The 72,089-nt window shown below is 46.0% G+C and overlaps 2 long non-coding RNA genes, 2 other non-coding genes and 1 pseudogene across 5 annotated transcripts; 2 read left to right on the top strand and 3 right to left on the bottom strand.

Annotated features, from left to right (window-relative positions):
- Positions 1-30,579: 30,579 nt before the first annotated feature.
- On the bottom strand, positions 30,580-40,657 carry LOC120666054 (annotated as a pseudogene).
- Positions 31,875-33,988, top strand: LOC120666055. 2 transcript variants are annotated; one of them, XR_005671530.1, is made up of 2 exons: positions 31,875-33,089; positions 33,331-33,988. It is a non-coding gene; the product is annotated as an uncharacterized LOC120666055 (long non-coding RNA). The 2 variants fall into 2 exon arrangements; XR_005671529.1 differs by having other exon boundaries at positions 31,875-33,135.
- Positions 34,083-35,324, bottom strand: LOC120666057. Its single transcript, XR_005671531.1, has 2 exons — positions 34,924-35,324; positions 34,083-34,810 (listed from the first exon to the last, which is right to left on the bottom strand). It is a non-coding gene; the product is annotated as an uncharacterized LOC120666057 (long non-coding RNA).
- A 9,259-nt stretch (positions 40,658-49,916) lies between the features above and the next one.
- LOC120668185 lies at positions 49,917-50,023 on the top strand. The gene has a single exon (XR_005672284.1). It is a non-coding gene; the product is annotated as a small nucleolar RNA R71 (small nucleolar RNA).
- A 3,056-nt stretch (positions 50,024-53,079) lies between these two features.
- LOC120668190 lies at positions 53,080-53,186 on the bottom strand. The gene has a single exon (XR_005672289.1). It is a non-coding gene; the product is annotated as a small nucleolar RNA R71 (small nucleolar RNA).
- Between the last annotated feature and the right edge of the window lie 18,903 nt (positions 53,187-72,089).

Genomic DNA, 72,089 nt, shown 5'->3' with positions numbered 1-72,089 from the left:
CGACTACATTAAAGGCAATTTCTCTATCTGATAGTACCACTAGTTCAGGATAAGCTTACACAGTTTTCCATCAGGATAACTACACAAGACGCATCTTTGTCCATAATATAAGGGCACAACCTACTCGCCTAGCTTGAGAAAGGTACCTGGATACCTTTACTAGTTGTCCATCTTGGGTAACTCGACGGAGTTCATCCTAACAGGTCAACTATAAGAAACTCCAGCCTTGTTATAAAGGAAAAACTACTCGCTCGTTCGAGTATGTTGTGGATACTACTACATTTTGTCCATCTTGGGCAACCCGATGGAGTTCGCTCTAATAGATCAATCTTAGTAGTTACTCCAGTCTACAAGTTAGACACCTTACTCGCCTTGCTCGAGTAAGTTTTGGATGTCTTTTTGGCATTTACATCTTGGATAGCCTGACGGAGTTCATACCTAACAGTTTTGCCTTAAAGATTACTCGAATCCTTAGTTAAAGGACACTTTACTCGCCCTGCTCAAGTAAATCTTTGGATATCTCTTTGACACTTACATCTTGGGCAACTAGACGGGGTTCGTACCTAACAGTTTTGTCTTACAGATTACTCCAATCCTTAGTTATGACACACTACTTGCTTGCTCGAGTAGTTTATGGATACCTTTACAAGTTTCTCAAATCGGGTAGTCTGACGGGACTCATCCTAAATGATTAACTTCAAAGATCACTCGATGCGAGTATTCTACTCAATTGATCGACTAGTTCATACTTATCCTACGGTATCAGATCATGCTTTTAAAGACACACCACAGGATACAAGATATGAACAGCAACAAAAAATCACTATAGATTATAAGAATTATTACAAGCAGTCTACTCTGCCATGTTCTTCAGAATCTCCTCAGCAATCACTTCTGATTCTTTACAATAGTCCCGGAATTTTTCATCGGAAGAAGTAGGAGCTATTCCCTTAGCTATGGGAGCTATGTTGAAGTGAGGCAAGTAATATTTGACAACTCCTATCATGTGGGTCTGATAATTCTTAGAGGTGGCTGTCATAACATCAAAAATCTTTTGGGGAGCCTCCTCCAAATGCTCCACCAAGGACTTGTTATTCGATGACTCCTCCTCAGAATCAACCACATCCACAAGAGCTTGAGCTGCGGCTACTAGTCGAGTTTGGTCTTCTGGAGAACCTGAAAGAAGGATATTTCAGTAATTATTGTTGCAATGCAATATCAAGGCAAAAGATTGGATGCTTACAGTCTTGGGCAGTCTGTAATTGCTTTTGAAGACTGGAATTTTTTTCCTGAAGCTTTGATCTTTCTTCTTCAAGATTCTTGATCTGGAGCTTCATATCACAAACCTCCAGACGATGCTGTCGATTTGCTTCATAGAGCTTATTACGAGCAGCAAGAGATTCATCTAGTCATTTGGCAATCATGGTTTTCTGCTCCTCCAAGATCTTTCAGTTGTCTACAGTCTTATACAGAGTATTAGACTTTAGGAAAGATCGATTGGCTACATCCTGTGACATATAAGGCAAATCTGATTAGACATTACTCACTACGCGATGAAAACAAGTAGTGGCAGAAGACTCACCTTGGTAAATTTAAAGCTCCATTGCATGCAGTCTGCAAGCTTCTTCATGTTGTCTAGAGACAACAGTGGATCATCAAACAATTCCTTACTCAATTCTTCTTGGGTTGACGGGGGCATAGACTGGAAAGGGCACTAGTCGAATGGTAGGATCTTTCGACCCTTCAGCCCCACTACTTCCAGACCCACCAGCATTGAAGGTTCCATCAGCAGCCGCAGGAGTATGATCAGGTGCTTCAGGGCATGGTTCGCTTGATTATTGAGTTGTGTCTTGTAACACCCGGTTTATAAAAGGACATAAACCGAGCAATCATATACGTGCCAGGATCAAGTCACACGTATATACAACAGAATGAACAGTATATCACAGCACATATCACATAAAAAGATATAATAAAGCGAATACGAATGTTATTTATTACATTAATGACAAAAATGTCTGATACAGCGGAAGTGAAGTACAAATACGAGAAGCTCTCGGAAGCAGGGCGCCACAGGGACGTCGACTGGGAGACGAATGCCTAGAAGTCCTCGTAGTCCTGGTAGCACTGAGCGAACTCCCTCGTGTCGGCAGGAACTGAGCAGCAGTAGAGTATCCCAAGAGGAAAAAGTATAGGAGAGGCAAGAGTGAGTACACAACCGTACTCAACAAGTATAACACAAACTATGAGGCTCTAAGGTTGGCTGACTCAACTGCATTAGCTTTTAAGTCTTGGCAAAATTTTATTAAAGCTAATCACTACAGGTTGATGAATTACCATAAACCCAGTTACATAGTAATTAATCAAAATTAAACATGTTACTACTGAGAACCAAACCGAAACCACCAAGGTAACCCCGAGAGGCACCCCCTCGTCGGAAGGAGTTAACCCCACGAATCAAAAGGAGGATCTGGGCCGCTCATGACTGTGAGCATGGCTAGTATACCAGTTTTACACTCTGCAGAGGTTGCACATCTTTACCCACAAGTCGTGAGCTACGCTAGTTGTTCATCACACTTACTTAGGTGAGATGACTAGCGACTCACTACGAGGCCGTTACAAAGGACACGTTGGCAAGGTGTAACCGCTAAGGAATCAGGCTCCGCAACGATGGTAACCACCTCGAGGGGTACGCAGACCAATCCTCGTAGCCTGGCCACCATTGAAGCTCACCACCCCCCAGGCCCCGTCGGTAAGTTACTCCCGAACCAAAATGACCTAATTAGAAAGCCAAGACCGTCCCATTCTAGTCTTGTGGTAGCGCTATTGTCCCAGGTTGTCGCTCTATGAACCGGTCCTTATGGAGAGTGGCCAACCAGGCAGTAAGCACCGTGCTGACCCCCTAAACCATGTTTCTAACAAAACAAATTTTAACGAGACGTGAGCCACTCAAGCCACACAGAGGGCCACTCTCAGAATTAAGTTGCATATACCATTAATCAAATTAATTAAAAAGGACCAAGTGTGTTATAGCGCGGCACCTGGCACAACTAACCAAAATGCAACCCAGGGGATATGTATAAAGGATATAAAGTGGCTAGGAAAGTCCTTATAGGCACACAATATTAAAATGCAGTATGAAAATGTAATTAAAAGTGATAGGCTGTTCATGTTATACTTGCCTTCCTCGTACTGCTCCTGCTGCTGCTCAAACTGGTCAGAAGACGACTGCTCCGGGTACTGGTACTGGGGCTCCTCCAGTAGCTCAATGTCTACTCACGAACACATGGCCAAAAACAAAGGCAACAACATAAACATACATGCAAACAAATGCTAACACTATGAAACAGTACATCAATACATAAAAACAGCATACTAAACTAGACTAAAACTATTCTACGCGTTACAACGATCCCGTGGATATAAAGAACGCCTAAAACGGAGCTAGAACGCAAAATCAAGGCCAAAAACAAGTTCTAGGGGCTTATCTGCGAGATAAACTAAGTTCCAGGGGGTTTTCTGCAAAAACTGAGGGCCTAAACATAATTATACTATAAATCTGGGGTCTAACTCACAAAAAGACCTAACCTAGACGGCGGGTTCTATTCTGTGAAAAGCCAGGGGGTTATCTGCTAAAAGCTGGGCCCAACTGTAATTAGTTTTGAACACAGCTGGACCGCGGGTTGATTCCAGGAAAGATCAGGGGGCTTCCTGCAAAACAGCCAGCGCTGACCGTTTTCTGACTTGTTTGACTTTGGGCCGACCGGATCTGTGCAGCAGGATCTCGATCCGACGGTGGAGAGGAGGGGGCGTGAGGAGCCGTGGCGGAGCGGATCGCCGGCGAAGCTTCCCGCGGTGGCACTTCTCGTTTCCTCGCCGGACTTCATCGAACTCGACGCTTCGATGGTCAAAACGGCTGGTATTTGGGTTAGGGAGGATCTACGCGGAGCGCGTGATCCACCTGTGCGCTCAAAACGGGGAACTGGAGTTTGGGATGGCGTGCGCGACGGCGGGAGGCGGACCTGCGCGGCAAAGTTCACCGGCATGCACGTGTTAGGCTGCTACGGGGTTCGGGTCCGGGCGCAAGTGTGTCGGTGCGTGTGCGCGGCTCAAGCTCAAGTGGAAATGAGGCCCGTGCGGGGCTGAGTCGTGCTGCAGCGGACATGGCCGCGGCGGAGTGGAGGCGGCGGAACGCCGGGGTGGTGCTCTGGCCACCAGAGTGGCATACTCGCCACTACAGCACGTGCAAAAGGCAGAGGGGCGTCTTGAAGTGCTCACCGAGGGCGCGGGGCGGCGTGATTCGGCGCGCAGGGTGGTCATCGAGGAGGAATCGCGGCGGCGCAAGGGTGGGTCGGCGGCGCTCCTCCACGAAGAATTCCGTGCTCAGCGGGGCCGAGGGCGGGGATGAAGGGCTCGGTGATGTTTTTGGTCCCACGGCGATGCTCCTGCGCGGCTTGTCCGGGCCTCCGGTGCGGCGGAGCGGCGTGGCCGTGGCGGGGTGCTCTACTCCGAGCCGCGGGTCATGGCAAAGGCGGCGCTAGGGTTCTGGGCGGCTGTGGGGTGGGGATTAGGGTTCCAGGGGTCCGTCACGGGCCGGTTCAAGGGGCGCGGGGCGAGGATTGCGGCGTGGAGCAGCGGGAAGGGGATCCCGGCGATCTCGCCGGTCATCTCGGGTGCGGCCGTTGCGCGGAGGGGGAAATGAAGGGGAGGATAGATCTGACCGGTGGGCCTGGCGTGTCAGCGGGACGCGGGTGTCGGTCACAGAGCGGCGGGGCGACGCGGGTGAGACGGGCCTGACCTGTGGGTCGGGCTGGTCAGTGAGAGGAGACACGCTGAGCGGGGGGGTGTTAGCTGCTGGGTCACGCGGGATGCGGGACGCCGGGCTGGCCTGAGTGGGGCACGCGCGTTGGTTTGGGCCGAACGGCACGCGGGGCAAGCCGGTTTGCTGGGCCGAAACGGAAGGATGGGCGGGCAGTGTGGGGAAAGAAAGAAGGAAGGCTGGGCTGGATCGCGTGCTGAGTGAGCGGGCCGTGTGCGTCGCTGGGCCAGGCGAGCTGAGGGAAACGGGGTAGCGGGCCGTCAGCGAGTAGGTGCGAGCAGGCGTGCGGGCCCGATGTGGCAGATGGAGAGCGACGCGAGGCGCTGCGCCGTGCTGCGCGGTTTGCTGTGATTGGAGTGTGGACCGCGGGGGAGTTCGAGTCTCTGAAGCGTGGGAGCGGGCCACAGTGCTGGATCAGCATGGGAGAGAAAGGGCCGAGCGGGAGGGAAAAGAGAAGGGAAGGCGGGCTGGGCTTTGGGTTTGGTTTGATTTCCTGTTTTGGGCTGGGTCCTCTTTTTCTTTTCTATTCTATTTCTAAAACAAACAAACATGTTTGAATTCAAATACAAGTTTGAATCCAAACCACACTCACTCAATTAAAAACTATGCATCGGCATGAATGCAACAACAAAGTTAATCCTATGATAAATTTTAATTACTTATGGAACCAAGATTAGATTAAATGCAAGTCTAAACACAAAAATCCTTAGAAATTTAAATACAGCCAATTAAATTTATTATTAAAAGCTGAAATTTAAATTAGGGTGTTACAAATCCTACCCCCTTACAGGAATCTCGTCCCGAGATTCTGGGCTGGCTAGCAAAGAGATTAGGATATGTCTTCATCAACTCCTCTTCCTTCTTCTGGCAAGTCTTCCGGAAAGACATCTGGGAACTCAAACACCAGACGAATACCATCCGTGGTTTTAGCCTCCATCTGATGAAGAAAACCAGAAGGTTCTGTAACACTGACTGACACCTCTTGGCCATTAGATGCTAACAAGTGAACTGACCGCTGAGCACAATCAATTCTGACTCCCCACTTGGCAAGAGTATCCATTCCCAGAATCACATCAATACCCTTGGTGTCTATCACCATCAGATTTGTACTGAACTTTACTCTCCCTATGGAAACACTGACTCTAGGGCAGGAGATATGAGACCTCAATTGTCCTCCAGGTGAAGATACTAACATGCACTTCTTCATTGTGCTAGTATGAATACCATGATGCTCGACAAAAGACTGTGCAATAAAGGAATGCGTAGCACCAGTATCGAAAAGCACTGTAGCTGGATATGAGTTGACCATGGTCGTACCAATAACCACGTTCAGAGACTCGGCCACTGACTCGGCCGTCACATGGTTCACCTTCCCCTATCGTGGCGCTCTGGGTTGGGCTGGGCGTCCCTGCTGTCCTGCCTGCCGTGGAGCCGGTGAAAGGCGCTTCTGTGGACAACTTTTGGCTAATGACCTTTTTGCCCGCATTGGTAGCACTTGCGGTGGTGGTGAATGGCGCTACTTGGTTGACCTCCATGTGAACTTAGCATCACATCTGGCATCATTTCTGCTGCTTGCTCTTTGGACTCCTTGTGACCGCGTGGCTGAATCACATTCATAGTGATAGTCAACCCATCAACATGATCATGGAGAGCTTGATTCTCGACCTGTGTATCTCTAGAGCACTTAGGATCCTTTCTCTTCTGGATGGTCTGTAGCTCTTCGACCGATGGACAGTCAAGAAAAAGGGAATCCTCTGCTAGCTGCTCTTGATGAGACCGCTTTCTCTTTGTATCGGAGAACAACCTCTGGTTCCTCCTAGTTGTGGCTTCATCTTCAGTCGCACGAACTTGACGACAAGGAACGCCATAGAATTGGCAACACGGGCAAGTTTTCTCACCATCACCCTCTGCACTGTCTCCAAAGCCTTTTTGTTCTGCCGACATCTGAGCTGAGGCAAAGAGGAAACACAGATTATTAAGGTCAAGGAAGAGAGAAAAACTCCAGATAGGTGTTACATAAATCTGGGAAAAAGGAACTATAGCATAACTCTTCTATTTCGTCTGAGAGATTCTCAAATCCTTCTGTACTATCTGTATGCCGGGGTGTCACATCCCTACCCCCTTACAAAAACCGACGTCCTCGTCGGTGACGTCCTTGTCGGTGAATTCCGGGATATCACATCCTCTTCGCACTAGCCTCCTTCTCAACAAACAAGACCGGGGAAACCCAAGGCATGATAAGGTAGAGGGAATAGAGTGGATGGTTTTACCCCCAACGATCTAACTCAATTTATTAATTAATTAACTTTAACTTAGGACTGATTTTCATTAAACAAAGTTTAACTACTAAGCTATGCAATCAACCAAAAATCCAAATCAGACATTTGCATAAGCACAAGCATTCAAATTTATACTTTAGCCGAGTTTAACACACAACTCGACTAACACAATGCGTCGCAGATCGTTCTATTGTATTATTATAAAAGGGTCACCTAGCTCCTACTCATGGTGGTCAGATGACTGATTTCAGGCCAGAATCTACGAAGACTATTCTTTAGAGAGAGAAATCAAGGCAAGACGGGTAAAAGTCATAGAATTCAAGGGGTATAATAGTAAAATAGTTTCAGTAGACAAGGCTGAGAGAGAAGAAGACTTAAAACTCGACCAGTTCTATCTAGGTTTCGTCCTACAGTCGATACGGCTCTGATACCACTCTGTAACACCCGGTTTATAAAAGGACATAAACCGAGCAATCATATACGTGCCAGGATCAAGTCACACGTATATACAACAGAATGAACAGTATATCACAGCACATATCACGTAAAAAGATATAATAAAGCGAATACGAATGTTATTTATTACATTAATGACAAAAATGTCTGATACAGCGGAAGCGAAGTACAAATACGAGAAGCTCTCGGAAGCAGGGCGCCACAGGGACATCGACTAGGAGACGAACGCCTAGAAGTCCTCGTAGTCCTGGTAGCACTGAGCGAACTCCCTCGTGTCGGCAGGAACTGAGCAGCAGTAGAGTATCCCAAGAGGAAAAAGTATAGGAGAGGCAAGAGTGAGTACACAACCGTACTCAACAAGTATAACACAAACTATGAGGCTCTAAGGTTGGCTGACTCAACTGCATTAGCTTTTAAGTCTTGGCAAAAATTTTATTAAAGCTAATCACTACAGGTTGATGAATTACCATAAACCCAGTTACATAGTAATTAATCAAAATTAAACATGTTACTACTGAGAACCAAACCGAAACCACCAAGGTAACCCTGAGAGGCACCCCCTCGTCGGAAGGAGTTAACCCCACGAATCAAAAGGAGGATCTGGGCCGCTCATGACCGTGAGCACGGCTAGTATACCAGTTTTACACTCTGCAGAGGTTGCACATCTTTTCTCACAAGTCGTGAGCTACGCTAGTTGTTCATCACATTTCTTAGGTGAGATGACTAGCGACTCACTACGAGGCCGTTACAAAGGACACGTTGGTAAGGTGTAACCGCTAAGGAATCAGGCTCCGCAATGATGGTAACCACCTCGAGGGGTATGCAGACCAAGCCTCGTAGCCTGGCCACCATTGAAGCTCAGCACCCCCCATGCCCCGTCGGTAAGTTACTCCCGAACCAAAATGACCTAATTAGTAAGCCAAGACCGTCCCATTCCAGTCTTGTGGTAGCGTTGTTGTCCCAGGTTGTCACTCTATGAACCGGTCCTTATGGAGAGTGGCCAACCAGGCAGTAAGCACCGTGCTGGCCCCCTAAACCATGTTTCTAACAAAACAAATTTTAACGAGACGTGAGCCACTCAAGCCACACAGAGGGCCACTCTCAGAATTAAGTTGCATATACCATTAATCAAGTTAATCAAAAAGGACCAAGTGTGTTATAGCGCGGCACCTAGCACAACTAACCAAAATGCAACCCAGGGGATATGTATAAAGGATATAAAGTGGCTAGGAAAGTCCTTATAGGCATACAGTATTAAAATGCAGTATGAAAATGTATTTAAAAGTGATAGGTTGTTCATGTTATACTTGCCTTCCTCATACTGCTCCTACTGCTGCTCAAATTGGTCAGAAGACGGCTGCTCCGGGTACTGGTACTGGGGCTCCTCCGGTAGCTTAACGTCTACTCACGAACACATGGCCAAAACAAAGGCAACAACATAAATATACATACAAACAAATGCTAACACTATGAAACAGTACATCAATACATAAAAACAGCACACTAAACTAGCCTAAAACTATTCTACGCGTTATAACAATCCCGTGGATATAAAGAACGCCTAAAATGGAGCTAGAACGCAAAATCTAGGCCAAAAACATGTTCTAGGGGCTTATCTGCGAGAAAAACTAAGTTCCAGGGGGTTTTCTGCAAAAACCGAGGGCCTAAACATAATTAAACTATAAATCTGGGGTCTAACTCACAAAAAGACCTAACCTGGACGGCGGGTTCCATTCTGTGAAAAGCCTGGGGGTTATCTGCTAAAAGCTGGGCCCAACTGTAATTAGTTTTGAACACAGCTGGACCGCGGGTTGATTCCAGGAAAGATCAGGGGGCTTCCTGCAAAACAGCCAGTGCTGACCGTTTTCTGACTTGTTTGACCTTGGGCCGACTGGATCTGTGTCGTAGGATCTCGATCCGACGGTGGAGAGGAGGGGGCGTGAGGAGCCGTGGCAGAGCGGGTCGCCGGTGAAGCTTCCCGCGGTGGCGCTTCTCGTCTCCTCGACGGACTTCATCGAACTCGACGCTCCGATCGTCAAAACGGCTGGTATTTGGGTTAGGGAGGATCTACGCGGAGCGCGTGATCCACCTGTGCGCTCAAAACGGGGAACCGGAGTTCGGGATGGCGTGCGCGACGGCGGGAGGCGGACCTGCGCGGCAAAGTTCACTGGCGTGCACGTGTTAGGCTGCTACGGGGTTCGGGTCCGGGCGCAAGTGTGCCGGTGCGTGTGCGCGGATCTAACTCAAGTGGAAACGAGGCCCGTGCGGGGCTGAGTCGTGCTGCAGCGGACGTGGCCGCGGCGAAGTGCGGCGGCGGAACGCCTGGGTGGTGCTCTGGCCACCAGAGTGGCATACTCGTCACTACAGCACGCACAAAAGACAGAGGGGCGTCTTGAAGTGCTCACCGAGGGCGCGGGGCGGCGTGATTCGGCACGCAGGGTGGTCGTCGAGGAGGAATCGCGGTGGCGCAAGGGTGGGTCGGCGGCGCTCCTCCACGAAGAATTCCATGTTCAGCGGGGCCGAGGGCGGGGATGAAGGGCTCGGTGATGTTTCTGGTCCCACGGTGATGCTCCTGCGCGGCTTGTCCGGGCCTCCGGTGCGGCGGAGCGGCGTGGCCGCGGCGGGGTCCTCTGCTCCGAGCCGCGGGTCATGGCAAAGGCGGCGCTAGGGTTCTGGGCGGCTACGGGGTGGGGATTTGGGTTCCAGGGGTGCGTCACGGGCCGGTTTAAGGGGTGCGGGGCGAGGATTGCGGCGTGGAGCAGCGGGAAGGGGATCCCGGCGATCTCGCCGGTTATCTCGGGCGCGGCCGTTGCGCGGAGGGGGAAAGGAAGGGGAGGATAGATCTGACCGGTGGGCCTGGCGTGTCAGCGGGACGTGGGTGTCGGTCACAGAGCGGTGGGGCGACGCGAGTGAGACGGGCCTGACCTGTGGGTCGGGCTGGTCAGCGAGAGGAGACACGCTGAGCAGGGGGGGGTGTTAGCTGCTGGGCCGCGCGGGATGCGGGACGCCGGGCTGGCCTGAGCGGGGCACGCGCGTTGGTTTGGGCCGAACGGCACGCGGGGCAAGCCGGTTTGCTGGGCCGAAACGGAAGGATGGGCGGACCGTGTGGGGAAAGAAAGAGGGAAGGCTAGGCTGGATCGCGTGCTGAGTGAGCGGGCCATGTGCGTCGCTGGGCCAGGCGAGCTGAGGGAAACGGGGTAGCGGGCCGTCAGCGGGGAGGTGCAAGCTGGCGTGCGGGCCCGATGTGGCAGAGGGAGAGTGACACGAGGCGCTGCGCCGTGCTGCGTGGTCTGCTGTGACTGGAGTGTGAACCGCGGGGGAGTTCGAGTCTCTGAAGCGTGGGAGCGGGCCGCAGCGCTGGATCAGCATGGGAGAGAAAGGGCCGAGCGGGAGGGAAAAGAGAAGGGAAGGCGGGCTGGGCTTTGGGTTTGGTTTGATTTCCTGTTTTGGGCTGGGTCCTCTTTTTCTTTTCTATTCTATTTCTAAAACAAACAAACATGTTTGAATTCAAATACAAGTTTGTATTTAAACCACACTCACTCAATTAAAAACTATGCATCGGCATGAATGCAACAACAAAGTTAATCCTATGATAAATTTTAATTACTTATGGAACCAAGATTAGATTAAATGCAAGTCTAAACACAAAAATCCTTAGAAATTTAAATACAGCCAATTAAATTTATTATTAAAAGCTGAAATTTAAATTAGGGTGTTACATGTCTGCACTTGGCAAACTGGCAGCTGGGGTCTCGATTAACCCAATTACAGGTGACTCGGGGGCTGATCGACTAGTTCCCTCTGAACCACTCGACATCCAGTTGCGGAAGTCTTCAACTTGATCTTTTTCATGTGCCGAAAGATATTGGATCCTAGCCAAGCAAGATTCTGAATAAGAAAGCTGAGGTAGACATGATAGAATCAATAGAATATTATATACTTATTGGCCGGCATCAAGACGAGGAAATTTTCTTTGCAACAAAAATCCAGGAGTCGCCTTCCATTTCTTGCTGTCACTAGAGTCAGCATCTACAGAAGCCGGAGGCATACAATACCAGGACTTATAATTTTTCTGCAGAAAGAAGCCAAGAATTCGTCAGAAGATTAAAGATGGTTAACCACAAGTACTCGACATGTTTCTCAAAACACATACCCAGGCATTCTCGGGAGGATTTTGTGCCCAAAAGAGAATTGGAAGTGTCAAAGACTTGTCAAAGCTATTGAGTACTTTGCAGCATCTCTTGACTACTTCAGATTGAGACATTGGTTCCGGAGATATCCTAGTGGGATCTTGTATGCCTTCATATCTAAATGCCGGATGCTTTCGCAGCTAGAAAGGTTGCGTCCGGCGACTGACAAATGAGAAGACCACATGATCTCCAGTGACTCCTTTATTCTTAATAGTGGCAATCACACGAAGAATGGCTTCAACTTGCTTGCCACCAGGTCCTCTACTCGACCAGCTTTCTTGGACTTGGGGACCACCAGCAATCCTTTCTGGAAGTGGAGATTCAAAATTCCCGACATGGAACCAGAACTTCTTCCATTCGGCTCCTTTACCCGCGGGATCATAAGCCAAGTACTCGCCTCGGGTCTCTGGACGGAGTACTAATAGACATCCCCTGATGACGGCATGATTGGTGGCATTAGGGACTGGCACAATAAAGAAGAAATGTTGGAAAAGGTAGAAATGGGGAAGAATCCCAATGAATGCTTAACAGAAATGAGTAAAAATAGAAAGATGCAAGATGGATTGGGGAGTGAGATGATGTAATTGGATTTCCCAAAACTGAAGCACTCTATAGAAAAACTCTGACACGGGAAGAGCGAGACCACGTTCCACAAAATCGCGGAACATAACGGTCTCAAGGGTACCTTCCATGGGGTAATCTTCTCCTTCACCATCACGCCATTGGATCACGCCTTGCGATTGAAGTAGACCCTTATTCTCTAACTCTCAGACCAATGATTCAGACATCTTGCTTTTACGCCAGCCCGTAGACATATTGGCGATGGTTTCCTCCTCGACCTTGGATTTGTTCTTCTTGGGAGCCATCTCAAAGTCACGAGTTCTAGCTCGGGGCTACGAGAGGGGCTTTTGGAATTTGACTGAGGGAAAGCAAATGTGAATCTAAGTTTGATGGTGGCCAGGAGTTCAAAGGGGTAAAACCCTCAGAAGTTTTCAACCGGCTTTATATGGTATCTGATGGCAATTTTGTGAATATTTAGAATGCCAACGGATTCTTTCCTTTTCAGGGAAGTTTTCATTTTTGCCACTAGTTTACACTAATTTTTAAATCTAAATAAAGAGATTTAAATTCAAGACTCCGGGGCTGTGGGATATATGTATCAGAGATTTATTTTTCAATTTTTTTTGGAAGACAAAGAAGGAAAAGACTAAAGTGACCCTCAGCCTGATTCTACGATTCAACCTAAGGCTCGAGGGCTACTCCATATGGAGCGCGAGTACTTCGCGCACCATATATGATTAAGATTTCGGGGCTCGAGCACCTCACAGCCTCGATGCAACCAGAAGTACTTGGAAGACTACTCGAAGCACTCGATTAAAGACTCAGAAGCACTCGATGAGATGTTCAGATCACTAGAAGCACTCGAAGACGCCTTCAGAAGTACTCGACGCCTGTAGGACTCGGCTACAAAGAGCTCGGGGGCTTGTCAGACCCAGGGCAGCAGGACTGCTCACAGGCGTAGAATGTTCTAGAGTAAGGAATAATTCATGGATATACCTTACCTCTTTTGTAACTACCAAAATAGGCTTAGAACTAGCTGCACTACAAGGAAACTACCCGGACGTGTTGTAGTAGGACTCCAACCGTACTCAGCTAGGACTTTCCATGTAATCCTGTCCCCCCGGATATATAAGGGCGGGTAGGACCCCCACCAAATAATCATCAACACCTAAGGAAATACAAACCACACAGGACGTAGGGTATTACGCAAACTCGCGGCACGAACCTGTCTAAATCTTTGTGTTCCTTGTACCATCGAGTTCTAGAGCAGTCGATCCCTACCTACAAACCCTACTTCTAAGGGTATCCCTGAGACGGCATGGCGGTAAACACTGACACTACTTGACCGTTTGCCCGAGGGTGAGCTACTGAAGCATATTTAGCCTCGATGCAGGAGTTGTCGCAGAAATCCCAAAAAGATTGTGACGTGAAATTAGAGCCAAGATCCATAATGATGGTGTGAGGGAAACGAAATCGGTGGATAATGTCGGAGATGAAATTCACTGCTCTGTCAGATGAGATCTTGACAATGGGTTTGTACTCGATCCACTTAATGAACTTGTCGACTGCTACCAGCACATGATTGAATCCTCCTTGAGCTACGGTTAATGGTCCGATCATGTCCAAACTCCAACAGGCGAAGGACTATGATGGAGGGATTGTTATCAAATTATGTGCTGGGACTGTGAGTCTTTTTGCCAAAAAAATGGCAACCAGGGCATCGTCTGACAATGTCTTCTGCGTCTGAAACGGCTGTTGGCCAAAAGAAACTTGACCTGTAAGCCTTGCCGACTAGTGTTTTTGACGCGACGTGATTGCCGCAGACTCCTTCATGTATCTTTCTGAGGATGTCTTTGCCTTCTTCAAGGGTAAAACACTTCATGAGGATGCCAGAAGCAGAGCGCTTGTATAGGTTATCGCCGACTAGGACGAAACCCTTGCTGCGCCTGATGATGCGGGCTGCTTCAGCGCTTTTAGGATCGACATGTGGTGGAAGCTTGAACTCCTTGATGAAGTCGATAAACTGAGTCTGTTAATCTTCTTCAATCATCAGTACTTCTCTGACTATGGCTGGGGCCTCCGTGCCAGTGGCTTGTTGGCTTTGTACCTTGACTGATGGGTGATGAAGTTCATGGACAAAAACTCCTGGTGGAACAGCTGCTCGAGTAGATCCAAGTTTGGAAAGGACATCGGCTCCCACATTGTTGAGGTTGCGCTGAGGAAGACGAGCACGTTTGGCTGCATGAACCCTGCGCTCCTCTTTACGTCGATTTCTTGCCCTGCGGGCTGTGCGACGTAGCTTCATCTTCATCCGATGGAGCAGTCTTCGGTCACATTGTCTGCTGAAATCTGATACAAAACTTCGTTTGGATCATGCTGACTAGCTTCTAGTTGTTGGATGATCACTGGAACCAAACATTCAGGGGAGAAGCTTTCCAGGTCTGAGTCATAATCAGCTAGGATAGTTTCTCCGGACCCAGTTTCCCTCTCGGTTGCGACGGGAGTACCATGTTGGAATGGAAGGTCATCAATGCTGGCAACTTCCCACAGGTTGTCGAGTAGTTCTGTGAGGGTATGGCTTCGGCAGGATTTGAGTTGCATCTCGACAGTGCATTGGTGATAAAATCCAGGCTGTCTTGAGGTGACTTGACTGGATTTGGGTATTCGTCAAAAACGGGTGCCTCCCGGATAGCGGTGACTGAGTGGTTTTCAACGTGGAGTAGATGGTCCAAGCTATTTTCATAGATGGATTTAATCATCTGTTTGTAAGCAGATGATGAATTGCGCAAGCAGAAGATGGGTTGAGCAAGAGGAGTCCCAATCCAAGTAGATTTTTGTTTGAGGTTGATTTGAGTCCGAGTGGAACTCGAGTTGTCTTCGAATTTCGCCTCGATCTCCTTGGCGAGGTCGGGAAGCAACATGATGTCGTGATTGTTTGATCCTGCGAGTTTGTTGGAATCTTCCGACATGGTGATCTTCAGTGTGGGAGAATTGGTTAGGTGGCTATCAAAGCCGCCCAAACCGTTGGCGATGCAGACCCACGAGCCAAAGATGAAGATAGCGCCTTGAGGAGGCACCGTGGTGCTGAAAGCGAAGGTGGCCATCGAACTCGCCGAGTCCCCTACCTGGCGCGCCTAGCTGTCCGTGTTTACCGCCAAGCCTGCTCAGGGATACCCTTAGCAGTAGGGTTTGTAGGTAGGGATCGACTGCTCTAGGAAATCGATGGTGCAAGGAACACAAAGATTTAGACAGGTTCGGGCCGCGAGTTGCGTAATACCCTATGTCCTGTGTGGTGGTTTGTATTGCCTTAGGTGTTGATGTGTTTTGAGGGGGTACCTGCCCACCCTTATATATTCGGGGGGATAGGCTTACATGGAAAGTCCTAGCTGAGTACAGTTTGAGTCCTACTACAGCAGATCGGGTAGTTTCCTTTGTACTAAAGCTAGTCCTATGCCTATTTGGGTAGTTACAAGAGAGGTAAGGTACATCCATGAGCTATCCCTTACTCTAGAACATTCTATGCCTATAAGCAGTCCCGCTGCCCCGGGTCTGACATCATCCATATTTCTCTTACCCTTGTTTATGCATCTAAATATTCCTTTGACATTAGTTCATCCTGCCTACCTACACAATTTAGTCGCCGCCTTCCATGCGGAAATATAAATGACACTCTAGAATACTCTCTAGGTAAAATGCTGCACCAGTGATTCCGTCCGTTTACGGAATGATTCATGGTTCATGACAGTTTGTTTTCCAGTAATTGCTATATGTAATGTCGAGGCATTATTGGCACCGATGCCGGGCATTTCTGATGCGATTTTGATCTGCGGCAAAACTTCACGCAGAATCCAGAGTCGCACTTAAGAAGAATTCGGCCTCATATCATACCTCCTCAGTGTACACTCTCGGCATCAGAACAAGTTAGCAATGTGCAACACGCTTCTAACTCCATGGCTTAGAAGACTCTCCTAGATTTCTCAGCTCCTTCTGCCAGTAATGTTCCTGTTGGGCCTGATGCTAGTACTGGTGGAGAGAATTTCAAGATCAAGATGGGCTTAATTATGATGGTGCAGGCCAGCCCTTTCTATGGCAAAGGAAGTGAGGATGCCAGCGTTCACCTCTAGCAATTTCTGGAGCTTTGCAGTCTTTTGTTATCAAGGGAGTTTTGCAAGATGCTATCCGGCTCTGATTGTTTCCATTTTCTCCTCTAGGGAGAGCGAAGCAGTGGTTCTTTCCTAATAGGAGTTCAGTGACTACCTGGGATAATTGCACTAAGGCATTCCTTGCGATGTTCCCCTCAACGGACAAAACCAATGTCCTTCGTGGAAGGATTCGAGTTTTCAGCAAGCGTCAAATAAGACCTTTCCTGAAGCTTGGGAGAGACTTCAGGAATACATCCTAGCATGTTCGCACCACGGGATGGATAATTGGCTCATAATACAAAGTTTCTAAAATGGGTTGATTCAGACAACCCGTGATCATGCAGACGCTGCTACTAGTGGAGCTTTCTTCTCTCCGACCCTTGAAAGAGCTACATCTTTAGTTGAGAAGATGGTTTCCAACCAAAATTAGAATGACGATCGACTCTAATCATGTCAGCGGGGCATGCACTCCATCAAGGAATCTGACATGCTAGCTGCAAAGATTGATCTCCTCCCCAAGAAATTTGAGGGATATCCACTAGATAAGGCTCAAATGTAGACACTACAAGCCTCTGATGCTCACATGACATGCGAGGTTTGTGGAAATACTGGACACTTAGGCAATGACAGCCCAAAAACCTTGGAAGAAGCCATGTTCATCAATAACACTGGGGTTCGTCCACAAGAAGGTCAGGGGTGGAACCAACCACACCCATTCTATCATGGAGGCAATGGAAACTCAAATTTCAATACCAATCAGCCTACCTTGAGGGATTTAGTCTATGGTCAGGTAAAGATCAACCATACAATCCAAAAGAAACTAACTGCTAATGACAAGTCCCTGGAGACCATTCAGGCCAAGTCGGATGGATTCTCCACCGCTGTGAAAAAACATTGAGCTTCAATAAGGCCTTTGAAACTCAATTGGCTCAGCTGGCTGGTGCCCTACCTACTGTTGTCGAAAGTGTCAATGCGGTGACTATGAGGGGAGGGAAAACCACTCGTGATCCAGCTTATCCTAGCACCGAGAACAAGACGAAGGCAGATGATACAGCAGAAAAGCCACCTGAGGAAGATCATTCCAAAAGGTGCACGATGGGAAGACGACACCACATGAATTCTATGATACACAAGTATTGCCGTTTCCCATGAGGGTAAAGAGCCAACGACGGATGAGCAGTTCAACCGCTTTGTGGTGGTAATTCAGCAAGTGAACATCAATGTGCCCTTGATGGATGCGATGAAAGTTCCAACCTACGCTCGCAATCTCAAGGACATAATTAACAACAAGCGGCCATTACCAACTACAGAAGTAGTCAAGCTCACTGAGGCGTGCAGTGCTGCCATATTGCATCAATTACCCAAAAAGAAGAAGGATCCTGGATGTACCACCATCAAATGTTCGATTGGGACACAAATCTTTGACAAAGCCTTATGTGATCAATTACCCAAGGCAGTATTCGATTGACTCAACTACTCGGTGTTAGCCCAAACACCGATGTAGTTACAACTGGCAGATGTTGGCGGTCTTTAAGTCAGAAATAAAACCATCAACACCTGCATCTTTTCATAACTTTCGAACACCAAAAGTAGTTATAGGGTTTATTTCTAACCATTTCCACAAGTTTTGGTGATTCTTGGATTGCAGGAACCCATACGCAGAATAAGGCAAAAACATACAAAAGTCGCGACACAATTGCACAGAATATCCAACCCTGCGTCACACTTTCAAAGAGGGCCCACAAAATAGAGCAAACCGACGAATGAAGCTCCGGCACCGACGCATAGTCAAGAGGGCCCACTCACCAGTCACCCTGCAAAGGACGGTGGGCAAAGGCGGCAGAGTGGGGCCGGTTGAACCCCAAGTTCGGCCGAACCTGGACAGGTTCCCGGCCCCCTCAGTTTTGGAAGGAACTCAAGGAAGGTTGCCACTGCCATCCCAACGTCTGTTGCCAACGTTCCCGCGCTTTTCTCACCCAGGAACCGACCTCTCCACACTATATAAGGAGCCTCCACACACCCTCTCAAGTCATTCATTCATCCCATCACATACACAAGGAGAAGGAGGAGTAGTAGGACTCCACTTGTATCATTAGAGTAGGAAAGTGTGCGAGGTGGAGGATCGGAGAAGAGCCGGATGTGTCGGCCTGTCTTTGTCTTATACTTCGACGGGTACGAATCACTTGAGTAAGTATCCAAAGATCATCTTCTGTTAAGTTCTTGGTTCAGTATTCTTAAGTTATTCATTTATTTACGGGTTCATCATCCGTTCTCGTAACGGATGCTCTAGTGGAGGGCCCCTGATAAAGACGGGTAACCCTGCGCAACACTAAAGTAAGTAGTCGAAGGCTTAAGCGTGGTGCTTAGGTACTATATTGCCTTTGTTTGCCTCGTGCTCCACAGTATTGCGGGGTAGACCGCAGGTGGTGACAGCCCTGTCAGTCCGCTACGAAGTTGCTTCGTGGTTAGTGCACTATCCGAGTATGGCGTAGAGCCACAAGCCGGAGGTCCCTAACAGTACCTGGGTCAGACCAGTGCCCGAAGTAAACAAGTGACAAACCTAAGTTTACCTTGCCTTGTTCCTTAGCCTTAGATAAACCACACTACCCAAAGCTCTCCTACTTCTTGTTCTCCTAGGTTAAGCTAGCCATAAGATCATTACACCTCTGTTCCCTGTGAAATTATGATACCCTAAATACTCTCTAGGTGAAGTGCTACAATGGTATTTTCTGTGCGCTTGCGGATCTTATCTGTGATCGTTAAGAAATACCAACAGTAGACCCCACAGTATGGCACCCCGAAAGCATTGCTAAGGATTATCCAGTGAGGACACGGGATTGCTTTATTCCTGTTGACTTCGTGGTATTGGATATGTATGACCAAAAGGAGACGACTCTCATTTTGGGACGCCCATTCCTCAACACAGCAAATGCCCACATTGATGTTGGTGCCGGAGAAATCTGACTTCGTGTCAATGGCAAAGAGGAGAAATTTGACTTCCAGCCCAAAAAGAAACAATGTTTGATGATTCGAGTCAAATTTAGGCAAAATCCTCAGAAGATCAAGGAAGTCGAAGTGACACCTTCCAAGAAAGACAACCTCATCTCTTTTATGAAGACATTCATGAAAGAAGAACAAGGGAAGTCAAAGAGGCCAAAGAGGAAGGGGAAGCCTAAGATCACAAAGACCAAGGATCCATCTCCCGTGCCACCTACAACACCAAGGAAGGCCAAGAAGGTGTGGCGCAAGAAGAAGACATCATCGTCCACCACCACTTCTCTAGGTATGGACGAATCGACCTCAACCTAACTAGGCATGCTTGGGGGAGGTTCCCTCCCCCATGTCAATTTATCCTTTACTACTTTTCATAGTTAAAATAAAATAAAAATGTATTTCCTTTATCAAACTTCCCTTTTGTCATATGCTTATGAAATGCTTAATCTCTTTAGAGTTGAAGCGATGAAAATTTGCTCTTTTCTGCTTATTTTGTCTGTCTAGTTTATAACTTTGGAGCTTTCTTAAATTTGAGTTTGTTGGCTTGATAAACTTATTGCTCAAAACCTGAAAATCCTATGGGTAGCATATATTAAATCCAAGTCTATGTTGTTGTGAGTTTAGATATGGTAAGTACAGCAATATAATCTTTTAATAAGAAAAGTTTGAAGTCTGGAGTTTAATTTTTGCAAAGAAATAAAATAAGAAAGGCAACTTCCTCAATGGTGCAAAATACCTACCAGAGCCATATGAGTAGTGTTGCAAAACCTTACCCATATGCTACTTGTTATTTCATTGAGTTTTGTCAAATTGGGTGATCCTAGCAAGAATCTTTTCATACCATGTGTTCAGGATCATGTATATGCCCATATTCATGTGCAAAATTCCTACACTTGGAATTAGCATTATCCATCATCCATCCACAAAATAAAAACTCCTTGATTGTTTCATGATCATTCTCTCCATGTTATTAATGCTATGGGCTATTAAGAAAAAGGAAAAGATGCATACCGAAAGAAGGTATGCCACATTCTCAAAAAGAATGTTAAAAATAGAAAAGATGCATGCCCAAATAAGGTATGCCACATGCTAACAAGGCATGTCAAAAAAAATGTATAACCCATATCCATGAGAAATAATAATAATAAATGAGAGAGATGATTCACGGCAAGGAGTTAGTCATATCACCACTCATTCCATTTCATTCCATACACATGCACATCTTGATCACATTTGTATGATTTGATTTCATCATGGATTCACTCTTTAACTTTGCAATATATGAAGTACAAGTATGCCCAATCTTTTATCCTACCCTTGAGCTCCACAAAAGCCCTTTAGTAGGAAAGGAGAAGGGCATCCTTGCCTTGGTGAGGATATATACATTGAGTGATTCGAGAGAATCATTTGAGGAACTTTGTCTTGCTTTTTGAAAACATTTTTAAGAAAAACCTTCACATGGATTGCTGATCTATGAATGAGGAAATGTGGCTCTATGCACTGTTCTAACTCTCAACAGCTCAAGACGAGGAGAAGGCTAAAAGCCGCATGGATGAGTATGGGATAAAGCAGAGGTATGTGAGCCAACTTATTCAAATTCATAGATAGGCTACTTTGTTATAAATCCTGACGTGACAAGTATGACTTGGTGTGATTTTCTAATCAACAACCTGATTTGTCCTGATTTGCTCGTGTCGAGCAAAGGACAGCTTTGGGGATCTTGTTGACGCTTGTTAACGACCAATTTCAAGCGTCAATCTGATCAGAAAATCTTTGGAGTTTAAATATTTCGTATGCATATTTATCCTAAATAAAGCCAAAACCCACTACACTCTTAGAAATTACACAATGTTGGAAAAGTAGCTAAATACAGGTTGTGAGGGCCTTATGATCCACGGGAAAAATCGTCGACTAATTAGAGTGCAGAATTCAGGCTCATATGGATCAATGGGCCCATTTACATTACCAAACCAAGTTACCAGAGGTCCAGGCACGTGGAACATTGAAAACAAGACACGTGGGAGGCCACAAGAGCAACCTGGAGGTGGTTGGGGCCACCTGATAGTTGGTCGACCGAGTGGGCCCAGGCGCCACCGACCTCCAACCTCTGGAAGAAGCTTCCTTCCTGCTTCCTTAAGTCAGTTCAAGGTGTTAAGACTATTGCAACTCGGCGCAAGACTCCCCATTTGCACCCTATATAAATATTAGAGGGGGAGGGGGTAAGAATGAGGGCAAGCACAAGTTGAAGCTCTAGCTCCATTTCTCTCATGAGTAGTTCTAGACTAGTGGAGTTTAGGTGAAATAGTTGTTGGATCGCCAGACGTGCTTCAAAGATTAGGTATGGGTTCGCTACTAGTTCACTTTTGTAATATTCGGTCGTATTTGATAGACTTTTCTTACAGTTATTTATATTTGCATGGTTTATGCCCTGCGGTGTCAGACATAGAATTCATGACTAGTTTGCTTTGTTACTATATGTTTGCATAGTTAGAGACTTAGCTCTAGTTAACTTTTACATGCTCCAGTATTCGTATGTTTGCTCTAGTATAATATCTGTCCATCCAAAGGGTGGGGGCTCCGCGTGGGATACTAGAGTATCACTTATTAGTGTAGACATGGTGTTTGGGTTAAATAAGTGTTGCTGGATGTCGCCTTTCCCACGATTTGTAGAGGTAGCCTGCAGGTGGTGACAGTCCTGTTTAGTGGCATCGTAATCCTCCACGTTCGGTTAGGGGGTTAGGAGGGCTATAAAATGCTGTGATGGCTTGATAGTCATATATGTCAGCCATTTGTACAATTCTCCCTTGTATTAGGAATAACTATATAGAGGCTAACCATATTTTGCGCAAAGTATAAAGTACTAGTAAATTGTATAAATGTTTTAAGAACATTAGAGAGACCTGACTAACTAACTTCTGCCTAACTCCTTGCCTCTTTTACTTTTATGAGTTTACTTGTGTTTCACACTACCTTCATTCATATTTATCTTACCCCTGTTTATGCATCTAAATATTCTGGTGAGATTAGTTCATCCTGCCTACCTACATAGTTTAGTCGCTGCCTTCTCTGCGAAAATATAAATGACACCACGAAATACTCTCTAGGTAAAATGCTGCACCGATGATTCCATTCGCTTGATTCATGGTTCATGATAGTTTGGTTTCCAGTAATTGCTATGTGAAATGTCAAGGCATTGTTGGCACCGATGCCGGGCATTTCTTATGTCGTTACAGGAACCAAGCTGAACGACCCGGTATCTGAAGTAGACATTACGAAATACCAACAATGGTGAGAAGAGTATGAAGCGAGACAATCAGTATTTACAGCCGAGGAGGGTCACTTAGTCTTGTCTCACACCCAAAAAAGAAGGCTGCAATAGATGTGCAAGAAGGAGTCCATGGAACAACAAGCGGAGGTTGTACCAGCAAGGTCGGTGACAACAAGTAGGTATGTAGGCCCAAGCTAGTTGTTTCATCATCAGCTTGAAGAAGAAGCAAGATATGGCCGATAATGTTTATCGCCCTTAGAACGAAATATGTCCGATGTACGTTTATCATCGTTCTTAGAAAATTTTGGTCCAGAGGCTTATTTTTTTGTCATGCAAGCATCAACAAAAACAGGGGGGCATATGTTGATGACCAAAATTGGCAATAACCGGTCTAACTAGTATCCCTAGGTAGTCTGATCGGTCTAGTACATGTAGCCGATCTGATAAGGATAGACCAGTCTGACCGGTAGGTTTGACCGGTCTGAACCTTGTAGCCGGTGTGATGAGGTCAACCAGTCTGACCGGTGTAGCAGGAGTCTAAGTACAATTAGGGATTTTCTTGGGTATCTGTAAAAATAATTCTTTAGGGAAATCCTCCCCGCCTTATAAATATAAAGGGCCACGGCAGATTGATGTTTTTTTATCCAATCGATCAAATATACAACTTTTATCTTTTACTTTTTATTGTCCTAGATTTTTCAATCTATTACTTGTTGTTCCTCATTCGTATCTATGTCGATTGAGGGCGTTTTAGGTGGCCTGCGGATTCTAGAACAACCCTGCGTGCGTCTGCCCCGACAGGTCTTCCCGGGCTAGCGTTCGTTGGTCCTTCGCCGGCCTGCCCCGGTGAAATCGGTCTGACCGGTCCACGCAGGAGGTGCTGCAGCGAGCTCCTCTTCGCACCGCATGTTCAAGTGCGTCCTTGTGTTGGCCCTAAATTTAGGTCAACATGCGTCCCAGCGGCCCTAAATTTTAATACATATATGGACCTTGAATTGGATTGGATATTTTTTCGACTTAAGGTGAACTAGACTCGACGTGGATTATAAATATTTGGATCTTCCTTGGATTTCTCTTATTTGGATATAGAATTCGATCTATCCCATCCCAGGAGTAGGCGACGACTTTGCTTGCTTCAAAATGAGGTGAAATAGTCGGATCTCGTGTTATCTACTAGTCTTTTCAAACGACATGTGCTTGAAATGCGCGTGTCGTATAGTCCCATGCAGAAAAAAAAATGACTGGGACACAGCTGCTCATGTTTGGATCCTCCGCAACCAATAATTAGCTAGCTAGCTAATTGATAATAATATCTTTTAGCTAACTATCTATTAACTGGATATTTTTGGATCCACCAACTAATTGCTAATTATTAATGTTAAGAGCGATGATACCCATGTGTTGGGAAATTTAACATTTGGATTGATGGTAATACAGTTTTGACTTTTTAAGCTGGCATTAACTGAGTTCAACCAGCTAATGAGATAATATTATTTCAATTAGCTAGAATATCATTAGGTAGTCCATTAGCTAACTTGTTTGGATCCATAACAGCTAAATTTAGCTAGCTAGCTAATAATTAGCTGGACAATCCAACCAGGGTCTTACACGGATCCAGACTTTTCCGGACTTCACTACCACATCATGGAGGGCATAATATTCAGCTGTAAGGGATCTAAAGTCGTCACCGGTTGATTTGAATAAAAAAAAACATTAGTACATGTCATTTGTTATGTTTACTTATCAGCACAAGTGGGTTTGTATATTAACCAGTCGTCCCTTGCGACCGACGGCAGCCCAAACTAAGTGGTCGTCGTTTAGTACTTTAGTCAAGATCTTAGAGGAGCAATGTATAGGATACATGTTCAGTCAAGATCCCACGCCACCCTATACAAGCAAAACCATGCGAGCGAGCTATGCAGGCGACATATATATACAAGCAAAATAGCCCGTGCTTATTAATTGACTCCCGTGCAAAATAGCCTGTCGTCGACTCTTGCCCGCCTTGCATGTCCTGCAGTCTGGTTTTGTTCAACTCTGCGCATTAAAGTTACTGGTGCTTGCGCCGTAATTGAAGTTATATTAGTTCTAGTGTTAGTGCATAAGATTTTTGTTTATTTATTTCCATTGAAATTTAATTGAAGTTATATTTTTAGTATAACTAAATTATGGTTTCATTAATTTAGAGTTATTTTATTTATAGTTGTGAATGAAATTTCAATTTAGATTTCTTGCTGGTTTAATAATTTATATTTCCTTTTAGTTCAATTACTCCTCATATTGGGTTAATTTATATTTCCGTTTAGTATTTTAATTAGTTCCGGTTCAATTTTGCATTTCACTATTTTAGCAAAGTTTATTTGGTTCTTACAAAAGTTGAAGTTCTACCAAAAGCTAACAGAACACACCATTGCACCTGCACAACAAAACTCAAAAAGATTAGAGTCACGGTACAAAGATGAGTAGATCAAAAGTGAGCTAGTTGTAAGGCAACATGAAACAAGCATAAATAATCTGAGCAGACCACCAACCGAATGACACCCAGCAGCTGCTTTACTACTAATAGCAAGAAATAGGAATAGTACTAAACTGATTGAATAGCCAAATGAAGTAACTAAACATGGCCAACAAGGGGGGGAGAGGAGGATTTGGGATAGAGTGGAGAAGTGAGGAGGTAGAGAGAGAGAGGCTGGGCCAGCGCAGCACTGGAGGAGGAGCTGCACAGTGCTGAGAGGGGATGGGAGCGGCGCCGCGTGCGAGGAGAGGGAGGAGCGGCGCGGCGTTGAGGAGAGGTGGTGGAGTCTGAGGGCGCGGATTCTAGGGTTTCAGCTACTTTTATACGGTAGGAGTGCGAATAGAGCCATCAGATTGGAGATGGATAGTTAAAAATGATTGGGCTATATGGGCTGAAATGACCTTCTATGGTTAGCTTTCTCTTTTTCTTTTTACATTTTATTCACCATTTTAAAATAACATATAAAAATAATTATCTTATATATACTGATATATTTTAAATAATCAAAACATGTACATTGATTTTTAGAACTTTCAAGAATTTTCGAACCATTTAAATGAATTTCTGCATGCTTGGTATTCTCATATGACTTTGCCGTGGGAGAAATGAATCTTCATGTAATGTGGCTTTGTTAGCTTATAGCGCACCTTAATGTTATCTTTGGTTGTAATTGGAGCTATGTTTATGTGCAATATATGAACAAGTTTCAGCATCTTGTTTGGCTAATCTGATCCGTTGGCGAAAGAGTACCCGGAGACTCCGGGTATATACCATGATACTCCGAACAGCCGTTCGGACATCCGAACGACAATTCAAATACTCTGGGTATATGTCCAGATACTCCGAACAGTTGGTCGGACATCCAAACAACAATCCGAATAGTCTAGATACACCGGATTTAGTGCCCGAACATTCTGGACAGTGACTCGGACACTCCGGATTTCCGCTAAAACACTCACAGAAAGGTCATTTTCATTTCCTTTTCGAGGGAACATGCTTCACCGTATGATTTTTCTGTTCAACTTTAGCACCTGCACACACGCTATATTACAGAATTAAACGTACATGTGTTTTGTTATCAAACACCAAAACCCACTTAAACGCTTCGGTAAAGGGCCCGATTAACTGTTGTAGTGTGAATACCTCATAATCTTATTTGAAAATTTTGTAACTTCTTATTGAATAATTTTACAAATGTATAACCTTGTCATAAAAGTTTAATACAATTTATAATCTTCATCTCGGTCTACCTGGTAATGCCTTTAACACTAATCAAACAAATCAAAGGCCGCAGTCCAGTGGGTCGCGCAACTCTCTGAAGAATGTGGTTGGTCGAACCCAAGGCCCATCTAATTTCTATTCTCATTTTAACTATGTCGTGCATGTAGTTTCATACAAATAAAATTAACGCCACATGGTTGTACTAATGATGAAAGTAGTTCAGTGGTTAAGCATGCACGTGTGGGTTGGTGATGCAGGTTCGATCTCCATATATATGCTCACAATTACTTTTCCACTACTACTGGTTTTTGCGAATTAAAACAAGATTTTGCTTTACAAGATGGGCGACGGGATGCGGCTTTTATCCATGTTTTGGCGTGTAGCGGAGGCGGCGGGATAGGCAACGGGATTTGGCTGTTATACAGGTTTTGGCGTGTATTATGCAACAACATAAATAGAAAAACAAAACCTCTTAATATTGTCACAAAACAGCAAGTAGCGTAGTGGTAAGGCCTCTACCATGTGGCATGCTTTTAGTGATAATAACCTAGTTTACTAGAAAGACCTTTTCTGTCCATGGTGTTGTCTCCTGATTTTAGCCAGATGGCCCGTGTATAAAGTGGGCCCAATACACTACTACAAAACGATTTGTAGCAGTGCACTGTGCCGACCAAACTCTGCTTTCTTTTCCTTGACGATGGGTTCATCCAATGGCCTTTTGTCCTTGCCATGGATGTAGCAGTACGGGGTTTTCTATCTTCGGCCGGTGTTGTCTCCGCGCGCGCGATTGGCATTGTTGCTTCGGTTGATCCTCGCTCCTCTGTTCGCTGGAGGCCGGGAGTCGCGAGCTTCGTCACCGGATACAGTGTTAACTGCCTTCGGGTTCTTGGTTTGGTCCGCCTGGTATGGCTTCGACTGGTCTCTGCTTCGGGCCCTCTGCTCATTCATCTCCTCGATTCTCCACCTTTTGCCTTTGTCTAATATGTGGTATTCCTGCATGATCTCGAAGAGTTTGTTGACGGTCTTTGGCTTGCAGCGCTCGAGGTATTCTCCGCACAGGCCCAGGTTCATCCCAAAGATTGCAGCATCAATGATACCCTGTTCAGCCACTTCCGGAGCCCTCATGCGAAGTCTGATGATGCGCTGAAGGTACTCTTGTAAGATGGAGCTTCCCTACTTCATGTTGTGAAAGTCTCATGATGTGACTTCGTCGGGCTTCACTGCCCGAAGCGCGGCAGACAACTCCGACTGTAGCTATTCACATGCGTAGACGTGGCCATTCGGGAGGTTCGAATACCTGTACTGCGTGAGTTCCCTGAGGGCTAGCACGAGGGCTTTGGCTTTGCATGCGGAGCCTCCACAGTTGCTTTCGGTGCGTCTTCGTATTTGAGGAGGAATTCCTTTGTGTCAGACTCTCCGTCGTATTGTGGCAAGATTGCCGAATTGAACCACCTCGACCACTAGTGTTCTTCCAACTCGGAGAGAGGAGTTCCTAGGCCTCCACGATTTTGTCGGCAGTGTTGCTGTTCCTGACGGTACTCGCCTTCTTCTTTGTCGCTGTACACGTCGTCGTCGACAATGATGGGTCATGGCCGAGGCCTAATGGCTCGGCCTGATCTTGCTGCAACATTGCCATGCGCGCTTGGATGTGTTGGTGCATCGCATTGCACCGAGGCTCTTCTTCCCTTAGCTTGATGAGGTGCTCCTCCAGCTCGGCGGCCGTGAGTGCCCTTTCTTTCTCCTTCGCCCCTTGTGGTCACCTACATGGTCCACGGGCCAGCCTGGGCCACCGCCTGCCGCGCGTTGTGCGACCTCTCTGCGAGGCGCGCCTCGACCCTTCGGACGGCTTCAATGTCTTCGAGAGGTATGCCCAAATCATGGAGCCCGACCTCGAACTCCGCTTCGGTGACATGGTCGATCGAAGCATCTTCGTTGTTGGCGACGTTGGCGCTCGGCACAATGGCGTTCTCCGGAGACGTGGGAGCCTCTGCCGAAGTGCTACCAGCACCCTTCTTCTTCGCTGCCATGTGGTGTGCCGGGACGAACCGTGTGGGTTGCTTCCAAAACTGTTGGTGGAAGATACCCTTCGAAGCGAAAAGGTATCACAACAGCCCAAGAACGGAAGAGTGACTACCCTTCGCAAACGGCTCACAGATCGAGAACACAAAGCATAGTGAAAGTGTAACGGCTCAGTTGTATTCAATGTCCCATCAATGACTGTTACAAGTGTATTTATAGGCGGCGGATCATCTACCCGCATGCCTGATTTCCCCGTAATATCCCTCAATTGCTAGATTCCAGGAATATTTTGTGGATATACTGGTAAAATTACAATAATAGTGGGTTACAGCTAGCACTCGCCGGTGGCCCCACTGCTGGCCCACATGCTCTTCGCCAACTCGACACTCTCTTCCTTCGCGTTGGCTTTCGGCCCATGCTCCCGGGGCAAGGATTTTTCTCCGAGCGACTTTGTACAATGGGGCCTTCGGCGCCGGGTCTTTGTCTATCTTGGTCCGTGTTCTCCCTTCATAGGCCCGTCTCTGGGTCCCAGTCTTCCGGGAGAAACCTTGGCACCCGGGGCTTCGTCCGTGGCCTACTCGCATGCCCGGCCTTCGGGAGCAGGTCATTAGCATCGTGCCTTCGTCGCACAGCCCAACGTGGCTCACCCAACAGCGATCCACATGATGCACTGTTAGAGCAAGAGTACATGAAGAGCGAAATGGTGATAAAGATGGCATTAGTTAAGTCAAGGAGGAAGGTGATGGCAAGCTCGAGTAAGCTACCCGTGCAACGCGAGCGCGAAAGATTTGAAGGCTGTTGAGGCTCGTAGAAGTCAATTTTCAAGAGTCAATTTGATCAGAAAATTAAGGGAGTTTATACTTCTTGCACGTATAATTATCCAACATAAAGTCAAAACCCAATATGTCTTTGGAAAATATGCAATGTTGCAAATTGAGCAGAAGTGCAGGCTGCAGCCTCGGTGCAACCAAAGAAGTACTTGGAAAGCAATGTCAGACCCGGGACAGGGGGACTGCTTACAGACATAGAATGTTCTAAAATAAGGGAGCTCATGGATGTACCTTACTTCTTTTATAACTACCCGAATAGGCATAGAACTAGCTGCAGTACAAAGGAAACTATCCGATTGTGTTGTATTAGGACTCCAACAGTACTCGGATAGGATTTTCCATGTAACCATGTCCCCCCGGATATATAAGGGCAGGCAGGGACCCCCTCCAAACAATCATCAACACATGAGGCAATACAAACCACACAGGACGTAGGGTATTACGCAAACTAGCGGCCCGAACCTGTCTAAATCTTTGTGTTTCTTGTACCATCGAGTTCTAGAGCAGTCGATCCCTACCTACAAACACTACTGTTAAGGGTATCCCTGAGCAGGCTTGGCGGTAAACACCGACAAGTAAGTTTCAGGCGAAGTTCAAGGGACTCGACGGCGGCCTCAGAAGTACTCGGAAGCTTGCACTACTCAGTTACGAAGAGCTCAGGGGCTTGTCAGACTCGAGACCATGTGATATTTGACATGGCATGGATATGTACGAGATATGGAATGGGGCATAACCCATATCAATATGTCATGTAACGTACTCGGATAGATCTAAACCCAGTCGATATAGAAGCAAACTACTTGATTAGTACTTGAGAGGGACTCCTAGGCTCACATCGATATAGGGTTTCATGTAATCATGTCCCTCCAGGCTATATAAGGCCGGACAAGGACCATTCCAAAGTATATATTCACCTCAGGCAATACAAACCACCAAACATTTCGTAGGGTATCACGCATCTTGCGGCCCGAATCTATCTAAACCCTAGTATTGCTTGCACCATCGTGTTCCAGATCTCAATGACTCCCTACCTAAACCCTAGGTGGTCTTACCGGTAAAATACCGATGGTGGGGCTCACGTGTAGTTCTAGCTACACTGCTTCGCATAGAGTAGTTGTTGGTTATACTAAGCTATCTCCAACAAATTTCATTCAATTTCGATAAAATTTTCTAGCGTGAATGCAAGATTTTATTTATAGGGTCTGATTCTTGATGTGAGGCTCACGTGCATTTCTAGCCACATTGCTTTTCACAAAGTAGCTGCTAGTCATACTTAGCCATCTTATTTTTAATTTTAGGTTCTGGCTCTTAACCCGAGATGGACATTTATATAGTCACACTATTTTGCACAAAGTATCCATTTTAACCCACCAACCCGCAATTACATAGAAACCACTTCGCCCCGCCCGGTTACCTAATGCAACTCATTTTATCCTATCCAAACGTACTCCACATCAAAACACAACTCATAAAACTCATTTAGGGTGTGGCATATAATAAGGAAGCTAATGTTTTATCACCAGCCGTGATATCTCACGACAAGCATGCGCGCCCGGCGGCTTTACTGGTGGACGGGGCCGTCAGGTCGATCATCCCTGCAGGTAGCCGCAGCGGGTCCAGCACCACCGCGTTCCCGGCGTGCACCAGCTCCGTGGGCGAGGTGTAGATATCCTCCCCCTTGTAGAAGAACCGGTGGACGGCCTGCATGGCCGGGGCACCGCGCCCTCCTTTCTGGCCACCAGCCTCAGCAGCTTCCTCCTGGATGCTTCGACGGTGCCCTTCACGTCCCTCTCCGCCGCCTCGATGGAGCCGCCGCGGCGACGAGCCAGCAGCGGGACGCTGTTAACCTTCCCCTGCGCGTTCTCCCTCTCGTACGTCGCGAGGTCGTTCTTGAGGCGGCTGCAGATGTTGGTGTGCCGGAGCAGCTCGCTGTACTCGTGACCCCTGACCACGTCGTCCGGGAGCTCCGGCCCGACGAGGTAGAGTGATATGCAGAGGATCGGGCCCAACGCGATCGACGGCAGCGCGACCCTCATGTACTCCTCCATGGACGGCACGCTCCCGCTCATCCTCCACTCAGTCTCGACCATCATGGCCCTCACCAATTCCGCCCACTGCATGCGAGAGGCATCACCATCACATCAGCGTGGCCGTTAAGCTGCTCACAGGAGACAGCAGTGGAGAGACTACTTACGAGCTCGGCGATGTGGCCGATGACGTTGCGCTTCTGCACCGCCGCAGCCTTGGCTGCGATCTCGTTGCTCGTGTTGTAGACGGCGCGGAAAAGAGTCTCCACGCGCTCCGAGCAGAAGCCAACTTCTTCGTGTGCGTCCCACCTATATACCAACAGGATATAAATAAATATAATAAATATACATACATATATATATATAGTAGGTCTATTGAGTACCCTGGGTATGAAATAAGCAATTCCACACCCGAGAGCCAGCCCGCACACCCGATCCGCCTCGTCTCCCGGTCGCCGCTTCCGGTTTTCTGCACCCGGTTCGCCGCGACGACATCCCCCACTAGCTCCCCCACCGCCCCACGTCCCCACGCCTAACCGCCCAGCTCCTGCGAAGCCCAATACCCACCCCTCCCGGCGCCCAACCCCTCCGCGCCGTCGCTCTCCCGGCGCCGCTCCCCTCCACCGCCCAGCTCCCGTCCTGGCGCCGGACCCTCCCCGCGCTGTTGCTCTCCTCCCGGCGGCGCTCGCCTCCTCCGACGGTGCTCCCCCCCACCACGGCCACTTTTTTTTTGGCCAGTCCCCAGTCCCTACCAGCGCCGCACCAACCTCCCGATCCGGCAGCGGCGGATGAGGGGGCGCACTGCGCCCAGCGACTGCGGCCCGCACGTCGCCCATCGTCTTCTCCACCGCCGCAAATTGATGCCGAAATCCACCCGCCGCAGATCCGGCCGGGGCCGCTGCCACCCACGCCGCGCCTCCTTCCGGCTGCCGGAGCTTCACGCGTTGCCGAGTCACGCAGCAGCAGGTCAGGGCGCGACCTTACTGGCGATAGGCAGCCCCACGAAAGCCGACGGCGGCCACACCCTCACGTCGAGACGGCGGCGCCAGCGCGTCGAGACGGCCCGGCAACCTTCCACGACAGCAGACGGCGGCCGCGGCCTGCGCGCATCCCACGCCGCGCGACCTTCCTGGCGATAGCCGGCCCGAGACGGTGGTGCCAAGCCCACGATCCTGCGAAGCGAACCCCGGCCAGGCGCCCAGGCCAGGTCATGGACTCATGGCTCTCTCTCTCTCTCTGTAGAGCGGAGCGGAGATCGGCTCAGCACGTTGGAGTGGAGAAACGCAGCAGCACCTCATCATCCTGCTCATCGTCGTCGAGCGTTGCTGCGTATTGATTACAAATAGCTTTTTTTAGTCATGTGGTGTGTTGCTTTGGGTGCCTACCTGCTGCTTGTTTGATGAAATGTCCAGGCAAGCTATGTTACGCCGAAATAGAAGTTGCTATTGCTTTTAATTGATGGACTTTGATTGTTCTTGTTCCACTGTTAGGGTTCTGCATAGGATGCAAAAATTGTGCCAATTGGTTTTAGTTCCTTTCGCATCGTTGACAGCTAGTATTGTTTCTCCTTCGAGCATAAAGCATGGATATTTTTGTGTAGGGAATATGAGGTGTAATCCCCTATTAGTTGTGTGGCATACATGAGATTTTCATTAAGCCTTAGACCAATTTTGACACATGGTGTCTGTGCATGGTGGCAGCGGCGTACAGCAGCGAGCGGCGGTGCCAAGGTGAGGTGGCCGCACTGAGGGGTTCTAATGGTACCCAGGTAGGGGCTTTTGCAATTTCCCTAAGACTGGCAGGATGGTTCTCATGTAAGTTAATTTACGTGATTTAGTTGTTATCTGTTGTTAATAGCTTTCCTGACTTAATCACTTTTACTTTTTATAATAGATAATAGATTATAGCACAACTGTAACTATGGTGATCTCAAGAATTTCTTTCCTTGGTTAACGGGACTGAACTGCGCCGTTTGAGCTAATTTGAACTAATTTGGAAAATTGATGCAGAAACTAATTTGAACCAGCCCACAAGTAGATTATCTGGCTGGATTTGGAGGCTGTGGCCCTTTCCGCGCCCCGGCGACGCTTCTACCTGGCATCCCGTCACTACTTTTTTCTCTACTTTTTTTTTGGCAAGAAGTTGGATAGACTAAAAAACATTTACTCTACTTTTTTTCTTTGGCAAGAACATGAACTGAAATTTTGCTAGGATATGTGTGAATGGCTGAACGCTATCAGAATAAGGAATATTGAAGTACTCTTTCTGACATAGTATCAACTCTTGGATTAGTATGATGTTGGGCATTTATATGCACGCCAAGAACATCTGACATATCATCACACCCCACAGGAACAGTTTAGCAAATAAAAATTGTTCACCACATAGGTAATTCAGTACCTAATGCTAGAGTAGATATATTGTGCAGCAGGTCAGCTGGAATGATTGCTTGCTGGAGTTGCTTGATAGCAGGAGATCGCACGTTCTGGTGCCTGGAGGAGTTGATTTTTTGCTGTAATGTTTTTTTTAGTTTAATCTGCAGCTAGTACCATTGAATACTAGATCATATGGCTTATTTTGTACTTCTATTAAGGACACTACATTTTTTAACATTAGGTGGCTTATCACCCCACTCAATCTTTGCATACGAAGTATCTTTGAGCTGAACTCTAGTCATCTGCTCCATTACACATGGGAATATTTGCGACAGGTTTTTTATGATTCACTCAATATACAAGGTAGCTAGATTTTTGCATCTATGCATGTCATTACTTGTGAGGAAGTAACAAATTCCAAGAGTTCAGTTTTTTTTCACATGTGACATTATCTGCGAAAATGTTCTCTTGTTATATTGTTCCTATTGCAGGCGGCAATGACTAAGATGAGGTCGCAAGGAAACTGCAAGAGTGGATACACAAGCATAGATTGCAGAGCGAGCTCAGCATGATATGTCTCTGACAACGATGATACTGTATCATTTAGGTGGACACATTCAACATTTTGTTTTCCTGAAACTTCAGTCTACAAATGGCAACGTGTACGGGTCAGAAGCCAGCTGAGTTGAAATGATTGAAGGTTGTTTTCCTGAAACTCAGCTAGGAGGCTGTTCGTAGACTGAAGTTTCAGTCTACAAATGGCTACGTGTACGGCGAAAATAATTGTTTCCTGATTTATGATGAGGTCATACTTTTATTGTTTCTTGTTTCTATAACTGCCGTGGAAATGACTGAAGGTTAGCTTTTACACACTTGTGAGGCTGGCATGTATTAAACATAGATATATAATACGATCGCAGACTCCGGCGAGCAGCGTCAGGTCTCCAAGTCTCCGCCTCCGGCGAGTGACAGGAAGATGAACCTGTCTAGATGGTAGTCGACGGGGCTGGACGCATGATTGTCGATTCTTCTTTTTCTAGATTCGCCTGATTATTGAGTCTCCCACGCTGGCTTCTACCATTACCGGAAAGTTGAGTTTAGATCCTTGCGTCACCTAACAAGATATGAACCGAAAATAAAAACTACATGGTAAAGATAGCTCCTTGCGTCTCGTAACCAGATACGAGCAGAAAATTCTAGCTAGCTTCTTGAGAGGGACGGGAAGACCTTGATCGCAGATGGGAGCGAGATCGCAAAGGGGAGCGAGGAAAAAACAGGTCCGCGAATCGCCCGTGCACGCTGCAGAAGCGTCGCAGACTGCCACCGGCTTCGTTCACGGCGTGGCTTCTATAGCTCCGTGGAAGGGCGTCGCAGATGTTGACGCTCGAAGGAGAAAAGGATGTGCTTGCATCAGGCTTCACCCAGAGAGGGTAACGGATCGATTTTACCATACCTATTGTCGAGCAAGAGACGGAGACGCAGGTTCCGGCGACCGGCGACGTAGCTCTCCGCTCCGCTCGCAGGGAAGAAGGGCCGGGAGAGATCAGGCTTCCTCGGTCTTCACGGCGTCTGGCTGAGATGTCGAGCGCCTCAACTGCTCGCCATGCGTGGGCGCGGGATGAGTGGAAACCGCTCGGGAAAAATCAGACTCGCGTCGGGAAAAAAACTGAAAAGATTGAAGCGCGGCCGCGCCGGGCGGTGAGCGGGCGTCGGGACGGGCTCGGGTATGGAATAGCTATTCCATACCCAGGTAGAGATTAGCCCTGGCCCATATATATATATGTATATATATATATTTATTTATTTATTTTGTAGGTAGGTTGAGGTGTGAGTGCAGCACATTTCGATCAACGTGATGAAGTTCTCCAATTCCTCCCTGGCTCCCACGACGTCGAACAGGTCGTCCACGGCGGTCGGTAGCATGGTGTTCTTGCTCCACGCGATGCGAGCCTCGGATAGCTCAGAGGGGAACATGGTGGAAGCAGACGAGAAAAGGGTGTGCGTCGGCATTACTCTTGCGAACTCGAGCTCGTCCAGTCTCATCTCTCTCACCCAGCTATTCAATAAACGTTAGTGTAAAAAAACCAAGATTTATTGTCAATAATGGTACAAGGGAACTACTCTTATACCGTAAGAAGGGAAAAACTCAATATACCGTAAGAAGGGAAAAACTCAAGGTATACGGACCTCTCGAGGTGCTGAAGCTCTTGTTGGTACACAGCCTGGGAGGAATGGAACCCATCAGCAGCCAGAGCTAGAATTTTTTCTTCAGCTGCGTGAGACACACTGATCCCATAGGGTATGAATACGCAATCGACGTACTGAAGCCGAAATGGAAAGCTTCTCCGATCCAGCGAGACAAGAACCTCACCGGTATGCGGATTTCAGCATCATGGAGCACCCTGGCCTGAATTGCTCGATGTTCCTCCAGTGCTCCAGCCGGTCTAGGGTGGCGTAGTGGGGGAACTTCAGTACATGCTCCACCTGTGGAGTTGAAGTATTTTACTATTTTCTATATGAAATGAAACGATCGAAACAATACTTTTTTAAATGCCCTGCAAATTAAGTATCCTAACACGACAGATTATGTAGCAAGTATACCTCTGCTGGGTCTACAGATCTTGATATCTTGTTGGAACATAGTTGTTGCTTCAGAAGTTCAGCTGACCAAGAACATATATTTTCAAGGATCGGCTCCTCCTCCATAATATGAACCTGTGAAGCCTTGTACAATTCCAGCAATGCCTCTGTATCATTCAGATGCCCTTGGACGGATTCATGAAAACTGGATTCTTCACTGAACTGGGCCAACCCTTCTGCTCAAGAATTTCAGGCAATCCTAATAAGATTGTTAACAAATACCAAGCAAAAGACATGACATCTTATGTCCGACGATGCATACCGGACGGGATGTCATATCCGTGAAAACGTAGAAGGCGGAATGCCATTGCGCACGTCGTCATGTCCAGCATTATCTCCTCATCGTTTGCCAGCCAGGAGCTGCAAAATGATTGCAGCCAAGATATATTAAGTAGCAAGAGCAAAAACTCAGCAGGTTTCATCATAACTAATTTCTCTACCTGTATATCATGCCAAGCCTGGTGTAAATTTCACCGGAAAAGCTCGAAGAGATCCCCATCTTTTCCAAGGTGTCCACCATGCGAAGATGGATGTACATGTCACGCGGATACACGGTCGGCACTGCAAATGACCATTGGCGCATGTTAGAAGCGTCTGTACCTTTGTGGCGTTATTTCTTGGCGGCGTTTTGCATTTCACCTGAGCTGCCGCACTTGCTGACGAGGGAATCCAAGTAGTCGAGTGCTCTCCTGTTGTTGTTGGGGATGACAGCTGCTGCCGTTGTCGCAGTTGAGGCGAAGAACGATCCGTTGCTCCTTTGGTACGCCGTCACCAGATCCCAATCTAACAAGTTCCCCAAACCTTCGGCTACGTAGGCCATGAAAGCTTTACTTCCAGAAGGCATGCTGTAGAGTTGGTGATCAAAACGTTAATGTAAGTGGTTCAATCACAGAGATAAAATACCAGTGGGAATCCCTCCCCGAGTAATAACTGGAAGCAGACTTAGATATACATATACATATATACATATATATATATATATAGTTGTCAACGTGTTGTCTACCATGTGGTGCGGTTAATTAGTGGCGGTAAAGAGTCTAAAGTGTTTAGTCTATAAATTATTTTAAGAATCATGCTCCAAAAGGGTTAAGTTCATTTTTTTTTATTTTTTTATGGATCAGGCTCCAAAAGATTGAGGGCTAAGTTGGATTACGAATTCCGGAATTAGGATATTAAGGTCATGATCTATTGCAACCCCCTACGTAGGATAACCAGAAGCGGGCCAGCCGCATGGTCAGGAGTCACGGCCTATGAATATTTTATCTTCTTTTATTATATGTCTTTTCTTTCTGTTTTCCTTTTATTGAATTTTCTATAAATTCCTTATTAGATTCACATTATTTATTTTTTCACATACTCCTTTGCGTCGATTTAAGTTTTAAAATTGTGTCTGTTTATTATGTATAATTCTCTTCTTTTATCTCACTATTCCAAATTTTATTTTTATTCATTATACATTGCTTAATATAAATCAATACTTGATTGTCCAAATAATGCCCTACCCAACTGTCATCCCTGTCCGTAAACATGTTTTCATTTGTTTGGATCATTTTCTAGTGAGACTAGAACAATTTCAATGCATAGCTAGAACAATCTTATTATTACTAATTGGAGGCTCCTTTGGAGCTTTCACGGGAAGCCACATAGGATCCAAGGTGGACACTCTGAAAAATAGAGAAATTCTATAAATTCTCAAAAAATCAGAAACATCAAGCCATTAATCCAACAACTCTAATTATAAGAACCATTGGATCTATTATATTTTCTAATAAATTACCCACCTCTGCCATTATGAAAATAGACTAAAGTAACCCCCTAAACATGTATCTAAATTACCCACCTCTGTCATTATAAAAAAATCAAAAGTATTGCACACCTATGCCATTATAAAAATAATACAAATATCCACCTAAATTTGCATATAAAATATCCAATTATGTCATTATTATTACAAATTAAATTACTCATAAATATTAATCTAAACTATATAATTATAATAATATATTAAAGTGTACCAATATAAAGTTCTAAAATTACTATTTCTATCATTATTAATATATTATTTATATTATTAATTATATAAAAATACTACCCACGATATATGTCACCATATATTCATGTATGATGGAAGAGATAAGAATACCAGTTCACAAACAAAAGGTTCAACTAAACATATATTGAATACATATGGAGGTGCACAAAATGAAATATATTGTAACTAAATAATGAAAATATAAATATTTGAGAGTATGTGTTAGAATATTTAATAGATGAAAAGGGGTGTGAGATAAATAAATATAATTATTGACCTTATTCTTATATTAATCCTAATTAGCCCGTGCGGGAGCACGGGTTGATAGACTAGTTTTCTTCTAATAAAGCTAATCTATTTTTCTTGTAAAGCTAAAACATTTTTCCTTTCGTTTAGTTCTTTGTCAATATTTTCTCTGGTGTATTTGTTTATTGGTTCATGGTTTATTGCTTCATGAGGTATATTGTATTTGTCTAGTAGTCAGCAATTACTTATTCGGTTGCCATATTTTACATTTCTATGGAACATTTTTTATTAAGTGGAAAGAATTTTGTCGGGACATTTGTATCAGCTACACAAAAAAAATGTTTGAACTTTACTAAAAAAATGTTATCCAGAAAATATCTTCCAAACTTAGTCAATTATGATTTTGTCTTGAATATCTTAACGCTTAACAACGCAATCAGTCAGTCAAATTTCGGTTCGAGAATTAAATATTTTGTTTCAAACATCCCTTGTGTGGTGACAATACCAAGTTGTCTATCTTGCCGACTCCTGAAAAGGACTAGTTCTGCTTATCGAGTTTTGTTTTGCTTAATTAGGTTCACTGGACCTTAAGCCGCTAAACCAGCTCTGATAGCTTAATCAGCGGTATTTAATTAATGATATCCATGACGTCGACCCAGACCTCAAAGGGCCGCAACGGTGCACTCGGGGTGTCTATTTCTCCCCACCGTCCATCGCCGCCGTCGCTAACCGAGTTTCACCACCATGCCTTCCAGTCCCCACCACCGCCCACCGGGATCCTACCCCGCGCCACTTCGCTCTCCACCAGCTAAACTGCCACCACCGTCGGACCGCCGCTGACCCCTCCTCTAGGTTCGATGGCCTTAGAGCAGACTCCACCCCAGCTACCCCCGGGAGGCCGGGATCCTATAAGGTCCTCCTCTGACCTCCACTACCCAGGCCACCGACGACCTCGCCGATGGCTGCTCCCCCTCCCCAACCACCCTCGCCGGCCACCCCATCCACCTTCCCCCTCCCTTAGCTCACCGGCTGCCGCCCTCCTCCCCTAGCTCGAGAGAGAAGATGAACAATGGGTGAATGGGCTTCTGTGATGAATCCATGCGAAATCGCATATGCGATAAATAGAATTCCTATGTAGTCATGCTTAGTTATGGACAACGACGGGTTCTTGAGGAAGTTGGAAAGCTGGTTTTGATTTTTGTTTTAATTACTCCTAACTGTATGGTTGATTGCATTTGGTTTTCCTTATAAATTAACCTGGGACAATATTTCTCTTATTATAATAGTATACATATGGCAAAAACTAGTGTTAGTTTAACTGTTAAACAGTGAACGGTCGGTATACATAACAAAAACTCATCGTTTAGCAAAAACTCGGTATTCATAGCTCTTTAAATGGTCGAAACAGTTTTGCATGGGTTTAGTTACAGGGCTAATCGGTCTACACGGCTGCCCATCGAGTAGTATTTAATTGCCATGTAAACGGCATAAACGGATGTGCTGGCAGCGAACAATGGCAAAAACCCATGCAGCCGTGCCACAAACCTTTTTAGTTCAATGTCACGTAGTCGAAGGATGGCGTCAACGTCGGCTGGGGTCAGAGGGATCTGCAGCCCCATGCCGATGCCGTGTGCGACCATGCCGGGGAAGATGACGTTGAACCCCGCCGGCGTGTCGCTCCTGTCGTCCGTCACCAAGGACGCGTTGTTCCCAGTGAAGCGGAGCCCTGCGTGCCAAGGCATCGGGGCATGACATGAGAACGACGACGAGCGATTAATAGACCGAACGCAACCGATCGACGATGGCCAGCAGACACATGGCAGGAACGGACGACGAACTGACCTTTGCCGACGTGCTCGTCGCCGACGCGCCACGTCCGGAGCGCGAGGACGCACGCCATCGTCGACGAGAGCGAGTCCTTCCCCAGCGACCACGGGCCGTCGCCGGAGCCAGCCTGCGGCCCCCACGAGCCGTCGCCGCGCTGGTTCCGCAGGATCCAGTCCACACACTGCGGGAAGTGCGGCATGGAGGCGCCAATCGTCGTGTCCCAAACCTCATGAACTAATGTTCGCGCAACCACGAGCGGCGCTCATGAGGCGGCGGCGGAGGCTCGGCGCTCACGAGCTGCTCCCTTATCCTGTCCTCCAGCTCTCTCACATCCATGCTGCTGCCGCCGTTGCAAATAACAATGAAATTATATAAAAAAGACGAAATGTATCATTAATCCTCAAGAAATCTCTAATTAATTGAAAGAAATCTCTATAACTTCTAATTACTTTGACACCCTTCAGTTCCAGGAGTACACTCTTTTCAATATCCAGAAACCCTCTAGAAGAAAAATAAACCTTTATTTCTGAAAATGTATATGTCAGTAACCTCAACCCTGCGGTGATGACACTGCCTTTCGGGGGAACACGGTGCGGTACAAGGATGTCACCAATCGGCCAGTCGCAGCACCAATATTTACGATTAATAGGCACAACACTTGGCACAGGCAGCATGCTCGTTGATATGCTCTCAGTACAACAACGGGCATGCTGACTGCGTAAAATACTGTCTTCTTATCAATCGGAAGTGCTGGTGATGCGACTAACCGATTTGCGACATCCTTATAGCGCATCGTGTATCCCTGAAAGGTAGTGCCATCACCGTTAAAATGGAGATTAACGACGTATACTTGTTTCGAAATAAAGATTTTTTTAGCTTCTAGATGGTTTCAATGTGAGCCTGATTAAATACATCACTAGAGTGTCAAAATAATCCATTCATAATACAAAAAATTCTATAATATACTCATTTCATTAATTCATTCATGAATAAAAAAAATCAACTATCCACAATATGGTCATATATACAAGTACATCACATGAAGTGTCTACACTCATTCTAAAAATTTCTACTATCCACATACTCATCTAAATCTAAAAGAAAATCACACCTACATATGCAATCTAGCTAGCTAAATGTCCAAGAAATGAGCTAGCTAGCTACACATTTTCTCTATTTCTAAAGCATGAAATGAGCTATACAAACCAAGGAAGAAGAGAAAAACAAGCCCCAAACCTTTAGCGCCGATGGATGGACGGGGAATCAAAGATCTTCACAAATGTGGTGAAGAAATGAGCAAGAACTCCTCTATCCCGAGCCAAGAACAGCAAGAAAACAAGTGAGCTGAATGGCTCGGGCGGGGGGAGAGGGAAGGGAAAAATGGGCCCAAGGCCTTTTGTCCAGGTTGGAGGCACCAACCGGGACAAAAGGGGGGACTTTTGTCCCGGTTTGTGGTTCCAACCGGGACAAAAGGCCCCCATTTTGTCCCGGTTGGTGTCTCCAACCGGGACAAAAGGCCCCTGTCTCCCCCGCTGGCCCGGCTAGCCGTTAGACCCGGGACAAAAGCCACCTATTATCCTGGGGCCAAAGACTGCCGGGACAAATGGCCTGGAACAAAGACCTGTTTTGTAGTAGTGCACATGGCAGGAACGGACGACGAACTGACCTTTGCCGGCGTGCTCGTCGCCGACGCGCCACGTCCGGAGCGCGAGGACGCACGCCATCGTCGACGAGAGCGAGTCCTTCCCCAGCGACCACGGGCCGTCGCCGGAGCCAGCCTGCGGCCCCCACGAGCCGTCGCCGCGCTGGTTCCGCAGGATCCAGTCCACACACTGCTGGAAGTGCGGCACGGAGGCGCCAATCGTCGTGTCCCAAACCTCATGAACTAATGTTCGCGCAACCACGAGCGGCGCTCATAAGGCAGCGGCGGAGGCTCGGCGCTCACGAGCTGCTCCCTTATCCTGTCCTCCAGCTCTCTCACATCCATGCTGCTGCCGCCGTTGCGCGCGGCGTCGCGCACGGCACGTCGCGTTCGTGGTTGCGCGAACAGTACTGTTCATGAGTTTTGGGACACGACGATTGGCGCCTCCGTGCCAGTGGCAGTGGCAGTGGCACTACCCGCTCTACTCCCAGTCGATGGGCAGGGGAGGGTCGGTAGAACCCAAAGAGGGACAGACATGGCGAGGCAAACCCTAACCACGTCATAGCTACAGCTATTCAATTAAATTACGGGGCAGCTCAATGGCTGCAGGCAAGGAAGCGATCGATATCCCGGGACAAGAACGCCAGGGTTTATAAGGCTACCAGATGACGTCGGACAGATCAAGAGGGAAATATAATGCCCAAGATGACGCGGACACCAACAAATAAATAAAAAGATCACCAAGAAAACGCCCAAGATTTTTGCATGGTGTTAGTTCAGTGGTTTGGTCAGAAACAAGTCATCGGGATCGAGTACGAACCTACCAGTATCAGCTAGTCTTTCTTTAGTCGCAGAATACGTGAGTTTACTTGCACACTGGATGGATGTCGATGTATTGTGTGGTCCATGGACAGTGGCGTGTCATGTAGGTAGACTGGCCCAACCGTGGTGTGGAAAGACCCGTACATAACCACAAATAATGGACGAACCCTACATCGGACCAAGAAACTAGTAACAATCTTATCGTTTTCCCATGTCATTATTATTGGTATTATTATGGTGGACCGTTCTACGCAGACGACCTGGCTTGTGGCCAAGAAGAATGGACGACTGGTGGCCTCAACAACGCCATATGCACAGCGACTTTCGCTAGCTACGAGTTTGGCGGACTTTGCTATCAAATGAGGTCGAACAGTCACATCAAGCCACGACGGTCAGATCGCGTGCCATCTACAAGTCTTCTCTGACGGCATGTGTGATTGGAATGGGATCCCTATTACGTTATAGAGGGCACAATATATAGTTAGCTGTAAGGGATAAATGAAATCAACAACTCGTCAAAGGTTATATTTCAATCCAATTCAAAAAAGAAAAGTACATATTATTTGCTATGTTTATTTATTATGAGCATAAGTGCGTGGGTTTATGTAGAGTGTATGTGTAGCACGCATGAGTTATAGAAAAACATATATAGTAGAAAAATACTTTTTTATTTATAGATCCAATCATTTACTAATCATGTTGTATAATTTGAAAGATTTGAAACTCTTTCTCACCAAGATTCGGCCTACCATACTCCTTATGGATGCCAACTTGTCAGGTCAAAAGGGCTGAAAATCCATTTTCTTTGATAGAAGGAAAATGTTTCCACCCAAAAGCTAAAACTTTTTTTTACCAAAGCCATCAGCATACCCAGTGTACCCACCACATGGAGCACACTCACGCTCACAATTAAGTGCGAAAATTGATCCCACATATTTCTTTCCTTATATACAAATAGAAAATAAAGGAGCATATTCCTTATGCACAAATAGAAAATAGAGTAGTATATTTCTTCCTTATGCACAAATAGGAAATAGAGTAGTATAAATGGTGGGGCATAAACTAAATAGAATAAATCTTTCCAATCTAAATAAATCAAGATATCCTATCCATCAATCACTGGGCTAATTGTAGGTGCCCTGATTGCTGCAGGAAGCATTTCTAAAAGCATGGTATCTCCTTGCCTTCCATCACCGCACCTATGAGGACCAATAGTGGTCATCTGTGGATGATGAGTAATTGACAATATTGTATCAATTTGTTGTATCTCTTGGCTCGGGATGTGCAGGTGTAGGATGCGACGTGATGGTCAATAGCACTAGGGTGAAGGGCGAGTTCCAGCTTGGATGTGATGTAACATGCAGTATGATGGGCAAGCAAGAGGTTTGGTGCCAATGCATGATGCTGTAGCGAAGGGCAAGTGGAGGCTTAGCGCCGAGTGACCCGAGGAGTTCGGGCGGAGTCATGGGCGATCCACATGGTGCACGATCAGAGCAAGAGTACATGAAGAGCTTAATGGTTATGAAGCGGCATCGGTCAAGTCAAGGAGGAAGGTGATGGCAAGCTCGAGTAGGCTACCCATGCAGCAGAAGTGCAAAAATCTTGAAGGCGTCGAAGCTTGGCGGAGGCCAGACACCCGTCGACATCGGAGGTAGTAGGTTTGTTCGGGATGGACAAGAAGTCCACAATTTCCTTGACCAAGAATCCAGTGCATCACTATCGGAGCAAATACACTGATACAAGGTTTCACTTGATCCGAGAGTATGCACACAATGGGCAGATTGACGTGGAATTCATCATAACTGATGAGCAGCTAGGGGGATGTTCTCACGAAACCCCTCTGCAAAATCAAGTTTCAAGAGCTCTACGCCAAGGTCGCCCTTCATATCTGTAAGTAGTGGTGGGCCACAAAATTTTGGAGGAGATTGTTGAATAATTATTGTGCTTTACTAGTAAGTTAGTTGTTTCTTTTGGTTAGTCAGTTAGCATGCACATGACTGTTAGTTGAGCTGTGTGCACTTTGTGCTTTGACGAGTGCTGTGTTCGCGGGGCAGCGCGTCGTGCGCCACGTTCCAGGTGTTTGGGATGGCACTCATCCATGACGTGCATCGTCTAGCATTTTTGACACCCAATCTACGCAGCACATGTGACTTTAAATGGGATGTTTTTAAAATCTATTTGAATAGCCGTGTTCATGCCGAAACTTGATAAGTTCGTCGTGGTTTTCATCAACGACATCTTGAGTTAGAACATGAGCAGCACCTGCCTATTGTTCTCCAACGTCTCCGAGATCATCAATTGTATGCTAAGTTTTCAATGTGTGAATTCTAGCTGGACACAGTCGAATTCCTGGGTCACACTATGTCCAGTGAGGGCATATCAGTAGATCCCAAGGTTCAAGAAGTGATGGGCTGGAAACCTCCTACCAGTTCATCACATTTGCAGTTTCCTTAGTATGGCGGGCTATTATCGCAGATTTTTTCCAAACTTCTCCAGAATCGCTAAACCAATGATGGAACTGCTAAACCAATGTTGCATTCCACATATTGAGAGCACATCTGACTATAGCACCAGTCTTAGCTCAACCTGACAACAGTAAGTCCTACGATGTTTACTATGATGCATCAGGTACTGGTCTTGGATGTGTTCTAATGCAAGACAATCGAGTTATCACTTATGCTTCCCAGGCTCTTCGACCGCACGAGCTAAATTATCTTACTCATGATCTTGAGTTAGCAGCGGTTATTCATGCTCTCAAGATTTGGAGACATTATCTTATGGGTACTCATTGTAATATCTACACCGATCATAAGAGTCTCGAATATATCTTCACCTAGAGTGAACTGAATATGAGGCAACGAAGATGGATGGAATTAATCAAAGATTATGACCTGGAGGTTCATTATTATCCATGCAAACCCAATGTTGTAGCAGATGCACTCAATCGCAAGGTTCACTGCAACTGCCTTTTAGTGAAATTCTACAACGACACGTTGTGGCTGAGATGTAAAAGCTGAATTTGGAAATTGTTCCTCAAGGGTGTCTGAATCATATTTCTGTAGAACCGACACTGTATGACCAAGTCATTATGGCACAATTGCATGAAAAATGTGTCAGGATTATCAAGCAGAAATTACTAGAAAGAGAAAATAAACACAAGTGTTTCCGTGTGGATCATAAAGGGATTTTGTGGTTTGAGGATCGCTTGGTCGTTCCCAAAAATCATGAACTGCAGAAACGAATCCTGGATGAAGCACATCTCTCTTAATTTTCCATTCATTTGGGTAGCACCAAAATGTACCAAGATCTTAGGCAAAATTTCTATTTGACTGTTGACGGACATTATTTCCCATTTGGACCGTCAACTTCTCAGGAAAAAATTGAGCCTTGCACCATGTTCCATACATATTTTATTTATTTCTAACAAATTCCACAAGTTTTGGTGGTTTGAGATGTTTTGCACGATTATGCCCAGAATATGCAAGAATCAACACTAAATGAAGCATCTACAAGGATGGTAAAATATGGATATAAGATGACACCATTATAAACATTGTCAAGTGACAAATTTTACATTGCCATGTTGAAGAGCTCATCGAGATGATCGAATTGGATATTTGGTTCACCCAATTCGGAGTCCGGACGCAAAAGTTATGCAAGTTATAAGTTTCGGACTCGTGCTATGTAGAAGCTGCAGGCCGGCCGGCCTCACCTAGGCCGGCCGGCCCGACACCTTTGCCAAGCACATCATCCCTTGCCACAGGACCATTAGGGACCCTCCAATGGACCCCTATGCACTGGAGATACAAGCAAATACAAAAGATATGACCGAAAGGCCTAGCACATGGATTAAAGGACCCATTTGCAGCACTTACCGAGATCTTTTGGCCCGAAGCACCACTATGGACTTCATGCATCCTTAGATCAAGATGTCGGTGAAACGGCAGGCCGAGATGGGCCAAACCCAGGCCAGCCGGCCTAGGAGAGGCCGGCTAGCCTACAATTCTCAGCTTCAAACCGACGCAACCATCCACCATCATCTAGAGAAGATCAGGAGCGTCCACGAAAAGGTCGGTGCCAAACGGCAAAAGTCCCAGGCCAGCCGGCCTGGGAGAGGCCGGCCAGCCTCACTTTGTCACACCTTGAGCCCATCTTTTGCGTGGAAGCTAAGCAGCCGACCTACTTGCGTAAAGTGCACGCGCTAGCTTCAGCACCGGCTTGGAAGAGCTATAAAAGGACACCCACACCTCCACTCCAACACACACCAAAAGGAGTTCTCTCTTCTCATTCTTAGTTTCTAGAGTAGGTTAGGTAGTCTGGGAGTTAGAGTCAAGTCGAGCTTGTCTCGGGATTCCGAAGTCGTCATCGGAAGTCGGGTATAAGCTCTTGTATCTTTTCCTTTGACATTTATCATTATAAGTTATTTTCTTTATCTTTTTGAGTCAGCTTTATGTTCAGCATTTATTTACTTTTCAAAGTTATCCTACTTGTGTGCGGAAGTAATTTCTTTAGCTTAGGTTTTGTACCTATCTTGTTTTTCGGAATCTTACCTTACGGGCTTTCTCGCCCGGACTAGGGAGGCTCAAGTTAGTTCCCTAGGTTGAGGGAGATTTCTCTTGTTCGCGACAAGAGAAATCCTAACACCGAGTACAAACGTGGTGTCTGAGCTTAGTGTTAGCTAGAAAGTGTGTTCCGCCCCATGGAACCATTGTGGTAGGCGGCAGGTGGTGACAGCCCTGTCCGTCCCTTGTAGTCCACCATGTTCGGGTGTTTTCATAGCAGTGGTTGCATGTTTGTTGGCATTTCTTAGCGTCATCACTAGGAGTGGTTAGTTCCTAGCAATGTCACCTCAAAGTTGCCGTGTGGTATGTCTTAACGTTTATAGAAGGATCCACAGCGTACGGATATACCGTTGTAGCATTTCACCCGGAAGTATTCATGTTTCGTTATTTATATTTTCCCAAGGGATGGCTAGGTTGTATAAAGTGTATTTACTTAGTTGCATAACCATGACATGTATGAGCAAGATGAAGACCACTGACTATACAGGGGTAAGTGATAAATGAATGATAATCAGGGGTAATGTGACACACATAGAACAGCCAACTCTCATGAATAAAGAATAAACAAGCAATCCTAAGGCTAGTGGGAGCATAGGCAAAGATTCCTATTATACTAATCATGTTAGCGGATAAGTTACGTTAGCCACATTGCTTAGAGCTGCAGGTGCCGGGAAATTAGGGACATCGGGGAGAATGACCCGCACTGGAGAACATCCAGTCCCGTTTCATCTTTGCATGAACTCCTACACTGTACCCAAACATCGAGGAGTACGCTAACCGAGAAGTAGCTTCTCGGCGGACTGACAGGGCTGTCACCACCTGCGGTCTACCCCAGTCACACCGTGGAGCACCGTCATATCCGAAGGATCCCACATACCCGAGCACCATGCCCGCATATGAGGTTACTAACCTAGCACCCCCGGTCCCCCACCCTTCGGATGGACAGGTAAGATGCTATGGCAAGCCCGAAAGCACAACTAACCGATATCCTTACCCAGATCATCTTGTCTAAGCATGCAACTACTATAACTTGATAAAGCACAACTCAAGGCTAAACAAGCTACGAACATAGCAAAATAACCAAGAACGAACTCTGAATGATTAGCATAAAGAAAGTCGGAATACAAAGCCATACCAGAGGCCGAGGATTGCTCACTGACCCCGAGGATGACTGGATTCGCTAAGAGATGAAGTACTAGCCTAGCTCCACTACCCTAAGGAGTACAAGTCACAAGAGAGTGTAGAGAGAGAGGCTTCAAGTGGTGTGTGTTGAGAGAGTCGTGGGAGGCCCCTTTTATAGTGCTAGAGGTCGGTTCCCGCCAGAGCTATACATGGAAACATGGTCAACCACCTTCAGGAGGATAAGATCGAGCTTCCCGCCAAAACTCAGCGTATTTGGCTTACAAGTGGGGTTGGCCGACCCCCCCTTGGCGCCATTTGCCACCGACCTTCTCTGGTACACACATAGTGGTAGGGGAAATTGATGGATAGCCTAACTTCTCGAAAGTCACCTTGGGCATGATGTTGACACTGGCTCTAAGGTCACAAAGGGCGTGATCAAATTCATAATCAAAGATTGAGCAGCTGATCACTGGGGTTCCGGGATCTTCTCGTATTGTGGCTGCTAACTCGCCCCACACACCTCTTCTTGGGTGTGTGAGCTTCTCTACGTAGCTGAGGGGTGTTCTTCTAAGGGGCTCTTTCCACATAGCATTAACGACATTCACGCTTTCTAGAGTAGACTCGGGTTGCCCCGGGAGCTTCCCTAGTTTAGCAGCAGGTGTAGCAGCAGCTAATTGAGCCAATTGAGTTTCTAGCGCCTTGTTGAAACTCAGCTGGTTCTTCATAGTTGTGGAGAATCCGTCCATCTTGGCATGGATAGTCTCCATAGATTTGTCCATAGCGGCCAACTTCTTCTGAAGTGACTCATTGATCTTTGCTTGGCCGTAGACAAGATCTCTCAAGGTAGGCTGGTTAGGACCGAATGAATTCGAATTCCCATTACCTCCTTGGTAGTATGGGCATGGTTGATTCCACCCCTGACCTCCTTGTGGACGAAACCCATTGCTGCCATTGAGGAATAGAGCTTCTTCTTGGGTTTCTGGGCAATTATCGCCCGAATGTCCAATATTCCCGCAGACCTCGCACGTCATGCGAGTCTCCAAGTCTTAAAGTGTTTGCAATTGAGCCTTATCTTGGGAATAATCCTCAAATTTCTTGAGGAGGAGATCAATCTTCATAGCGAGCATGTCAGTCTCCTTGACGGAGTGCATACCTCACTGGCGCGGTTGGAGACGATCATCGCTCCAACCTTGGATGGAAACCATCTTCTCGATCAATGATATAGCTCTTTCGGTGGTTAGCGACTCCACCCGCAGCGGCATCTACATGATCACGGGATGACTGTGTCAACCCATTGTAGAAGTTCTGTAGAACAAGCCAATTGTCTATTCCATGGTGCGGACACGCCAGAATGTACTCCTGAAGGCTCTCCCAAGCTTCCGAAATTGACTCATTTGATTCCTGCTGGAAGTTCGAAATCCGACCACGAAGAGCATTGGTTTTGCCCATCGGGAAGAACTTCGAGAGGAACGCCTTAGCACATTTGTCCCAAGTATCCACAGCAGCCTTGTTAGCATAAAACCATTGCTTCGCTCTCCCCAAGAGAGAGAACGGAAACAAATGAAGCCGGATTGCATCTTGTGATACACCCTTGATAACAAAAGTACTGCAGAATTCCAGAAACTGCTGGAGATGAGCGCTGGCATTCTCATTGGCCTTGCCACAGAATGGGCTGGCCTGCACCATCATAATGGGACCCGTCTTGATCTCGAAATTTTCTCCTCCGGTGTTAACCTCGGGTCCGGTTGGGACCTGGCTAGCAGACGGAACAGAGTAATCACGGAGTGTCTTCTGGGCCATAGCTCTAGGAGCTGACGACGATGCGATGACTGGATCGACTATCGAGAGTGATCTCCAAGGTGATACGAGAGGAGCTCGCATCCTCCTCAAAAGTGACTCTGGACCGGAATGAAAGTTTTGCGGCAAGTCGAAACTGGTCATACACTACCCTGTTTTCATATAAAAAAAGGCAAGAAAACAAAGCCAAGTTAGCCTGTTTAGCATGCAAATACCAATCTCGATTTTGTTCATAACTTTGTCTATATATTCCACTTTGTGGCTTCCCCGGCAACAGCACCAAAAATGCTTGTTGGCGCCTACCAACGTCACCTGGCGATGATGCCCGCAGACGCCAAGTTTGGAGTGGCAGCATTTCATGAACCACGAATAAATCCGCAAGCGCACGGAATACCGCTGTAGCATTTTACCCGGGAGTATACCGAGGTGTCATTTATATTTTCGCAGGGAAGGCGATGAGTGGGAGAATATATAGATTAGTGGGTGAACTCTATCTAGATTGGATATTCTCATGCATAAACAGGGGTAAGATAATAACATGGTAGGAGGTAGTGTGACACACACACACACAAACTACCCTCTTGGATAAATAAAAGATAAAGATTGCTTTGGGCCGGGAGCAAGGTAAAAGTCAGAGCTCGAGTAAGCTGTGCTAGGCTAGCTATATCTACACTTTCTCATTAGTTATCTTGTCATAGATTAAACTACACAACAGGGAGATCGCTATTGAAGTAACGGGAGGAGCCCGTACACCCCGGTGACTTTATGTACCTCCTACCCCCATACCGAATGTGGAGGATTACTAAAAGGCTCGGAAAGGGCTGTCACCACCTGCCGGCTACGTTTACAAACCATGGGTATAGTTGACATCCAGCAACTCTTAGCTAATCTAGACACCATGTCTACACTAGTAAGGGATACTCTAGTGTCCCGCGCGGAGCCCCCACCCTCCAGATGGACAGACATCACACTAGAGCAATCATACGAATACTGGAACAGTTGATAGAGTTCTATGAACAAAAGACTAACTATCTCCAGCACATGGCAATTATGCAATGAGATCATTGAATAATAATGCAACCATGACAAGAAGCATATACTCGATAACTCAGAATATACTTCAAGCAGATATTGGTAACCATAGTCTAATTCTATTACAAACGACTGAATATTACAAGAGAGAGCTAGAGATAAACCCATACCAGACTCTCGAGCAACTCCGGCGACTCGCCTAAATACTATGCAAGGAATGCAAGAGAGGAGATGAAAGGTGTGTGTGTGTCCTATTCTCTACCCCCTCCCTTGTATTTATAGGAGGGAACCACCGGCCACAGCACCCCAAACCAACCTAAAGGAGCAATAGGGAGGCGCCACATGGCAAAGTTGAGGCGGTGGGGCCCATGGGCCTGGTTGGCCGACCTATAGGTTGGTCGGCCTGCCCTGGCCGCCAACCGCCCCCAACTGTTGGGGGTTGGGCTTGTCTGGGCCTCCTTGTTTGATCCACGCTGGGGTTGGCCTGTCTTGACTTGTTTTGCTTCGGTTCTTGGGCTACACTTGGGCCATTTGAGCCCGAATCAGTACTCTGATATTTTCTATGATTTTCTGCTAGGCCAAAGTGTGGTTGCAACCTGCATATTAGCTCAAAAACACAACTTGCATATTCTAGAAGGTAAAGTGTTGTTTAGGGACTTTATTGAATATAAGTATGTGTAAGAAATGCAAACTCTCATGATTTTCTGATCAAGTTGACACCTAGAAATGGTCGTTAGTGAGCGTCAACACCAGCTTCTTACCTCTCTAAGGATTATAGTCTCCTGTGTTAGATGGTCATCGTTGGCCATTATCTTATCTATCATATTAGGTTTACCCCCACTAAGTTAGTTGGTTGATATCTTTAGTAAAGTTTGTCATTAGATTCTTCGATACTCTTTATCCATAGTGCTTCCCTGAGGACATATACGATACCCTGGAATACTCCAAGGTGAAGTGCTACAGCGGTGATTCTATGTGCTTGCGAAATCCATATTTTATTGATCGTAAGAAACGCAAACAAGCATTTCTGGCAACGTTGCCGGGGAAGCAATTGGCTAAAGATTTCGGTGAATAGTTTGATAAAATTTACTAGTTTGTCACCGCTAATTTTAGCGGGATTACTATTGCTCTTGGTATCTTTGTGATTTCTGCAGAGCAGTGTAGGACCATTTTTTATCTACCATATCACTTCAACTCAGATCCAGAAAGAATTGGGTGAATTGCTTGACGCATAGTCGTCCTACCAGAATAAATTTTCTTATGATCAAGGTTTGACAACACCAGCTTCAATACACATGGCTCAAAAGACACTTCGTCAATTCTCAGCGCCGTCCAATAGTCATATCCCTACTGGGCTGACCAATGACCAAGGCACCGATGGCTTTGAGATAAAGACGGGGCTTGTCAACATGGTTCAAGCAAGTCCCTTCTGCGGAAAGGCATCAGAGGATGCCCATGCTCATCAACAGAATTTTCTGGAAGTGAGCAGCATAATCAACCCAAAAGGCACTACGATGGATAACATTCGTCGTTGATTGTACCCATTCTCTTTGCTTGGAAAAGCAAAGACGTGGTTTTACAACTACAAGGAAGGATTCAACGCTTGGGATGCGTGCTCCAATGCCTTTTTGGTCAAGTACTTTCCTGTGGGTAAAACCAATGCCCTTCGGAATAGGATTTCCAGTTTTGAACAACTCCAGGACGAGACAGTCCTGGAAGCCTGGGAACGTCTTCAGGAATACATTGCAGCATGTCCACACCACGGCATGGAAGAATGGCTTATCATCCAAAACTTCTTCCATGGCCTGAACCAGCGATCGCAAGATCACATGGACGCTGCAGCGGAAGGAGCATTCCTCTCCCTCGATGTTGCAGGAGCTGGGACGCTCATCGACAAGGTTGCTTCCAACTAGAGTTGGAAGGAAGATAGGCAGCCGACCCATGCAAAAGGAATACATGAAATCAACATTGTCAATATGCTAGCAACCAAGATGGATCTTCTCATGAAAAAGTTGGAATCTCCACACTAGGAGGTTAACAAGATTATGGAGTCTCAGATGACATGTGAGAAATGTAGCAATACTGGACACTCGGGCAAATCTTGCCCATTCACTCAAGAGGATGAGAACTCCATTGGGAACAACACTCCCAATGACTCAGATTGTCATCCTCATCAAGGTTGGAATTCTAAGCCCGACCTCCCCTTCGGCCAACAACAAGGTATCAATTTAATAATAGTTTTTAGCCCTTGCTTAAAGGCTTCACGAATGGCCAAAAACAAATGAATTACAACATTAATGAGAAATTTCTTGTTAATGATAAAATTCTTGAGTCTTTGGCTATGCAACTAGATGGGTATAACTCTATTATTAAACATCAGTTGAGTTTCAACAAATTGATAGAAACTAAAGTAACTCAACTGGCCTCATCCTGTGACACCTCAGGTGTCAGTACTTTTAAATACAATCAATGTACCTTAGTTAAAGTTAAAATAAAAATTTGAGAAATTAATTCAAAGAGAAAGGACCAAATAAGATACAAATCATACAAAAGAAATTAAAGGAAAAAGAGAAAGGAGTGAAAAGCTACTCAAAATTTAATTCAAAAATGTGCACAAAATTTTTTGTTGGCTCATGAGAGGTATTTCAATTGACATGTGCTCAATTGAACTTCAGCCAAAATCAAGTCAAAAACTGATTAAAACTAAAGTCCTTTTGTGCAAATATGTAAATGTACCAATAGTTCAAAATGTGAGTTTCAAACGAAAATTTGCATAACACAAAAGTTGTAGATCTTGAAAAGTTATGCAAAAATGGTATTCAACACTTTCCCATTTGAGCCCTCCAAATAGGAGATAATTTTAGTTTACCGAGAGGTCCCTGAAATTTTCAGAAATCGCAAAAGAGCCCCTACCTCCATCTCTCTCTCCCGGCTTGCTCTGTTTCAGCCGCCGCCCGCCGTACGCCGCCGGTGGACTTCGTCCACCGCACGCCCACGGCCAAATGGACCCGGGGAAACCGTTTAGCGCCACCTGGCCCGCCCCTTGGCATCTCCTCGCGCGCACACGCGTCCCAGGCCGCTCCCCGTGCCGCCACGACACCCTCCGCCATGTGCCGCGCCGCTGCCTCCTCCGCCCGCTCGCCGTCGAGTCGCCCAGGGCCAAATCGACCGCCCCCAGTCACTGCATTCCTCCACCAGGAGCTCCTTGGCCTATAAAGACCCCCAGCACCCCACAGTCGCGCCCCTTCTCCCTCTTCTTCCTCCTCCCGCCGCTCCGCCATGGCCACCGAGATCCAGCTCGCGCGGGCCGGCTAGCCCAGCCCCACATTGCCCCCTCCGACCACCGCAGAAGCTTCTCCACCTCCTAGTTACGCTCCACGCGCGCGGAATCGAACCCAAACCCCCTCCCGACGCCGTTCCCCTCTTGCGCCGCCGCCGGCGAGCTCGGGCTCACCGCGGACCGGCCAGCTCCGAAGGAGACCGAGCCCGACAGATACCCCAGAAGCATCCACGAGCTCACGCGGTGCTCGTGCGCGCCTTGTTCCCCTACCCCGAGCCCTCCTTCGCCTCCAGCGCCGGCGAACCGAACAACCGACCCGCCATCAACGCCGACGAGCTTGAACCCGTGCACCAAACGCTCGAACGTCGACCAGGGTAGGTGTTCCTCGAACCTTTCTCTCCCACGCGCCTCCCCGTGGCAGCCCCGGTAAGCCCTGCACCGCAGAACACCACCGGCAAGATGCCACGGCGGAGAAGGCCGGCGAAGGACCCGGTTGTAATTTGTTTTTTTCGTTTAAGGGTGTTTCTGCAAGTTTTTCAGTGTATACCAGTGAACTCCTAAAATGCGAAACAAATCACAGAAAAATCAGAAAAATGCAAACTCAACTGATCTGGATTCCTTGTAACAAGATCTACAAATTTTGTAACATTCACATTTGCAGAAACTCAACCGAGTTTAATCTAGGGAAAAGATTAAGAAAACCACCTTATGCATGTTCATGAAGTTCTGCTCATCAAATGACCTTGATTTTTGGATATGTTATCACTAACGGAATTTTAAGATCACAGTGAAAAGATGACACCAACCCAAAATAGTTATCATGTTGGAACAATCAAGATTCTCTAATCTGTTGTTAGCTTTCTCGATTTAATTCTGGAAAATATGCACATGAACTTGCCCTGGAATTTTTACTGCGGGAATGTAAAACTAAAACACTGTTAATACCTAAATTTCAGATTTATTAGAGTTTATTTGCTATATACCATGATTTATGCTTGTTTAATCAACTTAATTCCTCATATATAGTTCTTATGCTCAGAAAAATCCATATTTATTTCTGGAGTCTCTTTATAGCTCTGTGTTCCTGTCAAAAAAAATTTGAGCTGCAGTTACTGAGTTTGGCTTTGTCGAATAATCATGCTTAGCATCTTAGGGCTAGATTTACTATTTTTGTTCTGAGTAATCTACAATGTTTCTGATCATTATTTTTGGGCATGATCTTGTTTAGAGTATGTTCTACTTGTGATAAAAAGTTCAGATGCAATACTGGTCAAATGCATCTTGAGAAATTTATGCAAACTCATGTTAAGTTAACTGAATAACTAATTTATCATAGTGAGTTAAATCTTGAAAAATTTTCTGGAGTATGTTTAACTCAGGACTAGTCTCTGGTAAAAATTTGAGAACCAAATCCTTAGTAAAACTTTCTGTAGAATTAATCTTTGTTAATGGCTTGCTGTTTTTATTCTTTTTATCACCTCTGCTGTATAAGTGTATAAAATCTGGAAAAATTTCAGTGCTGAGTATATGCTGTGAAGTTGCTCCCATAAAATTTGCAGCACCAGAAACCATGTTGAACATTCTGTACAAAAAGATGAAGCAACTAGAGTAATCCATTTGCATGAATAGTTATAGTTTTTGCTCTATGGTAGATGCTGAAATTTATACCATGAATGTTCAAGTTTGGATCTGAGTTACTTTAGTGTTTCATCACTAGCTCTTTAGTAGTTGTGTTGTGAAGAAAGAATGAAAGCATGCTATGTGTTGAAATTAAAAATGAAAACCCAAAACCCCACCCATTCATGAATAAACGTAGTTATGTTTACTACTCTATAAACGTTTGCCCATGCATTGAAATGTGAAATCGTCACTAAATTAACTTTCATTGGACTACAACTTTATAGTGAAGGAAAGAAATTGTTATCCATGAATAACTCATAATCTTGCATGGCATATAGAAACGATTAATCTCGCGGACGGTGACTACGAACTGGTGCCCGCGGACTCTCGTGCGGATCAGGAGGTCTCCTTGAACTGTACTAACTTGTCTCAAGACCTGGGCCAAGCCCCAGAAGCTTTTCTGCCTGACAGTGCCCAAGAAGGCAAGCCCCGGAGCATAATCCCACTATTTTTTCCGAATTATCATTCTGCTATCTATTTATTAATGTATGGTAATAGTTGGTTTTCTGCATTTAAGTTCTCTAGGCGTTGATCGAAAACCCTAGATGCATGATCCATAGGAACCTATGTTTGATACCGGATCTCTCTATCGACTAGTTGCCATGCTAAATAGGTAAGGTAGAAGTCGAGTGGTTTTCTGCCTCTCGCGAGCAAATAGGAATTGTACTGACTTTAATTCCTGTTGAAATGTAAGGACAACGGGCGGGGTTGTGTAGTTGTGATACCCCGCTGGTGTAGTCAAAAATGGCTAAGGTCGAGGAGTGTGGCTCATTTCGTTAAGCATTTGAAAGTACTAGCCACATACCGAGAAATATGGTAATCGGTAAGCTTAAGTACCTGATTGGACCGGCGAGTGGAACGATCTCGCACCCTCCTGGTAGAAGTAGGGTTTATTTTTATGTTGCGACGTACGGGTGCAGAGTGGTCGGACTCTGTAGTCGGGGAGGGTGTTCCGGATCCACGGACTGGAAAGAAAGGGGAAAAGTAGCGTGGGCGGGAGCGAAGTCAATCCCCATGCGTGTGGTCTAGGTTCCCCTGGCCAGGTTGAAATTCGATTCGGAATCGTCCGCCTCTCACGGCATGAGATTGCTTAATAATTTCGGTCACATAGAGTAACAAGTGGAATATGATGATGAAAATACTGCTGGTTGATTAAATGGTTGCTCTACCATGTTTGAGTAGAGTTAGTTGCAAATTTAGAATGGTAAATTCCACTAGAATCTGGCTAAGTAAAACCTGAAAGTAAGGATCAACACTTAGCGGCATTTTTGGCAAACAAACCCTACCAACCAAAAAAAAAAGCCTTGCATGTCTAGTTATCGGACTATGTTATATCCGGAGACGGGTCAGTCTTGCTGAGTATTAGTATACTCAGCCTTGCTTGTGGCACTGTTTTTCAGGTACTAACTTTGAAGATCTGTTTGCGAGTCTTACTTGGCCTTGTACTCTGCCTCCGGGTTGGTCTGTTGAGTGGGATGGCCCTTCAGCTGGTGCTAATCATCCTCCCGCTGAGTGACGCATTCGTACGGGCTTTACCGATGCGTCACGTTATCTCGCTAGTTATCTTTACTACTTTCGCTGAACATGAGACTTAAATAATTGAGTAGTTGTAACTCCACAGTACTTGCTACTCTGAACATGGTTTGTAATAAAATTTCTTTCCGCTGCAATCACTCTGAGATGTATGAATTGGTTTGTGTTGTAATCTCTGGGCTCACCTTCGTGTGAGTGTTGTCTGCTGATCCTGGAATAGCGTGGCTTTTATCGAGGCTTCACTCGAGGAACTACCGAAGAGTGCCAAATTGGGTCAGAGTTGCTTAGCAACAAAGATCAGTGCACCCGGGCCCTGTAGTTTTGGGTGGTTCCGCCACAGCTGGCATCAGAGCTCGCAGACAGCCTACCAGAGATGGCAACCTCGGTTTTCAAAACAACAATTTAAAATTTGACTTCAAAGCTACTAAAGTTTTTGAAAGAGTTTAGGATCTCCAAGGACAAGTCTAGGACGTAAAGCCCTAGGGAATCTTATGGGTATAATCAGGTGGCTTATTTTGTATGGCTAACTTCCAGCACCTTACTTTTCAGTATTTAAATTCTGTAATTTAAATTCTGCAACTACATCATCGCCACGAAGGTATGCTTACTCAGTCAGCTGAGGGAGTCTGACCTTCCCGTCGGTGATGCGAGCCGAACGCTGGAGCTCAAGCAGTGGCCTGCTTGAGCTGCTGCCCATATACCAACTTCGGTTGAGTATATGGGGAGTAATGGTTCGAAATTGGAATTCAATTCCCCGTCAAAGACGGTACTCAGTCAATACGTTGTTTCGATAACGTATGCTTAACGTTGTCCATACGGCGGTAATGGTATGGATGCCGATTCTATAGTGATCGGTAATGTATGAGGACGCTTTCGTGAGTGCTGGCACGAAAGGTTCATTTTATATACTGTCAATCTTCTGCAGGTACGCTAACTCGAAATCGAATTATAGGCTATCTAGCTATATCGAGTAGCTATATAGTGAGAGACGTAATAGGTATGCCACCAAAGTCATTGCGTAAGACCAAGGTTACTTGGCAATTTTTTTTTCTTTTCCTTGGTGAGGACGTATAGGTTCTGCATTCATTCTCAAAAAGGTTAGCAAATAAATCTCTGGAGAAATCGCAAGCAAATCAGCTAAAACACTATCCTAAGGAGTATCCAGAAAGTCTGCAACCCGGTTTCCACGAATTTTAACCTTCTGTTAATTTACTCAAATCGACTTGGGGTAGTAAGACTAAATGGTGTTTCCTAAGTTATCCAGCTGCTGTAAAAATTTGAAAATTTTTGAAGCCTTCTAGCATGGTATTTGTATTTTTGGATCAACCCTGTGTAAAACTGTTAACTCTGAACAGTCTATACAACTGAAATTTTTCGACCTTTATAAGTTGTTCAAACTAAAAATCGTTCAACATGAAAGTTGTGGACAACTAAGTGATGAGCTTACCATAAAAATTTGAAATTTTTTTTGACGTCTGGGTTGAGAGTTATAGTCAAATACACCCTCTCTGGACACTCAGTTTTCCTGGTTGACATCACTCTGAATACCTGAGCATATCACCCCCATGGAATCCGAATTGAGCCTAGTGATGACTAGGTGAATTGTTCCTTAACATCAGAGGGATCTTGTGTAAATTTTTGAGAATTTTTGAAGCAAGTTCTCTACAGTTTTGGCCATTTCTTTCACTGTTCCAGAGTTAGTAGTTCTTGTTACCATCAGCTGATCCATCGGTCTTTTGTTGGGACAGATGGAAGAGCTGCTGGTCGTTGACGCGCAGGGACACGTGCACTCCGCTTGCCTGCACTGGGACGGGTTTCCCCGCCGTCTCTGGGAGCTTTTGAGTGCAGCCGGTTACCTCCAGCCACCGATTTACGATGGCCACGAGTTTGTGGAGGACGGAGTTCGTCGCTGCAGTGTGACGATGGTGATCCCACAGCACCCGCTCAACGGGTGGGAGCCGATCGTGACCCAGGTGGTCGGTCACTACCTGCTGGACACTTGGGAGCTTACCGCCATGAGGGCGATGACCGCTTTTTGCTCTTCGCACCCTCTGGAGGTGGTTCTGACCGCGTTCGGGTTGTTCCCTGCACCTGACCCGGCAGACCCGCTTTGGCTCGACCAGATGGCACACGTGGACGTGGTCGCTACCCTTGACCCGGTCGGGGCACTTCGGACGACAGCGATGTGCTTGGACGGCCTTTACAGACTTCACACTTACCAGAGTTACGCCGTCGCTCAGTTGGTGGACCACGCTCAGGCCCTGCACCTGGCGGTCCAGCTGAGAGATGGGCAGCTTCAGGAGGCTAGTACCGAGCTCGAGAGCAGGGCTACTCTTATCGCCTAGCTCCACGGCCAGGTTCACGAGCTTCAGGACACTGTGTCGGATCGTGATGCTACGATCAACTTTCTGGAGGACCAGTTTCACGACCTGCAGCTTGAGATGGACGAGGCCCAGGGGCAGCTCCACGCGATACAGCACGCGCAGGATGCCCTTCACGCACCTCCCGACGAGATGCAGGTGGACGAGGAGGACGAGCCCCAGGAGATCGAGGGCGTTTCAGAGATAGACTCCGAGGACCAGGCGCCGCAGCCCGCACCGGTTGAGGTTCACACTCCCGCGGCGAGTGAGGCATCGGTCAACATGTAGACCGAGGCGCGGTTGTCTAGCTTTTGTAGACTCCTCTTAGTGTGGCCTACCTTTGGATCATGGCTACTAGGCTAACCTAGAGTTGAGTAACCCCCTTAGTACTGATGTTAGGAGTGACCAAGTAGAAATGAGAGAACGATGGATGTAATGAACCCCTAATGCTACTAGCGTTAATTATCAGTGAACTGTGAAAAGCTGAAAGCAGCAGCTAGTTCGAATTTTTATCCTCTTTTCCTTTCGGATTTAGCTCCTGAGTTGAATACAAAATTGTTCCAAATTTCATCGGGAACCTGCTCGCAAAATTTCAGCCCAAACGGATCAGTATCGCAGGAGATAATCGCAAATTACAGAAGCTCTGTTTTCTGTGAAACAGAAAAAACCAGAGGAGGAGTAAATGAATTTTTCGACTAACCTACTCTGGAAATCTGACTTTGTGATGACTACCCAAGTTGTAGATCATGAAATTATCTATCTCCTGTGAAAATTTCAAGTTTATATCATGTACAGAACTCCAGTTATGAACGTTTTTTGTATCACTGATTTTCTGCACGACGTGATTTAAGCAATTCCGAATATTTACATGTCATCTTGAGTTGAAATCCCCATTCGAGATGATGATAATGATGGGTCTAATGCAAAAGTACTCACATTTCAGATGGTGGGATCGACTCGAGGTACCCCTAGTGGTTTTGGAGCCGGGGGGAATGGCGATCCACCTCCACCTCCTCCACCAGTGGGTATCGCTGAGGTTCTTGCCGCCCAGACGGAAATTTTGCGGCAGCTGGTTCAAGCTCAGCAACAACCGCGGGGTGGGCATCATGCTCATCACGCACAAGAGGCGAGCTACCAAGATTTCCTCAGCACTCAGCCTCCGCTGTTCAATAAAGCGGATGAGCCTCTGGACGCGGACGCTTGGATTCGCACGATCGAGTCCAAGTTTTCTCTATTGACTACTCCTTGTTCCGAAGCGAACAAGACTCGCTATGCCGCGTAGCAGCTTCGCGGATCAGCTCGTATGTGGTGGGATCATTACCACGGGATGCTACCGGCTGATCATGTGGTGAATTGGAATGAATTCAAATTGGCTTTTCGAGATCATCATATTCCAGCTGGACTTCTTGACCGTAAGCTCAACGAGTTCTTGGCCTTGACTCAGGGCACTCGTACTATGGTGCAGTATGCCCAAGTATTCCATCAATTGTGTCAATATGCTGGACATCACGCGGACACCGACGCTAAGAAGCGTGAACGCTTCCGTCGAGGCCTTAGTACCAAATTACAGGAGAGGCTAAATCTTGTCCGAGCAGACTCATTCAATGAATTGGTGAATATGGCTATATCTCAGGAGGATCTGATTTCTGCACACCGCGCTGAAAAGAAGCGCAAGGCACCTGCTGGACCCTCGAGTGCCTCTGCACCGAGGTATCGTATTGTGCAAAATAACCCACCCGCATCCTCTCAGAAGGCCCCTCAGCCAGGGCGTTGGATTATTCGGCCTCCTCAACAGCAGCAGCAGACTCGATTCGGGCTTCCCCAGCAAGCTCGATTTGCACCTCAGCAGCAGCAGAACGGCCCTAGGCCGAATGCTCAGCCAGCCGCTCGCCCGGATAACAATAACCGTTGTTTTAGATGCGGGAGTCCGGATCACTTTGCCAAGATGTGCCCCCAGGCGGGACAATCTCAAGGGCAGGCTTCTCGCAGAAATGATCAGAACAAGGGCAAGAGGCAAACCATTCAAGTCAGGCAGGGCCGACTTAACTTCACCAACCTTGCTGAACTACCCGAGGGAGCACCAATCATGTCGGGTACATTCTCTATAAACCAACACCCCACAGTTATCTTATTCGATTCTGGTGCCTCTCATAGCTTCATTAGTTCTAAATTCGGAGCAAGGGTTGGATTAGATTTCTGTCACACGAAAGGTTCATTCATGATATCTACTCCGGGTGGTAAAGTCGCATCAAACCAAATCGTTCATAATGCGCCACTTAGTTTGGGTAGTAAAACCATTCCTACCACCTTGATATTGTTGCCACTAGAAGGTATGGACATTATTCTAGGAATGGATTGGATGAAAAGACATGGGGTAATGTTAGATATCTCTTCCCGAGCCGTTGAATTAAATTCTCCAACTCATGGTCATTCGGTTCTATATTTACCTCATCACCAATGCAACAACTCTTGTGCCTATGCCATGAAAGATATTCGTCTCGAAGATATTCCGGTAGTCCGTGAATATGCAGATGTGTTTCCGAATGATTTACCTGGTATGCCTCCAGACCGGGATATCGAATTTATCATTGAACTTCAGCCTGGTACAGCCCCTATTTCAAAAAGGCCATATCGAATGCCGCCTAAAAGAATTAGCCGAATTAAAAATCCAGCTGCAAGAACTGCTGGACAAGGGTTTTATTCACCCAAGTGCTTCACCTTGGGGTTGCCCAGCACTATTCGTAAAGAAGAAGGATGACAGTCTGAGGTTGTGTGTTGACTACCGGCCTCTCAATGCGGTGACCATCAAAAATAAATATCCACTTCCCCGCATTGATGTACTGTTTGATCAATTGGCTGGAGCAAAGATCTTCTCCAAGATTGATCTTCGTTCGGGTTATCATCAAATTAAAATTCGGCCTTGTGATATTCCCAAGACCGCCTTCTCAACCAGATATGGACTCTATGAGTACTTGGTTATGTCTTTCGGTCTCACCAATGCTCCGGCCTATTTCATGTATCTCATGAACTCGGTATTTATGCCGGAACATGACAAGTTTGTCGTGGTTTTTATTGACGACATTCTGATCTATTCCAAAGATGAGGCAGAACATGAGCAACATTTGCGCATTGTTCTTCAACGTCTCAGAGATCATAAGCTGTACGCAAAATTCTCCAAGTGTGAATTCTGGCTGGACACAGTCAAATTTCTGGGTCACACTATATCTAGTGAAGGCATATCAGTTGATCCCAGCAAAGTACAAGAAGTGATGGACTGGAAACCTCCTACTTCAGTTCATCAGATCCGCAGTTTTCTCGGCTTGGCGGGGTATTACCGCAGATTTATTCCAGACTTCTCCAGAATCGCTAAGCCCATGACAGAGCTACTAAGGAAGGATGTCAAGTTTAAATGGAACGCAAAGTGTGATGAAGCATTCCATACTTTGAGAGCACATCTAACCACTGCACCAGTCTTGGCTCAACCTGACAACAATAAACCATACGACGTTTATTGTGATGCTTCAGGCACTGGTCTTGGTTGTGTTCTAATGCAAAACAATCAGGTGATAGCGTATGCTTCCCGAGCTCTTCGGCCACACGAGCTAAATTATCCCACTCATGATCTTGAACTAGCCGCCGTTATTCACGCTCTTAAGCTTTGGAGACACTACCTTATGGGTACTCATTGCAATATCTATACCGACCATAAGAGTCTCAAATACATTTTCACTCAAAGTGAGCTGAATATGAGGCAACGAAGATGGCTGGAATTAATCAAAGATTATGATCTGGAGGTCCATTATCATCCGAGCAAGGCGAATGTTGTAGCCGATGCGCTCAGTCGCAAGGTTCACTGCAATTGCTTTTCAGTGGAGTCGTATAATGACACATTGTGTGCTGAAATGCAAAGGCTGAAATTGGAGATCATCCCTCAAGGTTCTTTGAATCATATTTCGGTGGAACCGACACTCTATGACAAGGTCATCATGGCACAATTATACGACAAAAGTGTTGGTATCATCAAGCAGAAAGTAGTAGAAGGTGAAAATAAATATAAGTGTTTCCGAGTAGACCATAAAGGGATTTTGTGGTTCGAGGATCGCCTAGTCGTTCCAAAGAATCATGAGCTGCGGAAACAAATCCTGGACGAAGCACATCTCTCTAAATTTTCTATTCATCCGGGTAGCACCAAGATCTCAGACAAAATTTTTGGTGGACTCGCATGAAGAGAGAGATTGCCAAATATGTTGCAGAATGTGACACCTGCCAGAGAGTGAAAGCTAGTCACTTGAAAGTTGCTGGAACTCTCCAACCTCTACCAATTCCGTCTTGGAAATGGGAAGATATCAGCATGGATTTCATCGTAGGCTTACCAAATACTTCTCAGCACCATGATTCCATTTGGGTCATTGTTGATAGGCTCACAAAGACCGCTCATTTTATTCCAGTACATACTGAATATCGAGCCAAGAAATATGCTGAGATCTATATTGATCGGATTGTCTGCCTACACGGTATACCAAAAACAATTATATCGGATCGTGGTCCTCAGTTTGTGGCAAAGTTTTGGGAGCAACTTCAAGAGGCTCTCGGAACTAAATTAATTCGAAGCTCAGCTTACCATCCACAGACTGACGGACAGACCGAAAGGGTGAATCAAATTCTTGAGGATATGCTTCGAGCATGTGTCATCCATTATGACAAAAACTGGGACAAATGTTTATCCTTGGCTGAGTTTTCTTATAACAACAGCTATCAGGCCAGTCTGAAGATGGCACCCTTCGAGGCCTTGTATGGTCGACGGTGTCGAACCCCTTTGAGTTGGTCCCAGACTGGAGAACGTCAAATCTTTGGACCTGAATTAGTGGTCGAGGCTGAAGAGAAAGTAAAAATAGTACAAGCAAATCTCCGAGCAGCCCAGTCTCGGCAAAAGAGTTATTTCGATAAAAGAAGGGATCCTTTGAAGTTCATGGTTGGTAACCACGTCTATTTACGAGTGTCCCCAACTCGAGGCGTTCAACGTTTCGGAGTCAGGGGTAAGCTCGCACCTCGCTATGTCGGGCCATATGAAATCATTGAAGAATGTGGACCCGTGGCTTATCGTTTGCGACTTCCTTCACGATTTGCCGCCATCCATAATGTTTTCCACATATCCCAACTCAAGAAATGTGTTCGAGTTCCTACGGAAATCATTGATCAACAGGAAATTTTAGTGGAGCCCGATCTCTCATATACCGAATATCCACTAAGAATTCTGGATCAAAAAGAGAGAGGTACTCGTCGAAAGGTGGTAAAAATGTATAAAATTCAGTGGTCCCATCACACTGAAGAAGAAGCCACCTGGGAGACGGAGGATTATCTTAATCGACATTATCCGGGTTTCATTAGCTCCACCTCAGGTATATCATTTTCCCCGCCTCAATTCAATCATCCAATCTCGGGACGAGATTCTTTTTAGGGGGGTAGGTTGTGACACCTCAGGTGTTAGTACTTTTAAATACAATCAATGTACCTTAGTTAAAGTTAAAATAAAAATTTGAGAAATTAATTCAAAGAGAAAGGACCAAATAAGATACAAATCATACAAAAGAAATTAAAGGAAAAAGAGAAAGGAGTGAAAAGCTACTCAAAATTTAATTCAAAAATGTGCACAAAATTTTTTGTTGGCTCATGAGAGGTGTTTCAATTGACATGTGCTCAATTGAACTTCAGCCAAAATCAAGTCAAAAACTGAATAAAACTAAAGTCCTTTTGTGCAAATATGCAAATGTACCAATAGTTCAAAATGTGAGTTTCAAACGAAAATTTGCATAACACAAAAGTTGTAGATCTTGAAAAGTTATGCAAAAATGGTATTCAACACTTTTCCATTTGAGCCCTCCAATTAGGAGATAATTTTAGTTTACCGAGAGGTCCCTAGATTTTCAGAAATCACAAATATGCCCTTATCTCCATCTCTCTCTCCCCCGGCCTGCTCTGTTCGCGCCGCCCGTCGTACGCCGCCGGTGGACGCGCCCACGGCCAAATGGACCCGGGGAAACCGTTTAGCGCCACCTGGCCCGCCCCTTGGCATCTCCTCGCGCGCACACGCGTCCCAGGCCGCTCCCCGTGCCGCCACGACACCCTCCGCCATGCGCCGCGCCGCTGCCTCCTCCGCCCGCTCGCCGTCGAGTCGCCCAGGGCCAAATCGACCGCCCCCAGTCACTGCATTCCTCCCCTAGGAGCTCCTTGGCCTATAAAGACCCCCAGCACCCCACAGTCGCGCCCCTTCTCCCTCTTCTTCCTCCTCCCGCCGCTCCGCCATGGCCGCCGAGATCCAGCTCGCGCGGGCCGGCTAGCCCAGCCCCACATTGCCCCCTCCGACCACCGCAGAAGCTTCTCCACCGCCTAGTTACGCTCCACGTGCGCGGAATCGAACCCAAACCCCCTCCCGACGCCGTTCCCCTCTTGCGCCGCCGCCGGCGAGCTCGGGCTCACCGCGGACCGGCCAGCTCCGAAGGAGACCGAGCCCGACAGATACCCCAGAAGCATCCACGAGCTCACGCGGTGCTCGTGTGCGCCTTGTTCCCCTACCCCGAGCCCTCCTTCGCCTCCAGCGCTGGCGAACCGAACAACCGACCCGCCATCAACGCCGACGAGCTTGAACCCGTGCACCAAACGCTCGAACGTCGACCAGGGTAGGTGTTCCTCGAACCTTTCTCTCCCACGCGCCTCCCCGTGGCAGCCCCGGTAAGCCCTGCACCACAGAACACCACCGGCAAGATGCCACGGCGGAGAAGGCCGGCGAAGGACCCGGTTGTAATTTGTTTTTTTCGTTTAAGGGTGTTTCTGCAAGTTTTTCAGTGTATACCAGTGAACTCCTAAAATGCGAAACAAATCACAGAAAAATCGGAAAAATGTAAACTCAACTGATCTGGATTCCTTGTAACAAGATCTACAAATTTTGTAACATTCACATTTGCAGAAACTCAACCGAGTTTAATCTAGGGAAAAGATTAAGAAAACCACCTTATGCATGTTCATGAAGTTCTGCTCATCAAATGACCTTGATTTTTGGATATGTTATCACTAATGGAATTTTAAGATCACAGTGAAAAGATGACACCAACCCAAAACAGTTATCATGTTGGAACAATCAAGATTATCTAATCTGTTGTTAGCTTTCTCGATTTAATTCTGGAAAATATGCACATGAACTTGCCCTGGAATTTTTACTGCGTGCATGTAAAACTAAAGCACTGTTAATACCTAAATTTCAGATTTATTAGAGTTTATTTGCTATATACCATGATTTATGCTTGTTTAATCAACTTAATTCCTCATATATAGTTCTTATGCTCAGAAAAATCCATATTTATTTCTGGAGTCTCCTTTTAGCTCTGTGTTCCTGTCAAAAAAAATTTGAGCTGCAGTTACTGAGTTTGGCTTTGTCGAATAATCATGCTTAGCATCTTAGGGCTAGATTTACTATTTTTGTTCTGAGTAATCTACAATGTTTCTGATCATTATTTTTGGGCATGATCTTGCTTAGAGTATTTTCTACCTGTGATAAAAAGTTCAGATGCAATACTGGTCAAATGCATCTTGAGAAATTTATGAAAACTCATGTTAAGTTAACTGAATAACTAATTTATCATAGTGAGTTAAATCTTGAAAAATTTTCTGGAGTATGTTTAACTCAGTACTAGTCTCTGGTAAAAATTTGAGAACCAAATCCTTAGTAAAACTTTCTGTAGAATTATTCTTTGTTAATGGCTTGCTGTTTTTATTCTTTTTATCACCTCTGCTGTATAAGTGTATAAAATCTGGAAAAATTTCAGTGCTGAGTATATGCTGTGAAGTTGCTCCCATAAAATTTGCAGCACCAGAACCCATGTTGAACATTCTGTACAAAAAGATGAAGCAACTAGAGTAATCCATTTGCTTGAATAGTTATAGTTTTTGCTCTATGGTATATGCTGAAATTTATACCATGAATGTTCAAGTTTGGATCTGAGTTACTTTAGTGTTTCATCACTAGCTCTTTAGTAGTTGTGTTGTTAAGAAAGAATGAAAGCATGCTATGTGTTGAAATTAAAAATGAAAACCCAAAACCCCACCCATTCATGAATAAACGTAGTTATGTTTACTACTCTATAAACGTTTGCCCATGCATTGAAATGTGAAATCGTCACTAAATTAACTTTCATTGGACTACAACTTTATAGTGAAGGAAAGAAATTGTTATCCATGAATAACTCATAATCTTGCATGGCATATAGAAACGATTAATCTCGCGGACGGTGACTACGAACTGGTGCCCGCGGACTCTCGTGCGGATCAGGAGGTCTCCTTGAACTGTACTAACTTGTCTCAAGACCTGGGCCAAGCCCCAGAAGCTTTTCTGCCTGACAGTGCCCAAGAAGGCAAGCCCCGGAGCATAATCCCACTATTTTTTCCGAATTATCATTCTGCTATCTATTTATTAATGTATGGTAATAGTTGGTTTTCTGCATTTAAGTTCTCTAGGCGTTGATCGAAAACCCTAGATGCATGATCCATAGGAACCTATGTTTGATACCGGATCTCTCTATCGACTAGTTGCCATGCTAAATAGGTACGGTAGAAGTCGAGTGGTTTTCTGCCTCTCGCGAGCAAATAGGAATTTTACTGACTTTAATTCCTGTTGAAATGTAAGGACAACGGGCGGGGTTGTGTAGTTGTGATACCCCGCTGGTGTAGTCAAAAATGGCTAAGGTCGAGGTGTGTGGCTCATTTCGTTAAGCGTTTGAAAGTACTAGCCACATACCGAGAAATATGGTAATCGGTAAGCTTAAGTACCTGATTGGACCGGCGAGTGGAACGATCTCGCACCCTCCTGGTAGAAGTAGGGTTTATTTTTATGTCGCGACGTACGGGTGCAGAGTGGTCGGACTCTGTAGTCGGGGAGGGTGTTCCGGATCCACGGACTGGAAAGAAAGGGGAAAAGTAGCGTGGGCGGGAGCGAAGTCAATCCCCATGCGTGTGGTCTAGGTTCCCCTGGCCAGGTTGAAATTCGATTCGGAATCGTCCGCCTCTCACGGCATGAGATTGCTTAATAATTTCGGTCACATAGAGTAACAAGTGGAATATGATGATGAAAATACTGCTGGTTGATTAAATGGTTGCTCTACCATGTTTGAGTAGAGTTAGTTGCAAATTTAGAATGGTTAATTCCACTAGAATCTGGCTAAGTAAAACCTGAAAGTAAGGATCAACACTTAGCGGCATTTTTGGCAAACAAACCCTACCAACCAAAAAAAAAAGCCTTGCATGTCTAGTTATCGGACTATGTTATATCCGGAGACGGGTCAGTCTTGCTGAGTATTAGTATACTCAGCCTTGCTTGTGGCACTGTTTTTCAGGTACTAACTTTGAAGATCTGTTTGCGAGTCTTACTTGGCCTTGTACTCTGCCTCCGGGTTGGTCTGTTGAGTGGGATGGCCCTTCAGCTGGTGCTAATCATCCTCCCGCTGAGTGACGCATTCGTACGGGCTTTACCGATGTGTCACGTTATCTCGCTAGTTATCTTTACTACTTTCGCTGAACATGAGACTTAAATAATTGAGTAGTTGTAACTCCGCAGTACTTGCTACTCTGAACATGGTTTGTAATAAAATTTCTTTCCGCTGCAATCACTCTGAGATGTATGAATTGGTTTGTGTTGTAATCTCTGGGCTCACCTTCGTGTGAGTGTTGTCTGCTGATCCTGGAATAGCGTGGCTTTTATCGAGGCTTCACTCGAGGAACTACCGGAGAGTGCCAAATTGGGTCAGAGTTGCTTAGCAACAAAGATCAGTGCACCCGGGCCCAGTAGTTTTGGGTGGTTCCGCCACACATCCTGCCTTAACCATGACATGGGGAAGCTATACGGGCAACCAGAAGTGATCCCGAAAGAAAGAGTGAGTGCGGTAGCCGTGCGAGCAAGACAATCCGCACAGAAACCACATCTTCTGCAGGATGCAGGTATACCATCCTGCCTTAACCATGACATGGGGAAGCTATCCAGGCAACCGAAAGTGACCCCGAAAGAAAGTGTGAGTGCGGTAGCTGTGCGGGCAAGACAATCTGCACAGAAACCACCTCTTCCGCAGGATGCAGGTACTCGGTGGAAGATCGTAACCGCTAGGAATACTGATGCTAAAGATGGAGTGCTGGAGGAGGCCGAAGAATCCAACACCATTGCTACCTAGGAAGACCCCGTGGAATACCCTAGAACTTCACGGGACGGTCACGATACAACCGCCATACCGTTTCTAGAGCGGAGAAGGAGGCCGGTGGCCGATGAGCAATTCGGCAAGTTCGTTGAGGTAACTAAAAAGTTTTACGACAACATACCACTTCTTGATACTATGCAGGGTCCCACGTACACCAAGTATCTCAAGGATTTCCTTGGCAATAAGAGGGCCCTGCCGACCACCGAGGTCGTGCAGCTTACAAATGAGTGTAGCACATCTATACTCAATCCTCTCCTGGAGAAGAAGAAGAAACCAGGATGCCCCACCATCACATGTTCCATCGGAGCTCAACACTTTAAGCACGCTCTTTGCAATCTGCGAGCAAGCATCAGCGTCATGCCAAAGGTAATCTATGATAAACTTAACCATCATGCGCTTGCTCCTACCGCCATGTGTTTGTAGCTAGCAGACCAATCAGTTCATCATCTTGCGGGGATCGCCGAGGATATTCTGTGAAAATACAGAATTTCTTTGTCCCCATTGATTTTGTCATTCTCGACATGGAAGTCAACACTGGGATCCCTCTCATATTGGGGAGGCTATTCTTGAGCATGACAACTGCATACATTGATGCGGGAGTTGGAGTAATCCAACTCAACATCAACGGGCATAAGGAGAGATTCTGTTTCAAACCGAAGGATGAACAATGCTCACAGATCAAAAGTTTCAATAGGAAGGAATCCATGAAAGAGCTGGAGAAACCGTACTCCCTCATCGAATTCGTGGAGAATCTTCGAACTCGAGAGGAGATTAAGGTGTATAACCAACAGAATGCGAAGCGGAATATCCAATGTAAGAATTTTCTAGAATTTGGGAAGAAAGAGATCGAAGTAACTCTGCTATGGCGAAAGAAAGTGTCGTCACCAACGTCTCCATCAGGTGATGGCAAACAAACCCAAGGTATGGATAGTCTCGCTGAGGATGAGAAACTTGAGCCCTTGCCATAAGGTACGTGGTAGTTATCCATTCCTGCATTAGCATATAGAATAGTTTATATTCTTGCATAGTTTTCCCTTTCACATCATGGCATGTTTAAATTCTCGCAAATGCATTCTTTTGATTTTACATTGCATACCAAAAAAAAATCGGTCAAGATGGCAGACCTACTAAGCTTCATTTAAGCTTGGGGGGGGGATTGCCGATGTATCCAGGTAAGTCATCTGACCTATCCTTTTGTCTTGTGTCCTAAAATTTTTTTTAGTTTAAATCATTCAAAAATTCAAAAAAAAGAATGAAATAAATAAAAACAAAAACAAAATAAATTAATTAAAGCACAAAAAAATGTATCATGCTTTGAATAAAACTCCCAACTCATGTGTGTAGAAATCTAGTGTAAGCTCTTATCATGGAGATGATGAATAGTTGCTCTATCCATACTTTGAAAGTGCCTTGTTTACAGCTTTTTACTCTCCTAGTACTTGAACTAGTTGGCACATAAGTAGATCCACTAAAATCTGGTTGTGTGGGAGCATGAGCTTGATTTCCAAGTCTAAGTTGTTGTGAGATTTGAGATGGCCCGAGTCGGAATAAAAAGGCATGCTCTAGTAGGGAACCTCTCGAAA

This window comes from Panicum virgatum, chromosome 3N (assembly GCF_016808335.1).
Source record: "Panicum virgatum strain AP13 chromosome 3N, P.virgatum_v5, whole genome shotgun sequence".
NCBI lineage: Eukaryota > Viridiplantae > Streptophyta > Magnoliopsida > Poales > Poaceae > Panicum > Panicum virgatum.
This window is presented reverse-complemented; position numbering and strand designations above follow the sequence as displayed.